Raw genomic sequence first — 72,089 nt, 5'->3', positions numbered from 1 at the left:
TCTGGGATTTCTTCACACTCCCCTTCAATCAGGCTGTCCTGGTCAAGTTCATGGCTTGCGTAGCCAGTTCTTCTGGGAATGCTGGACTGGCACAGGCTACTGTTTAGGTCAGGTTCATACCCCGTTCTTTGGGGAATGTCGGGCTGGCTGTAGTTGCGAGGTCTCGTTTGGCTGTTTAAAGAGGCTGGGGCTGGACGTTCTCTTGATTCGTTTTCTTCCCTCCTTTCTTGCTCCATCATCGTTGCCTGTGTTTTGATGATCCTTTCTCCCAGTATTGATGCCATTTCTGTCAGTTCTTCCACTGTAAGATCATCTGGGATGTCCGTGCGTCTCCCGTTGACTTCTAATTCAAGTTTTCCCGACTTGACCTCGAACACTGGGGCTTGGGTAAATGGATTGTTGGATGAATAAGGTGGGGGAGCTGTAGGGGCTTTTGGGGTCTCCTTGGCGTCTGGAGCTGTTGGAGTTATTGCCTCTGTGATGTCTGGGTACAATCTTTTTTCACTTATTTTTGGCGGCAGGTGGGTTGTTATTGGTTGATTTTCTGGGATGGTCAACATCATTATTAATTCTGTTGCCCTTGCATGTTTCAGCTTAGCTTGTTCATAGGCTCGCTTGCTTCCTCCTATCTTGTGGCTGCCTGCCTTTTCCCATTCATTTTTCTTGGAGATCATCTCTTGTCTCTCAAATTCGGTTATTTTCTTCCTGTCATCCAATGTTACTTCCATTACATTTCCCAGAATCAGTCCCCTCCTTCCCCAATCCAGGTATAGATGCTCAAATGTCTTGCGTTTCTCCTCTATCTCTTTCTTGGAATTGGTGGCTTCCAGCCTTCTCCACATCACATCCTTTACTGCCTTCAAGGTGGTTGGTCTGGACGCCATCCTTCTCTTCTCCTGGTGTTTCTAAGTCTGGTGTCAGTCAGATCAGGCTTGTGTCAGGGTAAATTCTGGATACAGTCAAGTCAGTGATGTTGCTGGATAGTCGAGTCGGTCTAGTTGGATACAGTCAAGTCAATTATGTCCTCTGGTTCAATGATGAACTCAGCTCTGACCCAATTGATTGTCTTCCTGTTGCCTTCAATTGGCCTCAGCCTCTCCAGCAATGCTGTCTGATCGTCAGTCCGCCTCCCTGGTAGTTCCTCCCAAGCTTCCTTTATCTCCTCGTGCTTTGCACGTTTCCGTGGACGTGACTTGTCTTCAGGTGATTCTTTTCTGCCTGGCCAGTGCTTCATATGCCAGACGGCCTTGTATGTCACACAGATTCTGGTTATCCACTTATCCGGGCGAGCCTCGACTTCACTCGTTGTTGTCCCTCGCAGATATTCTTCCAACGTTGGTGGTTCAAAGAAGGCGTCAAAAGTTTTCGAGTGTGCGCTCTTGTGGAGCTTCTCCACGATTGGCTGCAAGTGTGAAGGTTTGACTATAATTTGTGATGCCAGCTTCTCGAAATATTCTGCTTGTGTTGGATACTGTTCTTTTATTTCCTCCTTGTTTATGCACTGCAGCGATCCTGCAAACACAAGTTTGTATTCTTCCTCAGTTAATGCCACTCTTCTGTTGGTTGTGGGGTCTTTTTTACCGCTGCCTTCTTTAAACCCAGTATCTGGGTTGACCGTGTATTTGGTCTGCCACCAGTCTAATATTTTATAACCTGGCCTTAATTCAACGTGCGATGGACGCCACTTCATTTGTCCTCTCCTTAAAGACACATAAACATAACTTTTTCTTGTTTGAAACAGACATAAAACAAACATGACAGATACATATAGGCAACATAAGGCAAACATAACAGACACACACAGATAGCAAGGTCACGTCTGACCATAAATACTTGTTGTTCCACCACTGGTTGGAATCAAACAATAACAGCTGTAGTAATGCCATGTACCACTAGTCGGAGCCAGACAAAATAGAACTGCAATAATATAATCCACCACCAGTCGGAGCCACAGACAAAACACAACTGCAATAATATAATCCACCACCAGTCGGAGCTCACCAACCACCCAACTGCCACCAGCCGGATCCAGGCTAGTAACAGCTGCAACCCACTGTCACCAGTCAATGCCAACCACCAAAATAATTGTAATAGCGCTTACCTGTTGCTGGTCGTAGCTGTGGGTAGAGTCTCAAAGATCCACACATACACATCAGTATTAGAGAGAGAGAGAGAGAGAGAGAGAGAGAGAGAGAGAGAGAGAGAGAGAGAGAGAGAGAGAGAGAGAGAGAGAGAGAGAGAGAGAGAGAGAGAGAGAGAGAGAGACAAGGAGTTTAGTTGGCACCGGTAGGTCTCAGCTCCTTGACCCGAGAGAGGTAAAGAGAGAGAGAGACATAGAGAGAGAGAGAGAGAGAGTGTGTGTAGTGCAAGAGAGGGGAGGGGAGGAGAGGGGTGGGGAGGTGTGTGAAGGGAGAGAGTGTGTGAGAGGGGGGTGTGTGAGAGGGGAGGGGTTGGAGGGGAGGGGTTGGGAGTTGAGGGGAGGTGTGTGAAGGGAGAGAGAGTGTGTGAGGGGGGGAGGGGAGGGGAGAGAGGAGAGGAGGGGATAGGAGAAGAGAGGGGAGGTGGGGAGTGGGGAGGAGAGGAGAGGAGAGGGGAAGGGAAGGGAGGGGAGGTGTGTGAAGGGAGAGTGTGTGAGAGGGGAGGGGTGAGAGGAGAGGAGAGGGGAGGGGAAAGGTGCGAGGGGAGAGATACACATTATTAACCCAACAATGCTAAGAGATAGCGAGAGAGAGAGAGAGAGAGAGCGAGAGAAAGGGAGAGAGAGAGAGCTTGTCTAAAATGCGCCATGCTCGAACCTCGGCATGGCCCCATCCCGACAATGCAATAGAGAGAAAGGGAGAGAGAGCAAGAAAGGGAGAGATACACATTATTAACCCAACAATGCTAAGAGATAGCGAGAGAGAGAGAGAGAGAGAGAGAGAGCGAGAGAAAGGGAGAGAGAGAGAGCTTGTCTAAAATGCGCCATGCTCGAACCTCGGCATGGCCCCATCCCGACAATGCAATAGAGAAAGGGAGAGAGAGCAAGAAAGAGAGAGAGTCTGCTTGTGAAATGTGCCCTGCTCGAACCTCGGCATAGCCCATTCCAGCAATGCAGTAGATAGGGAGAAAGAGAGAGAAAGCAAGAAAAAGAGGTTTGCTACTCCTTAAATCTCCACAAACATATTATTTACGTCTATCTCAAACAGCCAGGTGCTCCCGTCACAGTGCCGCATTCTGCCGGACCCCACCTCGTTTTCCAATAGACACACTTAGAAACAGCCAGGTGTTCCCGTCACAGTGTGACCACTGCCAGGCAACGCCCCGTACCACGTAGAAACTGCCGAGCGCTCCTGTCACAGTGCCACATCTGCCAGACCCCACCTCGTTTCACAATAGACACAATCAGAAACAGCCAGGTGCTCCCGTCACAGTGTGACCACTGCCAGGCAACGCCCCGTACCACGTAGAAACTGCCGAGCGCTCCTGTCACAGTGCCACATCTGCCAGACCCCACCTCGTTTCACAATAGACACAATCAGAAACAGCCAGGTGCTCCCGTCACAGTGTGACCACTGCCAGGCAACGCCCCGTACCACGTAGAAACTGCCGAGCGCTCCTGTCACAGTGCCACATCTGCCAGACCCCACCTCGTTTCACAATAGACACAATCAGAAACAGCCAGGTGCTCCCGTCACAGTGTGACCACTGCCAGGCAACGCCCCGTACCACGTAGAAACTGCCGAGCGCTCCTGTCACAGTGCCACATCTGCCAGACCCCACCTCGTTTCACAATTACAAATGTATCATTGAGTTTGCATCAACGTTAATCTCTCTATGGACAATTTGATTCAAAGTGTGCAGCCCAGAGTCACAGTACAGTGCAGTTTAAAGACACTCACTCCTAAAAGCTAAAGTCCTAAGCTATGCAGATTTCGTTTAAACAGGCTCTGCTTACCCTATTTTTGTGGATATCCAAGTGAGTGTCAGTGAACCACAGCTGTCCCGCTCCTGCCGGCTGGGGTCCCCTTCTCAGGGACCTCTCGTCCAGATCTCTCACCCAGGCACGTCGGAAGGTCACCAATTGTTAAGGATAGTGTAAACTGGGTGTTGAGAGGAAGAATGATACATGGTTAAGCATCGGACCAAGTTATTTGTAGTTTAATTAGTAATGATGCAATCACAAGATACACAATGAAAACAATACACCAAGATGTCCGTAGTCTAGTACAATGAATCAGTCGATGATGCAACAGCAGTCATCCCACCAAAACAGAGTATAAGATTAGAACGAACGAAGGCCTTCGTTGAGAAAGTGGTCGTGACAGAATATCAGAGAAAGTTCTGCCCCTCCCAAGTTCTGTCTCCCCGCCCTTGGGTGACAGATCTTGTACTCCCCAAAGAGGGAGGTCTGGTGAGTGGCCATTGGTCAGGAGACCTTGGGGTGGCTATTGTTAACCAATTAAATGTCCAGGGCGTTCATGCTGGCGCAAGGTGGGCAGTCCACGGACCTGGTGATGTTAGGAGAGGGAGGGGGCAGAGAAGACCCACAGGTCTGGTGTTGTTCAGGGAGGGGGGTGGACGAGACCCACAGGTCTGATGCAATCCAAGGGGGGGGGGGGGGGTTTGAGTTCTCCAGAGTTGAGAGCAGGTCATCTCGAGGTCCTGATGATATACGGGGTGGGGTCTTCAAGGGGAAGGGGAGAGGGTAAGACCACTCCTAGGTCAGATGATGTAAAGGGGCAGATGGGCTCCAAGGAGAAGGGGGCATCCAGTGAGAAGGGGGGGGGGGGGCAGAGTCTCCAGGGGAAGGGGGCATCCAGTGAGAAGGGGGGGGGGGGGGGCAGGGTCTCCAGGGGAAGGGGGCATATTATCCATAGTAAGAACTGTCCGGTCTGACTCGTCCTGAAGCAGAGAAGAGTTATGTTCCCAGCATCACCTTATCTCCCAAGTTGACACTTTTACTCCCATGAGCTGACTAGCTCATTGTGCTCACACCAGTCCCTGAGCGTCACAAACTCGCCTCCCAAGTCAGTTTGCCTGACATCTGCATTCTTGTCCACACACCAAAGTTACATTTCAATGTTTCTTATCTGTTACTTTATTAAATCAATTGATCACATTCAATATTTGTATCTTAGTTATTAGCATTACAAAACATGTGTGTTTACATATTCATATTAGATATTGATTGGTATAGCAGCATTGATCAGCAGTATAATGCTATCATTTCCTCACAATTGTTACTCATTTAAGCAAGCGATAAACTCGGTTACCTCAGCCCTCTGAAATACGGTATTTTAAAATACTAAAAAAGTGTTTAACTATGGTGAACAACTATATAACGTTTTTCAAAATGCTGCTTTTGTTGCTAAATAATTTGTTCAATAAGTGATTAGGACAAATTCGACCAACAGTCTTGAAGAAAAATTGCGCCTTAAAAATTGGATTGCACGCGCAGGGATAACTACTAGTAGCCAAGCTAGCTAGTTAAGCCAACTCCCCGCCCATTAAGTTTTAGCTATTTTACTGGAACCTATGAACGTTACGAAGAATACGACACTTATCACCCCCACATTATATTAAAGAAAACTAACATTAACGCTACCTCTTGTTGCCATTGACACGTCTGACATTAGCTAGCTTTGTTACTACAGTAGTTCAGTACAATAGAACGTAGAGCTAGCTAGCTAGCTATCTCTAGCTATGTTGCTCGCACATTTTGAGCTAGCCATCCACTCGGCTAACTGAGTCTAACTCTAAGCCTTTGAAATACGGTATTTTAAGATAAAGAAACAGCTGGAGTGTATGGTGAACAGCAATGTAAAGTTATTCTAAAATGATGCCTCTGTCGAAATGCCAAATAATTGGTTGAATTGTGAAAAACTTACCTCAGTCACTCGCAGTCACTCGATGAACGTTAGAATGATGGCCCCGTGGAAATGTTGATCCGTTGGAAGAAGGCGGCTGGGCGGGGCTTTCCAAAGTGCTTCTTACTCCACTAGTTTAACTATGAACATTTTCACCAACACTTGGGGACATATTACTCAAGCTGTAGTTGAAATAACCCTGAAAGAGTACATGTAGCCTACTTTGACTCTGCATATTTTACACTGAGGAATTTAATGTGTGGCTATTATTTAAAGGCAACGACAGTTCGAGCGTTCCGATTGGCTGATGCGCAGTCATGCAAAACGTGTGGTGACCTACTCACAGATCAATACAGATCCGTAATGCCCTCTGACGAAAATTTCCAAATGAGCGAAAGCGATCAGTCTGTCTATCAGTCTATCCATATCTAACTTCGGTTTCGGCGTATTAACCTCGTTAAAGCTCGGTCGATACTTTAAAGCCTCAGTTTGATATTTCCCGGCATGACCTCACTCTCAGTTAGTAAGTATCACTAGTCATCCTAGATCAAGAATGCTACGCCACCAGCGTAATTTTATAACAATAATTTTACAGCACAAGACATAAAACTTGAACAACCGATCAAATTGGTTACCTGCAGAATGGGTCATCAAATATATAATTAATTAGCATCGGCATGAATGTGGTCCGCTTAGACAAAATAGACTTCACTCCACATCGAAAATTCCATCACAACAACGCAAATGTGCTTCAAGGTCAAACGAAAATAGCAAATAAAATAAAAGTTGAACTACAATTCTAAATATAACAAGAATGTGATTTTTATGATGGCTTATATACAATACAACAACCGGAAAATAAAAAGTATACGGTATAGCCAAATCTCTCCCGGTAGACACATTTCTACCGTTGCACGGTATATACCGTCATACTGCCCAGCCCTACTCGCGACCCCTGCATCCATGAAGGTGGTTTACGTTTACGTGGGAGTAAAAATAGTGGGAAGTGAAAGACGCCATGAAGTAACGGCAATGTCACCAAATCACATTTTCCGACGTTGCTTTTTTTTTTTTTTTTTTTTTTTTTTTTTTTATTTATTTATCTATTTATTTATTTTTATTATGCAAGAAAAAATACAACAAATAATTAGCCACTTACATAACAAAGAAGATACAAAAATAAAAATAAAAATAAATGCCAGATAATGCATAATTAAGTCAAAGTAAGTTATATTTCTTCAGGATAGCACATGTTTTCCCTGCCTTTGTATTTAAAATGTTGCATAAAGACATAGTGTACATGTTAAAGTCATTAATAAAGTGTGTGAAATTTGGCTTTGACAATGACCACTTACATTTATGAATATGAAATTTACCCATCAAAATCAGTAGTTGGATAAAATAAATACAATCCGAATCAACATCTGGATTCATAAAATAAAAAATAATATCAAAGCTATTAATTGTTATACATGACCTGTTATGTTATGAATATGACGAACCAAAGCAGACCAAAAGGATGTAGTATACATACAATTGCAAAACAAATGAATGATAGTTTCATCCTCAGTAGCACAAAAAACACATTTAGGATCAATATTCAGTTCAAATCTCTTATTCAAAAGGTGTGTCACTGGATATATCTTGTGTACAATTTTAAAGGACACTTCTTTAACTTTGTTGGTAATGCAAAATTTGTTAGAAATCTTCCAAACTTTCGACCAGTCTACATCTTCAAAAACAGAAGCCCAATAAAATCTTGAATTCGAAAGGGATGATGCACACACTAAATTCCAAATATATTTATTACAACACCTTTCTTTCATAATATTAAACTTACCTAAAAATATGTCAGATGTGGCATACGTGGAGTATTGTGTAGGTGAAACATTTCTGAGAAGCGCTAAAACACCAAGTGGTATCGCATCAAACACAATAGCATATTCTTTAGGAGTTACAGGTAATTTGAATTTGTCCAGAAAATCTTTTTAAGAAAGTAATATGTTATTGGCATCTAACAGTTGAAAAACATAAATGATATTGTTATCAAACCAGTTGGGTAAAAATTATGATTATTTTTGTATTTAATATCCTTATTATTCCAAATCATATATTTGTGTGGTGAGAAGTTATGTTTGTAGGCCAGAGACCAAGCCAACAGTGCTTGTTTATGAAAGTTGGATAGTTTAATGGGGATTTTAGTAGTATCAAAGTTACATTTCAAAAGGAATTTCAGACCACCAATTGTTTTAAATATAAATTTTGGGAAGATGTGCCATATGCTGTTTTGATTCTTAAGATATCTAATGATCCAATTTATTTCAAAAGTATTATTTAGCGTATTCATATCTAAGACAGCTAAGCCACCTTGTTCAATAGTGTTTCTTATAACTGCTTTACTGAGGTAATGTGTTTTATTTCTCCATACAAAGTTATACAGTAACTTGTCAATTTCCTTAATGATTGTTTGAGGCATATCTAGAGAAAGTGAAACGTAGACAGATCTTGAGATACCTTCAGCTTTTGACAATAACACTCTACCATACAATGACAAGTCTCTTAACAACCATAGATTAAATCTTTTCTTAATTTTTTCTATCTTACAATCAAAATTTAAATGGCATCTTTGTTTCTCATCCTTACATATGTTAACCCCCAAATATGTGACCTCTGTTTTGACAGGAATGTTTGCTATCTGTAAATGATTGCATTCTTTAATTGGGAATAGTGCCGATTTATTAACATTCATAACCAGACCAGATGCAGCAGAGAATTCCTCAACACATTCAATAGCCTTAGTAATCTCTTCCTCACAACTAATGAATAACGCAGTGTAATCTGCCAATTGACACAGTTTCAGTTCCTTATCGCTAAATTTTATACCGACAAAGTTGGAGTTCTTAACGTGAAGAGCCATAATCTGCATCGCCAGCAAAAACAAACATGGAGAGATTGGACAACCTTGTCTAATGCCACGATTTATAGAAAACCTAATAATAAATTGGTGTTCTATCATGTCAAAAGCTTTAAAAAAATCAATAAAAAAGATAAAGCTATCATCCGGTATTAGATCACTATAATCTATAATATAAAATATTCTTAATTGTAGTACCCGAATTATCCACTCTTGGGGGCCATCTATCAGTTTGACCATCCAAAACCGTGTTAAAGTCTCCACCCCAAATCGTTTTTGTATTTGGAAATTTTGATGTCATAATATTAATTTGGTATTCTATGTCTGAGAACAAAATGTTATTATTTATGCTATTATTACTAGCATATACATTAACCAAAATAAAATTAGATTGGTCAACAGTTACCACTAATATAATCCACCTTCCAGCATTATCCTTTGTGTGTGTCAATATTTTACCTCTGAAGCTACCCTTTAGAATTGCAACCCCTGCTGAACGAGTACTGCCATGTGAAAACCATACATCATTCCCCCATTGATTTCTCCAAAAATCCTTATCATCAGTGCAACTATGAGTTTCTTGAATAAAAAAAAAATCTGTGTGCTTACCTTTACAATATAAAAAAAAGATTTCCTTTTCAGCATATTTTTTAAACCTCTGGCATTAACAGAAAATAGAGAAATAGACATAAATAAAACTTTACAGAAACAACAACAAAAAGTAGTGACTATTTAGAACTTGCTTACCTTTTAAGTAAGAGGAAAGCGGATGTAACGTAGTACACAAAACCTTAACTTAATGCATATTTTAAGTTAGCATGTGAAAGTCATCGCATAGAAGTTATACATCCCATCATAACCATCTGATACATTGGTATTGAAGAGTATATGTAAATGACCATAGGTCTATATAGAACTCTTAAACTTATCAACGTGTGCAACCGTATAGAAAAAAAGAACCTGAGAACCCAACTCGCAAAGACCTCCTATCATACTGATTATTTAAGGCGTATTTCCTTTCTACCTTCTTTCCCATCTATGAAGGCCTTGGTGCCTACGAAGTACGCTTTGAGACCCTGTTCGCGTGCCGCCTTGACTGCTGGCCATAGCTGATTCCTTGATTCTTTGTCGGAGGACGTGAGATCCTCCTTGAATTGCAGACCATTCTTCAGGAGGTAGTTATTTTTCTTAGAACCTTTCCATATTGAATCCCTTGCCGTTCTGGAGGTGAAACGTATGATGACAGGACGTGGTAGTTGTCTGCGATTGCCATCTTCGAGCTTTCTGCCTATACGATGGACAACATCAATGTCCCTCACAATGGTATCATCTTCCGGCAGTACCTTTGAAATGAAATTAGTAATCAATCATCCTATTTGCATTTTAATTTTCTTCCTTAAGACTGCTCATTCTTTCACTTAATTAAAATGAAAACGAAAAAGACATTTGAAATTTAATTTTCAAAATATGCCCCAGCAAATAGATACCAAAATTCAATTTGAAATGTAAAATTTGAAAATGAAAATGCATTTCCAGGAATGCATTTTCATTTTAAGAACGTGGCTGCAAAATCGTGACCACAATTCAAATTCAAATGCATTACCAGAAATGCATTTTCATTTTCAGAACGTGGCTGCAAAATCGTGACCACAATTCAAATTCAAATGCATTTCCAGAAATGCATTTTCATTTTAAGAATGTGGCTGCATTATTTGACTCATAAATAAAATTAGTAATCAATCATCCTATTTGCATTTGCATTTTCTTCCTCAAGACTGCACATGTTATGCCATAATCCAAAAAAAAAACAGCGGACATTGCATTTTCATTTTCATGTTCTGCCCGCAAAGAACTGCCCATAATTCGAAAACGAAAATGCATTCTGAGCGGCGCAGTAGAGTGACGTCAGTAGCCGCTCTTCTTCAGCTCCCTGCTGACCGAGCTACACATCTTGTTCGGTAGGGGGCGGTGTGCACATACGCATTGCATTACATGGCAAATGTGCCGGGAAATTGATTGAATTGCCGGGTCTTTAGAGGACGCATCACAGATCATGGCGCTCCCTCAAATTGTGCAGACACTGATAGAATTAGCTGAGCTGGTAGAAACTAATAATATATCTGAGTCTGATGCCCGTGACCGAGTAGAACAAGTCACAGAGAGCTTGGCTGCATACTCTGCCGTCACAGACGTACACATTAATGAGGTTGCCATAGTAAACCTCTCTTCAGTCCTGGAACGGCTGGATGCTGTGGAGCCTCAAATGGGACGGGGACGACCAACCATCCACATCCCGTTCGAGTCCATCGAAAACTATTTATTAAATAGTCTACTTTTTCCTGTGGAAGCAAGCTGTTTCACCTTTGGCCTAGTTCAGACAAAATCTGAATTTCCGCAATCTGAATTTCTGCAATCTGAATTTCAAGAATCTGAATTCCCGCAATCTGAATTTCAACAATCTGAACTCCTGCAATCTGAATTTTAGAATGTTTTATTAAATTTGGCATACAAATAATTCAGATATTATATATTCAACAGCAATATATTTCAGTTTTATGAAATTCGACACACAAATATTTCAGATCTTTCATATTCAAATTCAGGTACTTTTGTCAGCTTTCTAGCTCCATAAATCCGTTGCTTTGCATCCTCCGACGGATGTCTGGTGGCCGACAACAGCTACGCTATGTCCTTTATTTTTAAACCATTTAATAAATAGTTTTCGATGGACTCGAACGTGATGTGGATGGTTGGTCGTCCCCGTCCCATTTGAGGCTCCACAGCATCCAGCCGTTCCAGGACTGAAGAGAGGTTTACTATGGCAACCTCATTAATGTGTACGTCTGTGACGGCAGAGAGCAGGGAGCTGAAGAAGAGCGGCTACTGACGTCACTCTACTGCGCCGCTCAGATTGCATTTTCGTTTTCGAATTATGGGCAGTTCAAATAGGATGATTGATTACTAATTTTATTTATGAGTCAAATAATGCAGCCACATTCTTAAAATGAAAATGCATTTCTGGAAATGCATTTGAATTTGAATTGTGGTCACGATTTTGCAGCCACGTTCTGAAAATGAAAATGCATTTCTGGTAATGCATTTGAATTTGAATTGTGGTCACGATTTTGCAGCCACGTTCTTAAAATGAAAATGCATTCCTGGAAATGCATTTTCATTTTCAAATTTTACATTTCAAATTGAATTTTGGTATCTATTTGCTGGGGCATATTTTGAAAATTAAATTTCAAATGTCTTTTTCGTTTTCATTTTAATTAAGTGAAAGAATGAGCAGTCTTAAGGAAGAAAATTAAAATGCAAATAGGATGATTGATTACTAATTTCATTTATGAGTAAACAAATGCAGCCACATTCTTAAAATGAAAATGCATTTCTGGAAATGCATTTTCATTTGAATTTTGGTCACGATTTGCTTCCATACCTTTCTGCAGATCTCTTTCGTTTTTTCTTTAACATTCTCTTCTGACCCTTCTAGTGATGGGAAGTTCGGTTCTTTTTACTGATTCGGTTCTTTGAATCTCGTTCAGTAAAATGAACGAATCTTTTTTTGAGTCATTTGTTCATTTCAGGGGGGGGGGGGGCTAGGGGGCTATACGTCCACTGCAAAGGACGTATAGCCCCTATACGTCCACTGTAGGTTAGTGCATGACATGTGCACCAGCAAATACTATTTCAAAATAAATTCCTGCATTAAAATAATGTATCATGAGTTTGTATGATTTGGTCATGTATTATCACACTAGCATTTAATTATCACGTCAAACAATTACACTGCACTAAACTGTAAGTGTAAATGTAAAGTGAAAATAACAAAACCAGTCAGTATGATGACTTGAGCGAATATCATTCATTCACGTCTTACTAAAACAGCGGCCACGCAAAAGGGAATAAGGAAACTGTTTCCTCTACTAAAAAATACAATGCGGGTCACGTGAAAAAAGGATCCAAAGACTCGTAGAAAGACCGAGTCGGGGAAGGAACTAATCATTCGTTTCCTCTAGCTACAGAGCCTATGCAGGTCACGTGAAAAATGATCCAAAGACTCGTAGAAAGACCGAGTCGGGAAAGGAACGAATCGTTCGTTTCCTCTTGCTACAGCCTATACAGGTCACGTGAAAAATGATCCAAAGACTCGTAGAAAGACCGAGTCGGGAAAGGAACGAATCGTTCGTTTCCTCTAGCTACAGAGCCTATGCAGGTCACGTGAAAAATGATCCAAAGACTCGTAGAAAGACCGAGTCGGGAAATGAACGAATCACTCGTTGAGAGGACTCGTTACTCCCGAGTCCTTATAAGGATTCGTTCAAAATGAACGAATCGTTCACGAACGACACATCACTAGACCCTTCGACCATACCGATAAGTCTGAGGCACCATCTACGGCTATAGCGTTCAGCCTCATTAGCCTTATTTACTAAATCGGCGATTGTCTTTTCGTGCTGTTCTACCTTCTCTTGTAGATGGCTGTGCTCTTCTTTAAGAGTCTTAACTTCTTCTATCGCGAAGTCAATGGTTTTTTGAAGATTGACGATGCTAACTGCGTTTCTTTTCACCATGTCTTCAATGTGGTCAGCTCTTTCGTTGATTTTGGCCGTGAGGATGCTGATAATGTTATCCTGTACATCACTCAAAGAAGGTTCACTTCTCTTCTTCTTTGGAGCATTCTGTTTGATTGGAGTGACTGGGGAAGAGTCACAAACGCCACCATCTTCAGCACTACAAGCATAAGAGTGGATCTCCTTGACCTTTCTTTTTTCTAAAGCGATAGCGGTCTCCATATCTTCAATCCCGTCGGGGCGTTCCATTACAGAGATTTGGATTAGCCAAATATGCTAGCAACACATACGTTGATATCAAAAGCTATGTTAAAGATGTATAGGTTATTTTAATGTATCAAAGTGGCCATTTATGACCTACAGATTAGATTTTTATGCAAACATCAATTTTCAAAAAATTACTACGGTCAGGGCCGTACGCAGGCCCCAAAAAATACTGAGGTCATGAGTCAGAACTTCTAGGCGGGTTCGGGGGCATGCTCCCCCGGATTTTTTTTAAATTACATTATTTAAATATGGCCATTTTCTCTTATTGAGTATTAAGGAGCAAAAACATCATCATTATGACATTTGAATATGGGGCGGTGTGGAGCTTTTGAAAGTTTGAGGTAAACATGGGGCATTCTGAGGCTTTTTGAAGGACCTTTATGGGACTCATGAAGTAAGGGCAAGTTACCACAATTTTTTTTAAATTATTATTATATGGCAACGACGGTACGAGCGTTTTGATTGGATAACGGGTAGTCACCCCAGCGTGTTGCCCTCCTCGCCGGTCAATACGGATCCGTATTGCCCTCTGACGTCAGCTTCAAAATGAGCGATATCGACGAGTCAGCTGCTGAGTTTTACTATCCAGATGATGCTGAAAAGCTTTGTCATCGAAAGTGAGGATGAAGACCAGACTCTTTGAATCACTTGTGTCGTTATTTTGTGATGAAATTAAAGCCATTTTAGCAGAACCATGTTGTCCGCTTTCTATCAAAAGTAATGAGTTGCTTGGCAACACATGAAACACACCGTGAGAAGACTTAAGAGCTAGCTACAATTAGCCTAAAGGTACCATTTATTTTCGTTTACAAAATGAAAAGAATCTAAAATTGCCATATAATAAACTACTTACTAACCTCGACCGTTCGGTCATGCCGGGAAATATCAAACTGAGGCTGGAACGTATCGACCGAGCGATAGCGAGTCAGTTTGATATTTCCCAATTGCCACTGAATTTCATTTTCAATCAATCACATCAATGACATATCATATCAATCGCAAAATGAATGTTGATTCAACCGGTGGAAATTGATTGACAACCGGTACAGTACAGTACTGACGGAGTTAACCAAACTTTGATTTGATGTTTCCTTATCTGAGTAGTACGCTGCTGCAATACAATATTTCCACATGAAAATGAATCTTTCTTCTCACAGTCATCTGCCACTTAAACTTCTCTTAACCTACATGTTTAGTTTGCTGCGCTCCTCTTCCAGTGACTGTAACTAACATAGGCTATTCACTAACAGTAGCGGTATGTCTATGGCGGAAACATCAGCGTCCGACTTGTGTTTGGTGGTTACCATAACGACAGTACGTTTTGTTGATGACGCGCAGCACATATGTCCAAACTCTTGAGCTACTCGGCTCTTCAAGTATAAAATCACGTTACGGTTTGTGGGAGACCAAGATCATCGTCCTGCAGTCAGTTTCACGTGTACTTTATTTTGAGTTTATATACCACGATTTAAGCAAAAAAAAAAAACAGAAATACGAAAAAAAATACCGAGGACACGACCTCGGTGTCCTCAATGGTAGTTACGGCCCTGACTACGGTTACATCCAAGGAAAAACGTTTAAGCTCGACATAACACAGCTTCTCATACCGACGCCATCTTGGCCCCCATTTTCCGACGTTGCTAGTCCGTAACCGCGACCTCCTAGCACGACGTTGCCAGTCTGTAACCGCGACCTCCTAGCAACGTTGTTTTGTGACGTTGCCAGTTCGTAACCGCGACCTCCTAGCAACGTAATTTTGTATTAAGTAACCTTTTAAATTAAGTAACCTATATTTCTCAATTCTACTGCTTATATCGGGGCGGGTTATATGCAGACCTCATTTGCCCAAAATGCTACTTGTTCTTGTATAATAGGCTACATGGTAGCCAACTGTAGGAGGACTATGTTTGTGTGATGTGTTAACTCAAGCATAAATACGGCAGCATTTCCATGTAACATTCAGTCATTTTATTTCAAACAAAGTGCCAAACAGTTAATAAAAATCTTCTGCCAGTCTCCGCTACAGGTCCTGTATGTTGGCCCTGACAATTCAGCACAAAATAAGTTAGTGTTCTATTAACATAATTGCACGTGTGAAAAGGGGCTATACAAGTCATAAAAAAAATCACATCTAAAATGATATGCATCATCAAAAAAATATTATGTGATTCTACATTTTTGTCATAGCCATGTGAAAGATTGGATATGGAAGCTGCAATCATGATTCATTCACCTGGCTTGTTTTGAATGGGCTGCCGGGGCATGTTTGAGTGTCTGCGCTATGAGGAGCTCCACAGCTTTCTCTCCCGGTCTTGTCTTCCACTTCATCACAGCGTCTGGAATTAGAAGTCTCTTTCGTAACTCCAGCACCTTAAGGCGCTCCTCAAAGTCTTGGAGTTCAGCCTGTGTTTGGGCCACCTGTAGGTCCATCACTGGCACCTCTTCAGTGTGTCTGCCCTGTGGTCGCCTGAATAGGAGAACCTCTCGCTGGTTCTCCTCCAATGTCTCCATCTTCCGGAGCATAACCTGTAATGAGTCTGTAATTAAGGACAAGTAAAAACAAGTTTACAAGAGTTTGCGTGATTGGCATACACTGCAGTGTTTCCCACAGATTAGAAAGCTATTTGTGGAGGGGGGGGGGTTAACATAATTCCTTCGTTAATAATTCGTTACACAGAACTTATTTTGTTTTTATTAAATATGTATGTATTATGTTGGATGCTGTCCTCTCCTACTATTTCTTCAATGCCTGACGAATTTCTTTCTATCCCTGACCCCGTCTTTCTGCTTGAGCAGCACTGGTTGAAGCCTGAAAATATTGTAAACAATTTCTGCATATATGCATGTAGCAACGCTAGTGCTAAATAACTATTTAGCTGGTCGGCTCCATGACTCCGGGTAAGTAGGGCTCGTGAGACAGCTCACCAAAAGAACGATGGGGAACCCACTTGTCTAGCAGATTAAGACATTTTCGTAGGTACCTAGCGAAAAATAACCTACGATGGGGAACCCACTTGTCTAGCAGATTAAGACATGTTCGTAGGTACTTAGCGAAAAATAACCTAAACTTTCCTAGACTTTTAGCTACGGCACTAATGCTGAAGGCTCGCTGATATCGCATAGCGTCGTTGCTAACTTGTGGTGACTAGTGATGGGAAGTTCGGTTCTTTTTACTGATTCGGTTCTTTGAATCTCGTTCAGTAAAATGAACGAATCTTTTTTCGAGTCATTTGTTCATTTCAGGGGGGGGGGGGGGGGGGGGGGGGGGGGGGGGTTGGGGGCTATACATCCACTGCAAAGGACGTATAGCCCCTATACGTCCACTGTAGGTTAGTGCATGACATGTGCACCAGCAAATACTATTTCAAAATGAATTCCTGCATTAAAATAATGTATCATGAGTTTGTATGATTTGGTCATGTATTATCACACTAGCATTTAATTATCACGTCAAACAATTACACTGCACTAAACTGTAAGTGTAAATGTAAAGTGAAAATAACAAAACCAGTCAGTATGATGACTTGAGCGAATATCATTCATTCACGTCTTACTAAAACAGCGGCCACGCGAAAGGGAATAAGGAAACTGTTTCCTCTACTAAAAAATACAATGCGGGTCACGTGAAAAAAGGATCCAAAGACTCGTAGAAAGACCGAGTCGGGGAAGGAACTAATCATTCGTTTCCTCTAGCTACAGAGCCTATGCAGGTCACGTGAAAAATGATCCAAAGACTCGTAGAAAGACCGAGTCGGGAAAGGAACGAATCGTTCGTTTCCTCTTGCTACAGCCTATACAGGTCACGTGAAAAATGATCCAAAGACTCGTAGAAAGACCGAGTCGGGAAAGGAACGAATCGTTTGTTGAGAGGACTCGTTACTCCCGAGTCCTTATAAGGATTCGTTCAAAATGAACGAATCGTTCACGAACGACACATCACTAGTGGTGACGTTGTGATAGTGACTCTGTGTGTGTGTGTGTGTGTGTGTGTATGTGAGAGACGCGTGAGTGACAGAGAGGAGGAGGGAGAGCAGGGAAAGGAAATGCAGCTGAACTAAACTAACTTAATACGCTGCATGTTTTAAATTGATTCTGTGGCGCACCGCCACAAATTAGTCTATGTGTGGGAAACACTGCACTGTGGTTCTTTTAGAATAGCTGTAACATTGATGTACATAACAAATGTTACCTTGAATGGTCTTTGCCCAAGATGTTACAGCTGAATGGGGTATACAAAGCATTATTATGACAACATTTGTTGTTTTGACAAATATGTTTCCCCCCACGATCAGAACAAATTAAGTATGCCTTACAATTAGGTATGCCTTACAACAGAGGTCGCCAACCTGTCGATCGCGATCGACGTGTCGATCTCGGAGACTTTCCCTGTCGATCTCCAAAATAATTTCAGAAATACTGATCTCCGACTAATTCATGAACGCGGAGGATTCTTAAACTGAACGCGCGTTCTCTTCAGGGCCGTAACTACCATTGAGGACACCGAGGTCGTGTCCTCGGTATTTTTTTTCGTATTTCTGTTTTTTTTTTTTGCTTAAATCGTGGTATATAAACTCAAAATAAAGTACACGTGAAACTGACTGCAGGACGATGATCTTGGTCTCCCACAAACCGTAACGTGATTTTATACTTGAAGAGCCGAGTAGCTCAAGAGTTTGGACATATGTGCTGCGCGTCATCAACAAAACGTACTGTCGTTATGGTAACCACCAAACACAAGTCGGACGCTGATGTTTCCGCCATAGACATACCGCTACTGTTAGTGAATAGCCTATGTTAGTTACAGTCACTGGAAGAGGAGCGCAGCAAACTAAACATGTAGGTTAAGAGAAGTTTAAGTGGCAGATGACTGTGAGAAGAAAGATTCATTTTCATGTGGAAATATTGTATTGCAGCAGCGTACTACTCAGATAAGGAAACATCAAATCAAAGTTTGGTTAACTCCGTCAGTACTGTACTGTACCGGTTGTCAATCAATTTCCACCGGTTGAATCAACATTCATTTTGCGATTGATATGATATGTCATTGATGTGATTGATTGAAAATGAAATTCAGTGGCAATTGGGAAATATCAAACTGACTCGCTATCGCTCGGTCGATACATTCCAGCCTCAGTTTGATATTTCCCGGCATGACCGAACGGTCGAGGTTAGTAAGTAGTTTATTATATGGCAATTTTAGATTCTTTTCATTTTGTAAACGAAAATAAATGGTACCTTTAGGCTAATTGTAGCTAGCTCTTAAGTCTTCTCACGGTGTGTTTCATGTGTTGCCAAGCAACTCATTACTTTTGATAGAAAGCGGACAACATGGTTCTGCTAAAATGGCTTTAATTTCATCACAAAATAACGACACAAGTGATTCAAAGAGTCTGGTCTTCATCCTCACTTTCGATGACAAAGCTTTTCAGCATCATCTGGATAGTAAAACTCAGCAGCTGACTCGTCGATATCGCTCATTTTGAAGCTGACGTCAGAGGGCAATACGGATCCGTATTGACCGGCGAGGAGGGCAACACGCTGGGGTGACTACCCGTTATCCAATCAAAACGCTCGTACCGTCGTTGCCATATAATAATAATTTAAAAAAAATTGTGGTAACTTGCCCTTACTTCATGAGTCCCATAAAGGTCCTTCAAAAAGCCTCAGAATGCCCCATGTTTACCTCAAACTTTCAAAAGCTCCACACCGCCCCATATTCAAATGTCATAATGATGATGTTTTTGCTCCTTAATACTCAATAAGAGAAAATGGCCATATTTAAATAATGTAATTTAAAAAAAATCCGGGGGAGCATGCCCCCGAACCCGCCTAGAAGTTCTGACTCATGACCTCAGTATTTTTTGGGGCCTGCGTACGGCCCTGGTTCTCTTGTACCTGGATTTGCATATTGGCCTGTGCGTGTTGCAAAGCAATTCACCGACAGAATAAATGGGCGTTTTTTCCCGAAGACGACCTTTGAGAGACCTGCTATCCCAGGATACCTGTGGGCGTGGTTGCCGTTGGTTTGTTTATTTACCCGGCCGTGTTGTCCACATAGTGTTAGCAAGCATGGCAGAGGCACCACGAAAGAGGGCGAAAAACTACAGTTTCCATCATGAATGGGAGGAGGAATTCATCTTTACAAAGAGCGCAATCCGCGCCAAAAAAGTTCAGGAGCTGAAAGTGGAATTGAAGGCTCAACAGTCGCTTTTCTCACAACCTACGTCTCAAAGTAAGGCTGCAACTGAGGCGTCATTTCGTATTAGCCACATTTTGGCTAAACACAAGAGACCTTTTACAGATGGGGATTTGTTTAAGGAACTATTGACCGTCACCGCAGAGACTGTTTGCAGCACCTTCAAAAACAAAGAGGACATAAAAGCTGCATTCCGTGCTGTGCCTCTTGGTCCTACAACAGTGACACGAAGGATCGAGTTACTGTCGGATAACGTTGGTCAACAGGTGTTGGAGGACTTGTCACTCTGTGAATATTTTTCACTGCAGTTTGATGAATCGCTGGATGTAATGGACACGGCTCAGCTTGTTGTATTTGTCAGAATGGCTTTCCAGGACTTTACAACAAAGGAGGACTTCCTCACTCTTCTCCAATTAAAAGAGAGAACGAGAGGTGAGGATATTTACAACGTTTTTAAAAGATATGTCCGTGAAAAGAACATCCCCATTCAGAAACTGGTGGCAATCACTACCGATGGGGCACCGGCAATGTGCGGTGTGCACGCTGGTTTTATAGCACTGTGCCGTAATGATCCGGATTTCCCCGACTTCATGAAGTATCACTGTGTGATTCATCAGCAAGCCTTGGCTGGGAAAGTTGTGGACTTTTCTCATGTCATGTCACTGGTGGTCAAAGTGGTAAACTCGATTCGAGCAAAAGCGCTTCAGCATCGCTTATTCAAGGCGTTATTGGATGAGCTCGATTCGGCGTATGGAGACCTGCTTCTGCATGCTGATGTCAGGTGGTTGAGTCGCGGAACAGTGCTGCAGCGATTTGTTGACTTGCTGCCTGAGATTAAGACGTTTCTGTCGAAAAGGAACGAGGAGCACGAGGAACTTTCAACGGATGCGTGGCTACTGGACCTGGGGTTTCTGACGGACCTAACCGGAAAACTGAACTCGCTCAACCACGAACTCCAGGGAAAAGACCGGCACCTCCTCCACATGATCAGCTCAGTGAATGCGTTCAAGGCCAAACTCTGTGTCTGGACCACGAATCTGAGGAAAGGGACGCTGACACACTTTACAAACCTGGAAAAAATGTCACAGTCCATCAAAGACTCTTCTGACTTTCACCCTGAGCAGTACTGTGTGCACCTGGACAAACTGGCAGCGGAGTTCAGTCGACGTTTTGGTGAGTTAGAAATCATGAAGGATATTGCTGCATTTCTTTCAAACCCATTCCTGCCTATTAATACAGAGGAGGTTGCAGACCAATTCGAGAAAGCATTTGCTTTGCCAAGTGGAGTGGACATGGAGATGCTTCATTTGCAAAATGACATTGAGCTGAAAGCCAGGTCAAGGGACAGTGACTTTTGGGGACTTGTCATCCGAGAGAAGTTTCCTCTCCTCTGTGCATGTGCACTAAAAGTGAGTGCCTACTTTGGATCGACCTACCTCTGTGAAATGGCATTTTCACAGATGAAAATCACCAAATCCAAGTACAGGAGCCGGCTTACTGACAGACACCTCACAGACTGCCTCAGACTGGCTGTCTCTGCTTATGAGCCAAACTACAAGGCACTCACAGACAGTGTTCAGTCACAGCCATCACACTGACTTGTCACATGAGAAATTTGTCAGTGTTGTGTTGTAACTTCAGTTTATAAATAAAACCGTTCATATCCAGCCTGCTCATTGCAAAAGTGTTTTTTCTTGTTCATATTGTTCACAAAGTGTTTGATTTCATTCAATTACAATAAGGCCAAATATAAAGTTAAGTTGTAAGTTCAGTCTGGAGTCTGTTCTGTCTCTCAACGCCTCAATAGGTAGATCTTCGGGTCACCAAGGCAAAGGTCGGTGATCTTTGGCCTAAAAAGGTTGGTGACCACTGCCTTACAATGAGTTGGCAATGGTTTGAGTATTTTTTTGAGTGTCTTATATTTGCACTTGCCTGGCTGCCAGCTGTTTTCCTGGGCCCCCTATAGGTTCTCCTCCACCAGACCAGAGTTGACACCTAGGGGTATGGCATCTGGTGATACAAACGTTTTAAGTCATGCTTTTGCTTCAAAACATAGCCTTTAGGTTTGCCATGGCTTATACAATTATTGTCACTGTTATAAACGGTCATTCATTACTTTAACACAATTTCCAAGGGACACAGTGCTTTTGATGATGGTCGGATCATCTGAAATGAAAATGGAATGTAGTTTACGTACATAGTATTAGTATATTGATATTAAAGGGGCGATTGATTGCAAAACCGATTTTACTTTGTCATAGTTGAATAACGACAGTTCGGTAAAATGAACATGCAGTGAATATCAATGTCCATTGACACCTCTTTCCTATGTAAATCTCAAAAAGAAAAACTTTGCCTGTAAAACGCTAGCTTTTCAACAAAGCCACACGTGTGACGTAGGATGGGGAACCGCCCTTTTTGGCTCTGGTCTGTATCTTTGTCACGCCCCAAAATTTACATCCAGACCAGCCCGAGGTAGCATCTATCTCCGATACTATTTTAGCTGCGCGCTGCTCTGTGTAGGCTACTTATAAGGAATTAAAAAGAAGAACGTTTTGAATTTTAACAAGGATATTGACAATGGACCACGGTCGTAAATGCTGTGTTCCAGGCTGTACAGGGAAGGCTAACACTCACAGTCTTCCCAAGGAGCCAAACATTCAACAGGCATGGCTGCTGTTGTCTATGAGAAGATCCCGGCGAAGTTCGACACTCAATCATTCATTTGCTCTGAACATTTCACCCAAGACAGTTTTGACAACCTTGGACAATTTCAAGCAGGATTTGCCAGGAAGCTGAACCTGGATAGAGGTGCTGTTCCGACCGTATGCTCATTGCAACCGCAAGCTATAAGGACAGTATAATGTTGTGCTAACAGTTATTAGCAATGCTAACGTTTCCTGTATATAGCATACCAGGTAGAATGCTAAATACGTTTCTACACACATCAAATGACTCTAGCTAGACTAGCTGTAGTCGGCATTAGAAGAGAAGCTTCCGAAAAAATAGCCAGAAAACAAACAACAGTTTGGCTTATTGCTAACGCCTGTCTAGATAATCTATTTGAAAGAACTGGAGAAAGGCAGGTGCTAAATACAGGATACGTTAGCATTGCTAGTAACTGTTATTAGTAACACTTAGACTGTAGGCATGTAAACAAGTTTAGCTTGCTAACGCAAGATCATAGGTAGAATGTGTGATAATTTAGCCTAGTTTATTGGCAATGGGGCTAACGTTGATTCATGTTCCTGACTGTGTTTCAATCAAATAAATAACCTGTGTAATGTACATCTACAATTCACGATGCATGTTTGTCCAGATCTTTGTCATGTTATTTTTCAGCAAGATATCTAGAGCTAGCTAGCTAACTGAAGCCGAGTAGAATCACGATATGGTTTGGTTTCTAAACTGTAGCCTAACGTTCTACCCACCTAAGTCAATCCAGTTTGCTTCAACAACAGAAGTGGAAACAAGTAATGTTATCATTTCAAATGATATGTAGTCAATCTGTCGAAAACAGTGTTGTGTAGACACAATAGATTTATTTGCGCATTTTTATTTCAAGTCTCCAACTTCGGTGTTTCAGCGAGTGCTGCTGTTGGCCGTGTTGCGTTTTTGCTCCTCAGCTTCACTCGTTGAAAACCAACCAATCAGCGCGCAGCTTATCTAAATATTAATGAGCATACCATAAAAGGAGAAAAGCTAGTGTTTTTTCCCGGGAACATTTCAGAGGATCTATCAGGGGGCACAGAACAGCACCCGGGCCATTTTCAACCCAACCAATGTTACATACCCTATTCGGAGACCTTAAAGAACAGTGTGAAATACCCCCAAAAAACAGCCAATTGCCCCTTTAAAGGAGTGGCATCGCACATATGTGATCGTTCGAAAGCAGGGCTCCACAGCGTAGCGTCGCACGTGTGATTCTGAACATTCCAACCGACTATTTTCCGATGGGCAAAAACTATATGATAAACACTATAGTATGGCTTCAAAATGTACAATTAGTAGGCTAACAAGTAACACTAGCAAGTAGTAGCATTGGTACGAGTATTATGTTAGGTTGCTGGGTAACGGATGCTAATTAAAGCTACATAGCTTCCGTTTTGGAAAAATAACTTACTCTGGTGAAAGCGTCAGAAATATTTAGAACTCACGCGTCTAAAGGTTAAAACGAATAAACTTATCCAAAAACAGATGTCATGTACAAATTGGAAGAATTAGTGACATGATACTTTTACAGACGCCATTGCTGTGCATGCCATGACCGTTTGAAAATTCAGGGCTAAATAATCTATTTTGGGACAAGGTTTTCTAACAGTTCTGAACGTTTGTTTTCACTGATTCTTTTGAGGGTGATATGTGAGACGCTAAACTTTGATAACATGTATGCATTTTCAGTTATTTCAACATGACTTTCTGGAGAGTTTAACCTAGCTAGCGAAATCCTAACGTAAACAATGTGAATCTGATATAGCACATAAACAGGCTAAATGGCCTCAATTGCAAACCTATATGCCCCATCCAATTTCTGAAAATATGTTTATATCATTAAAACTATTTCTGTAAAGAAACTCACCTTTGAAGTTACTTATTTCCAGGTAAAATCCATTGGGTGAAAGACGGTGGGACCCCTGCAAAATCTGTTTATAAACCCCAGTTTCAGGTATGCGTTAAAATGGGCATGCGCAAAGTTGTTGCTCAGGGGCAGACTGAGGGGCAGGTTTGCTAAGGAAGTATTGTAATATTCTGTGGTGACTTGTCTTTGGAAATTAAACTCTTAACAGTTGCTTACCTTTTGGTCACATTCAACAATTTTGTTTTACAAAATTATTGGAGCACAAATTTGCATACAGCTTTGGTGTGCTATACAAATAATGTTTGCGTAATCATGTTACACATCACACATTGATTGCTTTTGTACATGTTTATAGTAAAGAATGAAAGACTAAATTATATAAAAAATTCTGTCTTTTTTTAATTAAAGCTATGTTTCTGCATATGAGAAAACTGATGACCAATGACATGCTGGGGCTGAGCAGCACATGAATTACATGCATTGTCTACATTTATACCTGCTGGGTGCAACATTTTATATTGTGTGTGATTGGAATTCATGTAGACTGTGGCTACATTACAAAAGGGTCAGAACTGAGATAAACCATCTCTGGATAAACCACTATATTGCACTCGAGATCCGTTGTCCTGCGACCAAAGAGCGACTTAATGGCAACTTAATGGTACAAAAAATTTACATCCAGCCGATCAAGGTACAATGTCACGGCAACGTTGTCCACGGGACCAAAATAACGTATCCAACCGACCAAGGTACGACGTCGCGGTAACGTTAGGGTGACCAAATTTGAGTTTGTGAAAAAGAGGACACTTCATCACAGGGGGGGGGGGGGGTAGGTTAATGTGTCTTGTCCTTATAAATAAATATAAATAAATGTAGCGTATTATTGGCAACATTTTAAAATTTGAAAATCAAGACACATTTATGTTTTGGCATGGCTGCAGATGTCATGTGCTGTTGTAAATAATGCAACTGGAGGCGCAAGGTGCTCAGTGTTGCCAGATTGGAAATGGCTAAGTATCGTACCAAAGGCTCAAAATGATCGTATTTGGAGGATAATTATTGTGCATCAGGCAACACTGAGAAGGCGGTCGACCAATGACAGTTTTCTCTACAGTCAGATCTCACTCAAGAAGGTGGAACGTAAGAGAGATACACTTTCCAAGACTTGTAGGGCGTAATAAAAGTTTGTGAAAGACCCAGAGAAACACAAATATCCGACGAGACAAAATCCCGGACGTTTTTGGAATCCCTGCCGGACGCATTTTTTAGGTCTCGAAAAGAGGACATGTCCGGTTAAAAGAGGACGTCTGGTGGCCCTAGGTAACAATGTCCACGGGTCTAAAAATAACTTAACCAGCCGACCAAGGTAACGTCGTGGCAACGTTGCTCACAGGTGTAAAAATAACGTAACCAGCCGAACCAAGGTACGACATTGTAGCAACGTTGTCCATGGGACCAACTGGCAACATTCCCTTTATAACGTTGCTACGACGTTGCCATGACATTGCCAGAAGGTAACGTTGCGCACGGTAACGTTACCGCAACGTCATGTGTTACCTGGGTTAACCTGCTAATGCAGCACATTCTGAGTTTGATGTGATGCTAGTTCGGGAGTTCAATAATTAATGCGAGCGCGCGTACATTTTTTGGCCTTTATTTGAGCGCAAAATATGTTTTGAGCTTTGTGTAAAACATAGCAGTTTTTCAATTGGTAAAACCTTGTCTAGTGAAGGTGATGAATTTGTCTCTTAATTTTTCAGCCACACCCTTACGTTTCTTAAACCTGGTTTTCCATCGTAATTCTTCTCCTGGTGCTCCCGGTGGCCAGTCCGCTACTGCAGGGCTGTGCCGCAGTGGTGGATATTCAAGTCATATTATTTTAAATTCTCGTGCTGTCAGGGTGTGCTAATTCCCGCGGCCATGGGTATTCCCTCTCCACTGAAATCGAAAACTTGGCTGAGAACGCTGCCTTTTGTTCGGTCGCTTGACCGTTCAACTATGCGTCCGGATGTCAGATGGTTGCCGTACAGTGAATGGAAAATTAAAAGGCTGATGGCTTTTTTATTTGCATGCATTAATTTAACTATTTTTAACTTGTTAAAATGTTGGCTAAAATATTCCAATTGTAATCGTTTTAAAATGTTCTTTGATTTCCGGAAATCATCTTGCGACTCCCCCTAGCTGTCTTGCGACTAGTGATGTATCGTTCGTGAACGATTCGTTCATTTTGAACGAATCCTGATAAGGACTCGGGAGTAACGAGTCCTCTCAACGAGTGATTCGTTAATTTCCCGACTCGGTCTTTCTACGAGTCTTTGGATAATTTTTCACGTGACCTGCATAGGCTCTGTAGCTAGAGGAAACGAACGATTCGTTCATTTCCCGACTCTGTCTTTCTACGAGTCTTTGGATCATTTTTCACGTGACCTGCATAGGCTCTGTAGCTAGAGGAAACGAACGATTCGTTAATTTCCCGACTCAGTCTTTCTACGAGTCTTTGGATCCTTTTTCACGTGACCCGCATTGTATTAGAAGTAGTAGAGGAAACAGTTTCCTTATTCCCTTTCGCGTGGCCGCTGTTTTAGTAAGACGTGAATGAATGATATTTGCTCAAGTTATCATACTGACTGGTTTTGTTATTTTCACTTTACATTTACACTTACAGTTTAGTGCAGTGTAATTGTTTGACGTGATAATTAAATGCTAGTGTGATAATACATGACCAAATCATACAAACTCATGATACATTATTTTAATGCAGGAATTTCTTTTGAAATAGTATCTGCTGGTGCACATGTCATGCACTATAACCTACATGAGAATATCATACGTGTTTGCAGTGGACGTATAGCCCCCCCCCCCCCCCCCCCCCCCCCCCCTGAACCGAATCAGTAAAATGAACCAAACTTCCCATCACTACTTGCGACCCACTTTGAGAACCACTCATAGAGTTAATATAACTAGAGTAAGCTACTTTTGTCTTCCAAGATGGCGTCCCCATTCATTTCTATGAAAAGTGCTCAGTGGCGCAGTGAGGCAAGCGAGAGCGCGAGACTGGACGCGGCCATCTTTCCACTTCCGTGTCTTCCCGTCTAGCTTTAAACAGTGGCTCTTTTTTTCCTTAGCTCCGAGAGCTCATGTAAATCGGCTATTGGCCAATGTGAACTTTTGTGCTCGTGCCCTGTTAGTATCCGCGAGCACATTTGCAGGCAACTTTCATTGACTAAGCAAATAAATGGGTTGCTAGTTTACCCATTTCGGATTGGTTTCAAACTTAGCAAAAATCTGGAAAAATTATTCTATGAAAAAACTAGTAGTATGAGCCAGGTTCGAGAATCAAACAATTTTTTGGGGGGGAGATAGTTTTGTAAATGTTGAATGGAGTTAATAGAATAAAAACGACCGGAAGAGTCGGAAACCTAACCGTACATGCAATACCACCTACATCCACCGGGGCCGTTGCTTCAGGCCGAGGGGCGAGGGGTGGGGGCTTGGAACCACTGCACTAGTAGGTACATTTAAATCACGGTTGTAATACAAAAACGTCTATTTGCCTCTCTTGAACAACATTATCCCTAATGCACTCCTGCAAGATATCTTGCAAATCGTCTCAAAATAACGTAATGAAAACACAACTCATGAATACGCCACACATAAACCAGTTAGGTAGTTAGAAATTTAACCTGGAAGTACTTCTTGAAACGAAAGATCTCTTAGCAACGGCGCAAGGACGCCAATCAAAACACAGGCAAGTTGGGCAGGATGGAGGTTTTGTTTGGTGTTTTACTGATGCATAGTATGCATGGATTTTATTTCTTAGAGCTGAATACTACAGGCAAAATGGACAGTGTGAACCATTCTCTGGATCGTACCAACAATTCAATTTTTGATTTATTTGGTTATCAGAATTTTACAGCGAATGAGAATACTAGTGGATCGGCGATTATGGATTACACAGTAATGCTAGCACCTGTAGCATATAGGAATGCTACCCAAACGCGGGTGACCGGAGCGTCTGCCTCGACCTCACTGTCCACTGCAGAGCATATACTGGTACCGCTGTTATCACAACCTCTGTCGTCAATGGGTTCCTTATCTCTCCCTGTCAAAGACGGTAAGAATTGTGATCCTTGCGACTACAGTACTAGGCTAGTTAGCACTGCTATTAGTCCTACTAGCTAGCTACATAGCAGGGGAGGTAGCTGAGTTTTACAATGTCTGCGGTCTGTGAAGATAGAACTTTATTACTAAGTTTACCAAGAGGAAATGCACTTTATTGTAGTGATGGTCCGCTCGGTACTACCAGAGAATGTCTAATATACGGAGAACTCCCACTCTCGGCAAACAGGGCTCCAGACTAACTTTTTCCCTTGGTAGCACTGGTGCGCCTTACTTTTTTATTTAGGTGCACCCAAATTCTTCCTTGTGCCGCCACAATTTCGAGGTCACCTTTTTATCACGCTATACATTCATATATATTATGTAAATTATCTTAAACAAGAATAAGGTGTAGGTAAATATTGGTTCTATTTGAAGCACAATTAAACTGTATATAAAAATTAAAACTTGTGATCAGTGCTTCACTGAGCTGCCAAACTAAAACATTGCAAGCAAAATAAAACATTTCAAAATATAAAGTGCTACTGACCTAACATTTCATGGCTCAAAGTCTTATAGCAGGTCCCCCCTTGCTGTCGCATGCTCTTCAGATGGCCAACACCTGTAATTTGGCTTTCTTGCCCTTTGGTCTTGGCTAAAGCCACACTCTCCCTAGCATCAAAACCAAGCTCCATGGGTTAGCTCCATGGCCCAGCTCCTTAACTCAGGGGTAGACAATTAATTTTGACAAGGTGCCACATGAGAAACTTGAAATGTGTTGGAGGGTTATCAACAATAACTTGAACTTAATTCTGCTCACCATTCATTTCCCCCCATTGTAAAAAGCAGTTAAGTATATATTTTGATTAGCTGCTACTGGTTATCAGAAGAATAAGGATATTCTGTACATTTTTATATAAATATTTTACATGTTGGTCAACTAGGAAAAGACTATCGAAGTAACAGTAAAAACTAAAATATTCATGACATCAGTGTTTCATTTGATTTGTAACTAGTTAATCTTCACAAACCCTGAAAAGTTGTATTGCAGTATGTTAAAGATATGCAATTGATCAACTTTATACAAAAACCAATACTTTTTTTCCAGTTAATTTTGTCCTGTGAGAAGAATCCAGTGGGCTTGAACAAGTGCATCAAAATCTGGCTGAATGTCTGACGTGGATATGCGAAGGACAGCTGATAGGTGATGGATGATCAGGGACTTACAGTTTACCTAGCAAACCATTAACCACCATCAGCCCGCGCCCACTGAATCAGTCAAGTTCTTATTATGTCCGCATTAGTTTTTTTCTTTAGTCGCTTAGTGCCGATTCAAATTATAATCTTTCAACACAGTGACCTGTTCTCCAAAACTAAGAACACAGTTTTGACCTCAGTAAACAGATACTTAGAAGTCCATGTCTGTTAAAAACTCGACATTCTGTATCAAATTTTCGTTTTTCATTTTCGAGGGCTAACTCTCCTGTCGGTGAGGTTGCGCAAGCGCACATTTGTAAATCGCCTGATCACTAGTCTTTCAGGACTACATATTTACTACAGCTCAACACATTTATTTATTTACATTTTTGATTTACCTCACGTGGGCCGGATTGGGACAGCCTGTGGGCCGGCTGTGGCCCCAATGCCCAGGTCTGCCATAACTGATTCTCTGGTGCTCAGGTTGTAATTTCAATCACGCAGCACGGAGCAGTGTAGGCCTACAGGAATATTTGGATCACAGCCAAAAAGAGGCAGAGACCCGACCCATCTCTGTCTCTGATTAGTTTAGACCACAATATGATCCAACCATGAGTGTGAGTTTGTCAAAAAAGAAACAAACGCTTCGTTCCTGGAGAGGCAGCGGAGGTTAGGTGCACCGGTGCGACCTTGAAATATTTTTAGTCGCATCCGTACAAATTTTGGTCGCATATGCGACCAAATTGGTAGCCCTGTGTATATGTCTTACTTTGCACATCTGGTCGCGAGCATGTGAGCTGCTAAGGCATTGCAGTAGTCAGAAAACTTGTAGAATGGGACCAAAGTCTGATTTAAGAAACATGAAGCGAACTCAATCAAAATCAATGCCATCATTGTATACTATACCAGTGTTTCCCACACATATGGAATAATTTGTGGCGGTGCGCCACAGAATCAACAACGGCCTTTTTACAAGGTGTAAAATCACTTAAATCTTTGAAAATAACTTAATCCACGCAAATCTTAACCTTTTTCAAATTGGTGTAAAAAAATCTTTAATATACTTCCACAGCTTTTACTTTTTCAATAAAGTTTCAAATAAAAGGATATAAAATCACTAATCTTTGAAAATAGCTTAATCCTAGCAAATCTTAACCTTTTTCAAATTGGTTGAAAAAAATCTTAAATATACACCAGATTATTCTAATAAAGTCTGGCCTACTTCCACAACCTTTCAATTTTCAATTAAGTTTCAAATACAACTCAAAGAAATTGCTAATCTTTGAAAATAACATTAAATCCACACAAAAATGAATTACTTTTTCAAAATTGTGTGCCTGTTTGTGCACATTCTGAGGATTGCATTTGAATTTGCAGTGTCAGTTATGTTTTTGAATAAAGGGTTGGAAATGCATGCTTTTTTAAAAAGCTAACCAACAAGAGCAACAGTCTAAGCAAGAGTCATTGTGATCCTTGAGGAAACTAGCGTTGGGTTCAGCAAACCATTCCTAAGTACCACTGTACTCCCGGAACAAGTGTGTCTTGAGCCTTCTCTTGAAGGTGGAGAGACAGTCCGTGTCTCTGATGGAGGTGGGGAATGGATTCCACCACTGGGGTGCCAGGCAGGAGAAGAGCTTGTGCTGGGACCGGGCGGTCTTGAGAGGTGGGACCACCAGGCGGTTGTCTGAAGAAGACCGTAGGTGGCGGGTGGGGGTGTAAGGCTGCAGGAGAGACTTGATGTAGTCGGGCGCAGTCCCGTTCACTGCTCGGAAGGTCAGTACCAGGGTCTTGAATCTGATGCGGGCCGTTATGGGTAGCCAGTGGAGGGAGATGAGGAGCGGGGTAACGTGGGAGCGTCTGGGTAGATTGTAGACCAGGCGGGCCGCTGCGTTCTGAATCCTCTGAAGAGGGCGGGTTGCGCATGATGGGAGACCGGCGAGCAGCGAGTTGCAGTAGTCCAACTTGGAGTGGACAAGTGCTTGGACAAGCAGCTGGGTGGAGTGCTCAGACAGGTATCTCCTGATCTTCCGGATGTTGTAGAGGGTGAATCTACATGACCGGGAGACCGCAGCAATGTGGGCTGTGAGGGAGAGCTCGTCATCCATGGTAACCCCAAGGTTCCTGGCAGAGGATGAGGGGGTCACCGTCGCAGATCCCAGGGTGATTGAGAGGTCATGGGAGATGGAGGGTTTGGCCGGGATGATGAGAAGTTCCGTTTTGGCAAGGTTCAGCTGGAGGTGGTGCTCAGTCATCCAGACGGAGATGTCTGCGAGGCAGGCCTCAATCCTAGCTGAGATCCCCGGATAGGTCGGAGGGAACGACAGGTACAGCTGCGTGTCGTCAGCGTAGCAGTGGTAGGAGAAGCCATGGGAGGTGATGATTGGTCCAAGTGAGGTGGTGTACAGAGAGAAGAGGAGGGGACCAAGGACGAAGCCCTGTGGGACACCAGTGGAGAGCTGGCGAGGGCCTGACAGTTTGCCTCCCCAGGAGACCTGGTAGGATCTTCCCGACAGGTAGGATGAGATCCACTGGAGTGCAGTGCCAGTGATGCCCATCTCAGAAAGTCTGGAGAGCAGGATCTGGTGGTTAACCGTATCAAACGCCGCAGAAAGGTCCAGCAGAATGATGACAGATGACCTGGAAGCCGCTCTGGCAGACTGGAGGGCAGTGGTGACTGAAAGGAGGGCAGTGTCTGTGGAGTGGCCGGTCTTGAAGCCCAATTGGTTGGGGTCGAGCAGGTTGTTCTGAGAAAGGAAGTTAGACAGTTGGTTAGATACAGCACGTTCAATTGTTTTAGAGAAGGGTAACAATGATACCGGTCTGTAGTTCTGGAGGACGGCAGGGTTAAGGGAGGGTTTTTTGAGTAAAGGGGTAACTCTGGCCTGTTTGAAGGCAGAGGGGAAGGTGCCAGTGGTAAGAGAGGAGTTTAGAACATGGAGCAGAAAAGTTATGATAGAGGGGGAGATGGTTTGAAAGAGAGGGGAGGGGACAGGATCAAGGGGACAGGAGGTGGGGCGATGAGAGAGAATGAGGTCAGAGAGCTCTGCCTCGGACAGGGGAGAGAAGGAGTTTAGACATTTAGTTGGGTCAGTAATGGAGGGTGAGGGGGTAGGAAAGGTGTGTTTAGGGAACCGACTGCTAATGTCGGCGACTTTTTTCTCAAAGAAGGAGGAGAAGTCGTCTGCTGTCAGGGTGGAGGGAGGGGGTGGGGGAGGTGGGTTAAGAAGGGTGGAGAAGGTAGAGAAAAGTTTGTGGGGGTTTGAAGCGGAGTTAATTTTGTTAAGAAAGTAGAGGGTTTTGGCACCAGTTATGTGAGAAGAGAAGGATTTAAGGAGGGAGTGATACTTATCAAGGTCAAGACCGTCTTTGGACTTGCACCATCTCCTCTCAGCTACTCGAAGGGTGGACCGTTCTTCACGAATAACATCCGTAGCCACGGGCAGGGGGGAGAAGATCGTGCAGGCCTGGTAGACAGGGGACAGAGAGAGTCAAGTGATGCAGTTAAAGTGGTTAGCAAGGTGTCGGTGGCAGTGTTAGTGGGGTGGGACGAGAACTCGTCAATGGGAGGGAGGGAGGATGTTACAATAGAGGAGAAATGGGAGGGGGATAGGGAGCGGAGGTTGCGCCGGAAAGTTACGAGGGGAGGGGAGGTAGGAGGGGTTGGAGGGAGAGAGACAGAGAATTGGATAAATTAGTGATCAGAGATGTGCAGTGGGGTTACAGAGGTTAAGTCAGTGATACAGTTACGTGTCAGGACGAGGTCTAGATGTTTGCCTGCCTTGTGGGTCACCGGTGTGCTCAGCAGCGTCAGGTCGAAGGAGGTCAGGAGAGACAAGAAGTCGACAGCCTGCATTCCTTGGAGGTGGATGTTGAAGTCCCCAAGGACTATCAGGGGGGTTCCATCATCCGGGAGGACGCTGAGGAGCATGTCCAGCTCCTCCACAAAGTCGGCTAGCGGTCCTGGTGGGCGATAAAGAACAATTAAGCATGCTTTGATAGGATTAGTTAGCATCACATAATGGTGTTCAAATGATTTGGCAGTAACAGAGAGTGGTGTGGATGTGTATTTAATATGTGGGGAAAGAAGCAAACCTGTCCCACCATCCCGCCCGGTTGAGCGGGGTGGTGAGTGAAGGAGTGGTTGACAGAGAGAGCAGCTGGAGTTGCAGTGTTCTCTGGGCGCATCCATGTCTCAGTCAGCGCAAGGGCATGAAGAGAAGCATGGGATGCAAACGCCGGGATGAAGTCTGCCTTGTTCACAGCAGACTGGCAGTTCCAGAGCCCTAAGGAAAGAGAGAGGGCAGGTGGAGAAGAACTGGATAGGTAGTGAAGGTTAGAAGTTGACCGAATATACTTTGTGACATATCTACGTCTACGGGTAGTGTAATGAACAGGAATGCTAAGGAAACACATGCTAGCTATGAATAAATTCTAGGTAGAATATAATCTAAATATGAATATAAATAGGTTGATACTTATCAGAAGAGGTGATCCGCCTCGTCGGCCTTCCTCGGTGGACTCCGCAGGTAGACTCCTTTGTCTTTGATCGACTGAGTCTTCGTGCGACGAGGCTGGCAGACGAGGCTGCCTCTGTAATGCTAACCGCCTTAAATATGCTAATGCGCAGATACAACGCCCCCAATTACTGCCAAACAAAAGAATACCCTGAGTAACCTGAAACCGAAAATGGCTCACTGGCTAGCTACTCCTTGACCAGTTTCAACTGGTTATCTAACTGCTGACCCTTCTGCTCTGCCCAAGAGACTAACTTTTAGCTAAACTCAATAATATACTAGTCTTGATCACTCGCAGTCAATGCAGCGCTCTCGAAGTTCTCTTCAGTATGACGCTATACGCTCAAGCGATTTAAACAGAACCGCTCTTGACTGTTGTTGGCTAATACAAAGGCATGCAAATGTCCCATGGCTCTTCTTTCTAGAGATGCTCCAAACAGGTTTTTTGGTGCCGATCACCGATATCAGTATCTGCCGATCCGATAATACCGATCACGGTGTCGATTGAAGCATTCTATTTATTGTGTAGCATTATTTATGAAATAAATTATTCTTAACAACATTGGTATTGTATTTTAATTTAAATTACGAGACAACAGAGTATCATGAATTGACAACCATCCGTTTTATTGCAGGGAACGTGCAACATTCCAGTGTAGAAGCTCTCTCGCTTACTATAAAATGTGTAAATAATAATAAATATTAAAATAATTAAAATATAAATATTTTAATAAATATCACAGCAGGATCACATGTGCAAAATTCCACTCTCTCGAGGCTCTCAAGAGAACTTTGAGCTTATACAGTAGGTTTCCTGTGGAAAAATAATACAAACTTAAATGCAACATAAACAGGCTATAGCCAAATATCTAATGTTTCAAGTCAGTCAGTTTCAAGTCGATCTGTCTGCATTAGGAGGAGATAACAGACAGAATGAAGATTAAAGGTACACAGGAAGTCAGCAATTAAACAAAAAACAAAACATGTATAGTGTCTCTCTCACTCATGCTCACATACTTCACTCACTCTCTCACTTCACGCACGGATTCACACACTCACTCGGAGAGGGGGCATACTAGAGAAGGGTTTTTCCTACATAGAGAACATTTTGGCCCGCGCCAAAGCCGTTTTCCCAAGCGCCAATGACAAATCCCCAGCGCCAAAGGCAAAAAAACCTGTGTTCATTACGCGTGCAATGCATGTCAGCGAATATGTTCTCAATAGTATGTTTCAAGTAGGCTACAGCCGAACCCTTGTTCTGTTTTGATCAATAATAATCAAGTTGATAAGCGTGTGTTCTTGTCTGATCAATACGCAACTGTGAGGTGCGCGAGGGGACAGAGCGGCCACTAAACTGTCGTTCCGCTGCGAGGGCCAGCCCGACGTGCACGAATAGTAGGCTACACCTGTAGCCTACAAATGTTTATTACATTTCCACTCAAAATGCTGACAAAAGTTTGATTTACGATTTCAAACTCAGCCTCCATTGGTATTCTTAGCCTGGAATGATAACATATAGTGCAGTGTTTCCTCTATGGCTACATTTCTGCCGTCACATTATTAGAAATCAGGCTGTACAAAAGTTTAGTCCGTATATCAGCAGTGAGTGCATGTCGGAGAATAGCACGGACACGCGCTTCACACCGCAGTTGAGATTGCGCGTGTGCGTCCTTGAGAACGTATAACTTATGTTGTCAGTTCTTAAGATTGTTATTGTATAAGTCTATAGTTCTTGCAAATTTAAATCAAGTTAACTGGTGATTTTCGTTGTTTGTATTCTTCCCCTGCTAGCTAAATTGCACATGTCTGTTGGTTAGATAGCGATTGCTGCCCTTTCTCAGGTTTGTATTTTAGGTGCATTATTATCCTGAAGTAGTTTTAATTAATAAAAAGTGGGTATATAGTTAATATTTGCTACAGAATGCGTCGCCTATGAAGATCAAATGAAGCAGGCAGTGTACATGCTTCAGAGTAGCCTACCTTAATCGATAGGCTAGGCTACTGACCATTTACAATAAGTTGTTACGTCAATTATTAATTGGCAGCATTTATGCCATTTAAAACATACTTTCTAACTTTATTGCTTTAGGGGAAATAGGACGAAAATATGTGTGTGTGTGTGTGTGTGTGTGTGTGGGGGGGGGGGGGGGGGTGCAAAACACTTGGGAATAAATACATAGATATATATATTTTTTTTTTTTTTTGCAACGAAGACCCATTTTGACCCAGGAAAAACCCTGTAGTGTATTAAAACTTTTCTTCTGATCAAGCAGCATCACTGGCAGATTTGCCTTAATAAATATAAGCATCTCAGCCTTTTTAGGAGTCAACCTGTTCCTCTTCTCATCTAAAATATGTCCTGCTGTGCAGAAAAGTCGCTCGCTATCTACACTTGTACAAGGTGCAGAGAGGAAGACTCGTGCTGTTTGGGCGAGAGCAGGAAAGTGGTCTTTATTGGCCTTCCAAAAAGCAGTGGCTGTCAGTGACTGTTTTCGTTCGAATGCGGGCCTCACAGGGTAATGTCGCACATGTGCGATTCTGAAAATTCCAACCGACTATTTTACGATAGACAAAAACTATATGACAAATGCTGAGGAGGAGGCTAACAAGTAACACTAGCAGGTAGTAGCATTACTATGCGTATTATGTTAGGTCATGGGCGTCGCCGCAATGTAACTTGGGGGGGTCTCGCCCCCCCCCACGTAAAAAAAAAAAAGGCGATTGGACCCCCCCACTTTTGCGATAAAAAAAATTGTGCATGACTGGTCTACTAGTCCAGCAATCTTTCCATTGCTTCACAATCAAATCCGTTCCAATTTATCAGTAGGGAGAATACCCATAGCAATAGAATTCCACTCCACGTTTTCTAGACAAACGGCATCACGTGCGCAGATTCAACTCCCATACTCTTTGATCGACGCATCGCGCTTGCAGCTAGCACTTCTGACATGACTGTTCCACAGACAAGATGGACATTAGGAGGGTTTTTTCGAGGAAGAGGAAAGTAAGTCAGAGTTGCCCAAGTTTTCCCTTCAGTGGCCAAAGCACCCTTATGAGACATTCTCTGACTATAATAGCATTAGTTAGCGTTAAGTCACAAAGATCCTTCTGCAAACATTCGGATTATAGCTAGCTAGATCAGCGGGCTTATTACCTACATCTAGCACTAGGCAATAGCATACTTTATTTACCCATATAAGTGGAAAAGCATTTGTTGATTTCTTAATATGGGTTTGAAATATGTTGTGCTTTTGGCTGTGTTCAGACCTAGGCGTCTGTTTCAGGCAGAAAGAGATGACAAGGATGTTTTTTCCAAGTAGCTACAAAAGAAATTGCAGGTGTTTTTTTTAATTGCCAAAACAATCGTGAGCTAATCTGGAGTTAACCTTACCTAACATGCTAGTTTTTCTAACGACTGGAAAAAAAAGAAGAAAAAGAAAAACCCTTTATTTCAGAATTGTCTTCCAAATTTAACAAGGTTGCTCAACTTGTAATTTTGGCAATCCGTAGCATTTCATTACTACATGTTAGTCTGTCACATGAAGGCAAAACTGATTCAACCATTAAAACCATATATCAGGGTTCGTACGGTCATGGAAAACCTGGAAAAGTCAAGGAATTTTAAGATGGTTATTTCCAAGCCTGGAAAAGTGCTTGAAAAAAATTAAATCCCAAAAGTTTTGGAAAAGTCATGGAAAGTTGTTATAATCATATTTTCATGTTGTTTATTTACGCTGAGTTTTAAATAATTCACATGCGTTTAAAAGAAATACGTTCAAAATATAAGCAGGCATACGCTTTCACACTAACTGAAAAGTTAGATGGCCATAGCAACAGTAACTCAGAGAAGCGCAATGGATAATTCAAAGTGCCAGGAAAGTGTAGCTTTAACGATGATTGGCTACAAATGGAAAGATACATTAAACAGACAAAGACCCGGGACGAGCAAAATGTTGGTTGTGTGGTGGAAAATCATTCGACATTTCAAACATGGGAGAGGCGGCATTAACTAGCCATTCCAAAGGTAGCAAACATCAGAGCGCTGCTGCTAGCAAAGCTACAGCAGCCCGGTGATGGGTGCTGCTAGCAAAGCTACAGCAGCTCCCATCACCGGCTTTCTCACCACAGCGAGGTCCAGTGCTACGCCTAGCAGCAGGGGTCGATAACCGATGCTGTGACAAAAAATGAAGTCCTAACTGCGGAGGTAATGTGGGCTGAAGGGGCTTATTTTCCCGACTATGACCGGCGTTCTATACATTATGCCGCACACGGCTACTTGCCAAAAAAATAACTTAACACAGTGTGTCTTTTTACAATTTATTTGTTACCGTTCGTAGTGTTGATCATCAGAAAAATAGTTTGACGTTGAACTTCATAGATGTTGAACATTCTTTAGGCTTCAAATCAGCTGACGTCGCTAAGCAATGGAGTACGCTGGGGTTGAAAAGTTACCGGACTGCTTGCGGAGAAAGATGTGAATCCGAGGCAAAAAGGCCACTTCCCTTGACAGCGGTCAAATAAGCATAGCAAAGTTCAAATGTAAAAAAATTGTTCACCACAGAACGTTGGGAAGCCCCATTTAAGTGAATGGAGCATTCTACAGTATTACGAACAGCCGTGTAATACAACTTTTTAACGTATACACCAAGATTTCACAAAAAGTTTGGTCATGGAAATTTGGTTTAAAGTCATTGAAAAGGCATGGAAAAGTCATGGAAATCCGTTGGTCAAAATGTGTATGAACCCTGATATATCCTCTTAAAGCTTATACCCTCAGGATGTTATCTAATGAGACAAGAGACACGTCCTTCTCTCCATATTAGTATGCTGCCCATGCATAATAAATTCGGCATTGGTAAATGGAGTATATGGCTGATACTTTTTTGGGCTGTGCCATTTAGGGAAACGGATTCAACGACCTAACCTGTATTTTCTGAAAGCTTACATCCTAAGGATGTGATCTGTGGAAAAGACTACAGGTTTGAACACACATTTGACCATTTCTGAACTGTCCAGTCATGCTTTAGGGAGATGCACATTTCTTATGTAGCCTACATAATTATTAGGCTTCTAAACCTATACCAATTGTGAATTTGATACGCTGATAACATGATTTACATCTCAGAATCTTCATATGAACAATCTACATTAAGCTTATGTCAATTATCAATATGAAAGAATGCTCAATGCATCTCCATGTCTCCTGATATAGTCTAGGTGGTTGAGATTGAGAGTGAGTCAGAGGCAGGGGCAGCATGCAGGGGCAGTGGAGACAGCTCTGTTGCTGAGGTGAGTGCTGAAAGGTGACAAGTAGTTGAAGATGTCAGATGTCAAGATGCCCATTGCTTATTGGGAAGTTTAGTTTTCAAAATATTTAAATGTCCAGCACCTGAGTATATGTATAACAACTATGGTAGTAATAGTTGTGGGAAATGCATTAGAATGCAAGAAATTGCATCTACACCTTCGAAAAAATTATGGGGGACAAACCCCCAGACCCCCCGAGAAAATGTCCCCCCCCCACTTTCAAAATGCTGCTGACGCCTATGTGCTAGGTTGCTAGGTAACGGAAGCTAACTAAAGCTAGCTAGCTTCCGTTTTGGAAAAATAACTCTGCTGGAAGCCTTGGAAATATTTAGAACTCACACATCTAAAGGTTAAAGAATAATTTCTTACCATTGGCGGCCTGAAATGCCTATCTCTAACGTTTTAGAGATAGGAATCTCTGATAGTATCTGATAGATTTTATGTCATCTGATCGGCCATGTTTGATCGGCCGTTTTGAGAAGGCCAATCAAAACTGATAAAGGGAATATCGGCCGATATGGATCGGAGCCGATCAGATCGGAGCATCCCTACTTCTTTCATTGTCTCCGTTGCATAGACCTGGCACGCGTGCATACATGTTAACGTGTGTATATAAAACTGAACACAGAATCATTCTTATACTGGATAAAAGTTACATCTTTAACTTTTCTAACATCTCCCTCCTGTTTATCCTGAATGAAATGTGTTATTCCAAAACCACACCTACACACATCAAAAATACATAAAATCGAAATAATTAATAAAAAATTAAATAATAATCAATAAGTATATACAGCATTATAGTCTAGTAGTGTGAATGCTTGGACATAATGGGGAAACCCATGGTATTGGGATAAAAACCCATCATCGCTCAGTAGAGTGGTCATTTGATGTCTGATGCATTCACCGGCAGACCTTCATCTCAGATCTCCTTAACCACACAAAATCTAATAGAAACAAAGATTGCAACAAAGAACTCAATACAGAAATGATCAGTTTAGTCATGTTTAGTCGGATCGGGTGTTTTGCTGAATGTCTGACCAATGTAGAGGGATTTCCAACGAACTCCAACATTCTGACAGCTCGTTACCTTGACAACTAGGCTCAACAATGGATGGTTTCTGGACCCAAGAACGCGAGGATGTACTCCTGGGCTGTGTTCGAAATGTCTTAAAATGCGTCCTTCCTTCCTTTTAAGACAGCGAGGTCTGTTCGAAATGTCTTAAATCTTCTCTTCCTGTCTAATAAGATACCTTGAAATACGTCACATAACGGTAATTTTTTAAGAGAGCATCTGAGCTGCCTTGCTGTCTTAATGGCAGCACGTATTACCCATAACTCTGTGCGCGGGGTTACCGTGAGCAACAAATTAAACAGAATCCTTTGACCGCCATTGCTCTAAGTTTTTACAATTCATATTTCAGCTAAACGGTACTTGTAAATCAGCATCTGAATAGAAATGTATCGAGAAATGGGCAGTGTAGTTGCTGAAAATGTACTTATTTTATTGATAACACTCCTAATTTGTAAATTTGCTCCGACTTTTCGATAACGTACAGTACCTAGCATCGCAGTGCAGAGCAGACACTAGCTAGTTGCTGCGTTTTATCATAATCCTATCAAATGAGTGAAATACAAACACAAATGTTATAAGCTATTGAGCCTATATCTAACACAAGTTTAAATACAGCTTAACTTGACTTAGTGTGACAATAAACTCAATGCAATTGACTGCCGTCTGACAAAGTGCGCTAGTGCGAGCACACAAGTACACGCAGCGCGATGACGTGCATCCTGTCTTAATAGGCTGTTCGAAAACAACAGTTTTTAAGATACCTTACCCCGAAGAGAGCTGTCTCGTTAGACACCTGTCTAGTAAGACATTAAGGATTAAGACGGCTGTTTTCGAACACAGCCTTGGAGTGATGGGAATAGAGAACCCATCTGTACGACGTTAATAGTCAGGCATAGGCTACTCCAACCGAGACAGCAGAAGTGCCGCAATGAGAAACATAGCGACTAGTTAACTAACTAGTTCTACTATGTGAATCTGTTAACAAGATAACCTATTTACATTTAGTCATTTAGCAGACGCTATTATCCAAAGCAACGTACAAGGGAGAGATATAACCTATCTAACTAGTTGCTAACACGGTAGAGTAGACTATGGTCACTGCTCCCTGATCTAGTAGGCAACAAGTATCAGTGTATTGCTGTGGCAGCATGAGACATCTTTTTCTGGGGAGCTCAGCTTTGAGCAAGGGTGCTATGAAATGATCGAAGGTGGTAGCCTGTCACATGGTTCTCTACTACAACACCTCCTCACCATATGCATCATCTGTTTTCATTTTTGCTCTCTGAAGCGTCTTTGGGGTCCATGAAAAGCGCTAAACAAACCGATACAAACCTGTATTATTATTGTCATTATCTGGGCTATTTCCGACGGACGCGCACGGTCTGCCACGGTCACTGACAAAATGCATACAGCATGTTACGAGTCCGCAGGTGACCACTAGCCTACCATGTCAGACAGAGTGAAATGAATCTTGGAAAAGCAGATAAAATTAACTAAAACAGTCATAGTCAGAAATGTGTTAAAAAGGTATATTATTCCAATTCACAATCATCAATAATCACATTGAACCTTATGTAGGCCTATACCTAGCACACAGACAGACTGCTTGTCCTAGACCTAGGCTAAAGAGTCTCAGATCCTTTTAGAGGCGGTTCCAAAAAAATCCCCCAAAAAGGCAAAATGTTGAAATCTTAGGCAAAAAAGGGCCTTTTCGTTGCTTAGCAACAGACACGAGTATTCAGCGACACTGCAATCAATGCACGCATCAAATCAGACAGCATTCGAATGATCATTAATGACACAACTAACTGTTACAATGCAAACTGTTCCAACTAGCTTTTAAAAAAACTCCTTTGTTGGACTCCAAACATGCGAGGTGGATATTTCTGGAGTTTTGGTCTTCTCGGACCATCCTGAGCGTCCATGCTAATGTCACTGATGCTGCTATAGCACCATGTTTGCACCCTCGAAGTGGTGGAGTGTGGTCCTTGACCACAACGATCCTCTCCTTAAAAATCCACACCAGATTACCCCTGCCATTCCTTCTTCTTCTACGTCAGTCTCGTTTCTTAATTGTTCTTCCAAACGTGGACATTTAGGTAGCAAAAACCGATGCATTGTTGATGTTAACTTTAAACTAGAAACTACCATGCACTAGCTCGCTTTCTCCTTCAACCGTCCGGTAATGTCAACGTTTCGTGCAACGTGAAAATTGCGTCATACGGTATGACAGAATGATTGCTCTGTGTCTAAAACAATCTATTAATTTCAATAAATTATAATTTCAATAGTTATTATTTTATTTTGAGTTAAATATTATTATCACACAATAAATAACGCAGAATGACGTTGATCTTAATATGATACTACAACACACAGAAAAAGTAATTAGCTAGCTGAAAAAAGTATTTCTGTCTGAGCAGTGTGGAGCTGGCATTGGTTTTTGGACATTCTAAAGAAAATCACCAACAACTGCCAACTTTAGAATGTTGGGATTTGTTGGAGTTTGTTGGGGCAGTGTGCAAGCTGCTTCAGAACTGAAAAAACTAGACTACTGAGGTCATCATCGAGATTTATGGCAATGAGTCACCCAAGTTTTGGGGGATTTCTGGAGCCCAAGAGATCGGAGTTGAGTGCGTACTGTACGAGGACTACTCGGAGGAGCTCTCCCCAAAGATCGCCACCTTAACGCCTGATACAAAGCCTGATACATCTCTACTGTCAGACAGTAGCACCACAGGTACAGTAACATTACCTCATTGTATTGTAAAATAACAGTTGTGCTATTCTTTGTAACGTAACCTAATGAATGTCAGTGTTATGTTATCCTCAGTTAATTTGCGCAACGATTTGGAGTGAGTTTGTGTTGTGTATTGCTCGATAGTAGTAGCTACTTTAGTTTAGTTAATTGATTTACTGTATAGGTTAGCTATACATAGCTAGCTCTACAGTATTTCACAATATTCTTGTTGTTAATGTTTGTTAAGAGGGCAACTTAAGTTATGATGTCGGGAACCGTGAGGCCGCGACACTTGCGGGGGTGTAGACGTGCTAGCTAGCTGGAAAGGAGAGCTTACACATCAACACAACTGTTATATAGCGAGGTAGCTAAATGTAGCGAGGTAAATGTTAAATACTGACAAACTTCTTTTTATATGTGTTTACTCATGCGTTTTATTTATGTTTAGCTCCAGACAACGACATTGCCACTGGCCTCATCAAAGCCACCACCACCAATGCCCTGATGGCCAAGGATGCAACAGCTGTCCCAAAAGTGACCTTGTCCATGGTCCTGGAGCAGCAGTACAGGAATCTTGAAGTGGAGCATATCAAATATACTGTAACACTGAATGGAAAAAGTTTAGCCTTTTAACATTCGAATTCAACATTATAGTTTTGTAAAAATAAAAAATAAACTTTGTGAGATTTTTGTTAAAACAGTATTAATTTATTAATACAAAATCTACTACACAAATCAAATATTGACACACTTTCTCAAAGTAAAATAAATAAGTAATTGAAATAGCTGGCTTGTGCTTTGTGTGTGTATAGGGATAAGAAATATAAACGTGGAGGTAGTTGTGAACAGGGTCACTAGACAGCACTGATAGCAATTCTTCAATAATGATACAGCTACCAAACACATTATGGTTCTGACTACTTGTCTAGTACCTTGCCATATTATGGAGCAATTATGCCATATTATGGAACTCCCGATTAGTTCAGGATCAGAGTATATCTCTAATGGGTTTCTTCTATCCCTGAAGACTCTTCTTAGGGTTCTTTCCAAAAACCATATATTTGCCATCTTCTAGTACTAAGAAAGCTAGCTACACTATTACCAAAGTGAAAGTTGCTACTTTCTTGTCCTTTTCAGCTGAAACAATGATGCCTTTCAACATTCGAACAGATCGTTGCCATAGCAACTCAGCCCTTACTGCAAGGTTTAGCCAAGGGGTAAGGTGGCTAATTTTTCTACCTCAAATTATGTCAGTCTTACAATTTATGTAACAGACAGGCTTAATTAGACTAGTCTTGCCTGACAATTTAAGACAGTCTAAGGCTAAGACTAGTCTTAAACATTCAAACTTTTGCCCTGGAACATAAGAAATCAACTGGAACATCTTTACGTAACTGGTAGACTGTATACATGATAGGAGTGTTTGTACCAAAATGTTATTCCACATAAAACATTGCTAACTTATACCAAGATTAAAACGTCACTTCGGAATATATTTAACATTTGCATTGTTACCAATGAAACAGTTAAATCAGTACATCCGTAGTCATAGCACCATTTAGTACATATGTTTTTCAACATACAAAACGGAACGTCATTCCCAAGACAATTCCCATTGTTTCTCTATCACAACGTCTAAAACGGATGCCATGATTGTGTGTGCATAGTGATTGTGTAATCTTCTCATAGAAAATGTAGTCTAGTTGATTAAAACAGCAACCTCAACGCACTGCACTATAGGCACTGCGCAGAGTTTTCCTTAAAGGGGTGATTGACTGGGTTTTTGGGGTATTTCACACTGTTCCTTAAGGTCTCCGAATAGGGTATGTAACATTGATTGGGCTAAAAATGGCCCGGGTGCTGTTCTATTCCCCCTTATACATCCAGTGAAATTTTCCTGGGAAAAAACGCTAGGTTTTCTCCTTTTTATGGTGTGCTCATGAATATATAGATGAGCTGCGCGCTGATTGGTTGGTTTACAACGAGTGAAGCTGCGGAGCAAGGACGCAACACGGACATCAGCACTCACTGAAACAACGAATGTGGAGACTTAAAATAAAACCTTACAAATAAATCAATTGTTTCTACAGATTGACTAGATATCATTTGAAATTATTAGGTTAGTTGTTTCCACTTCTGTTGTCAAAGCAAACAGGATCGCCTTAGGTGGGTAAACGTTAGCACTACAGCTTAGCAAACAAACTTTTGTGATTCAACTCTGCTTCAGTTAGCCAGTTAGCTATAGCTATCTTGCTAAAAAATAGATTTGGACAAACATGCATCTTGAATTGTAGATTTACACGACAACACGGGTTATTTATTTGAATGAAACACAGTCAAGAACATGAAATAACGTTAACCCTATTGCCAATAAACTAGGCTAAATCATCACACATTCTACGTACGTTAGCAAGCTAAACTAGTTTACATACCTACAGTCTAGGTGTTTTCGCTATCTAGCTGTTCTTGCAAATCGTTAATAAAAAGCATATGAGCTAGAGTCTAGCTAACATTGACTACACGGGCATGGCTGATGTTTATCTATTGACCTTATTCCGGAAGTCACGATGGGCGCTGTCATTCGCGTATTCTCATTTCCGATTTAGATACTTTCCGCTTTATAACGGTTCTAAAAGAGAAGGTCTTAAACTGGCTCTGGTACTAATTTAAGGCTAATAGAGATGCCCAGCGTGAACTGTGCAGTTCGTGGCTGCCATAACAGCTGGAGAAAACGGAATCAGACCCTGTATTATCATTGTTTTGACCATGGAAAGAAGAGAGTGTTGTGCGCCGACATTTACTTTGCACCGACCTCCAACCAAAGTTGAGGATCTGCGTCCCTGGCTGAAGGCGCTGAATTAAAAAACCCCAACGAAGTTTCCTTTTGTCTGCTCGTATCATTAAAGTGTGTAATAAGAGACAAACTAGCTATATTTTAGTATGTTTTACATGTTAATTCAAGGTGTGTCCACTAACTAGCATCACAAGTGTTTACAATCTTGTAATCAGTCAGTGGGCCTATATATAGGGCTCCAGGTAATCACTGTGTTGTCTGGTGACATGGTGTGTACCACACTCGACATGGACCAGAGGAAGCAAAGGAAAGAGTTGTCCCAGGAGATTAGAAAGAAAATTATAGACAAGCATGATAAAGGTTAAGGCTATAAGACCATCTCCAAGCAGCTAGATGTTCCTGTGTATACAGTTGCACATATTATCCAGAAATGTAAGATCCATGGGACTGTAGCCAACCTCCCTGGACGTGGCCGCAGTAGGAAAATTGATGACAAATCAAAGAGACGGATAATCCGAATGGTAACAAAAGAGCCCAGAAAGACTTCTAAAGAGATCCAAGGTGAACTTCATGCTCAAGGAACATCAGTGTCAGATCGCACCATCCGTCGTTGTTTGAGCCAAAGTGGACTACATGGGAGACGACCAAGGAGGACACCATTGTTGAAAACAAATCATAAAAAAGCTAGACTGGAATATGCCAAACTACATGTTGACAAGCCACAAAGCTTCTGGGAGAATGTCCTATGGACAGATGAGACAAAAATTGAAGTCAAGTCTTTTTGTCAAGGCACATCAGCTCTATGTTCACAGACGGAAAAATGAAGCATATCAAGAAAAGAACACTGTTCCTACTGTGAGGCTCTATTATGTTCAGGGCTGCTTTGCTGCATCTGGCACAGGGTGTCTTGAATCTGTGCAGGGTACAATGAAATCTAAAGACTATCAAGGGATTCTAGAGAGAAATGTGCTGGCCACTGTCAGAAAGCTTGGTCTCAGTCGCAGGTCATGGGTCTTGCAGTAGGACAATGACCCAAAACACACAGCTAAAAACACCCAAGAATGGCTAAGAGGAAAACATTGGACTATTCTAAAGTGGCCTTCTATGAGCCCTGACCTCAATCCTATTGAACATATTTGGAAGGAGCCTAAACATGCCATCTGGAAATGACACCCTTCAAACCGGAAACAACTAGAGCAGTTTGATCATGAGGAGCGGGCAAAAATACCTGCTGAGAGGTGCAGAAGTCTCATTGACAGTTACAGGAATCGTCAGATTGCAGTGATTGCTTCAAAAGGTTGTGCAACAAAATATTAAGTTAGGGGTACCATAATTTTTGTCTAGGCCTGTTCCATGAGTTTATTTTTTTAAATAATTCTGTTGAAGCATGGTTGAAAAGCAATGTCTGACTTTCATTGGTTAACATTCATAGAATTTGTATTTATTATTACTTTTGTCAGATTAAAGTTTTTCAGTCATAATGCATGCTTCATTTGTCTTCATGATTCCTTGTTAATACATGATTCTATCATAATTGTGCTCTTAGGGGTGAGAGAGTGAGAGCTTTCTATGTGGAACTCATTGGGAAGATGCTGAAGGTCTTTCCCTTAGACTCACAGCTGCTCTGAGACCTCAAGGTGTTGGACCCAGACTCTCGCCTGGACATCTCCTGACTCACTTTGACCTTGTGATTTTGTGATTTACCTACCCCCTCAATTTATCTTATTGTTGAAAGAATCCCGGGTATGTACATTGAAGTATAGTAACCTGAGTACATTTACATTTATGCATTTAGCAGATGCTTTTATCCAAAGCGACTTTCAAGAGAGAGCTTTACAAAGAGCATAGGTCACTGATCATAACAACGAGGTAGTCCCAAACATTGCAAGCAACCAAAACATGAAGCATACATTGTGAAAAACTAAACAAGTGCCAAAATTGAAGACCCATAAGAGCATGCGTTATACAAGTTACAAATTAAAACAACATGAACCACAAAAAGGAACCTAACTGTGTTGGAAATCTGTTCACACCACATAGTGACAAGGCTAGGTTGCATGTTTCCACAACTGAGGCTTTATCCTGATATACTGCGAGAGGAGTATACAGACTACTAGGTCACAGACAGCAAGGACTTAACCCAGGAGGAGAGAGTGGACAGATTCTGGGGCCTTGTAGGGAAAAGTGAGACTTGAGATCAGGTTTAGTCAGCCGACTAGTCTTATGAAGGCACTACTTTGCATTTCTAATAGCAATGCCTCCTCAGAGAAAACCTTCAGAATGGTTGGAAAGATTGTAACCGAAAATCGAATGAGCATGAAAAATAGCACACTTTGTGCTTTCTTGTGCTGCAAAATAAACTATACAAACCCTGCACACAAGTACACTCCCTCCAGGGTGTTACTTAGAGCAGCAAAGTCTGCTACATACGGGCTCCTACAGTCTGCTACATACGGGCTGCTACATGGGGAGTCAGATGGCTGAGCGGTGAGGGAGTCGGGCTAGTGATCTGAAGGTTGCCAGATCGATTCCCCGCCGTGCCAAATTACGTTGTGTCCTTGGCAAGGCACTTCACCCTACTTGCCTCAGGGGGAATGTCCCTGTACTTACTGTAAGTCGCTCTGGATAAGAGCGTCTGCTAAATGACTAAATGTAAATGTACATACAACTACAATTCCAGATGTAAGAAACACTAAGCCATATACGTTAATGTAATGTATGGACAGAAAGATTGTAACAGAAAACATGAATAATAGCACAATTTGTGCTGTCTTGTGCTGCCAAATCTGCTAAACTAATGTTTGCTCAGAAAGATTGTAAAATGTAAAAATAAATAAAAATGTATGTAAAATAACATGGCACATGTTACAATAAAAAGAAATAAAAAGAAAACATGAATAAGTCCCATTATTAATACCATATAATCATTTTTATTACTAATTATGTATTTATTTGTGTATTTTGTGAATTTAGCCATCCTCGGTCTCTGACCCCACCCTCACTGCCCCACATTGAATTGCCATTTGACAAAGTGCATTTCCATTTGAATAAAGAGTCGAAAAAACCTTTTATGAAATATGATATGCAATGTGATAAGTGTTCATTCAAAATGTTATTCAAAATAATAGTCACTGAATTGCGGATTGCATTGTTATTTGCACATTGAATTGCCATTTGACAACTGCTTTCCCATTTGGATTGCATTGCCACTTTGCACATTGAATTTCCAATTGAAAAATGCATTTCCATTTGAATAAAGACTCTAATAAACTTCCATACACCAGTGCTCACTATTGTATCGGTAGTATTTGCCAAAACATAAATGTGTAAGCCTATTTAAATTGGCAACCATGGTACACTAGCCTAGATTTATATACATAACAAAAATGCACTGATAAATGAGGCTCATTCATGGTATGTTAATTTGTTTTCCCCCCAGTTACAAGACTGTGTCACTGCAATCAACTGAAGAACAGATGTGATGTAAACTGCTGCTGCGACCCTGACTGTACTAAAGAACTGTCTCTCTTTAACAGCTGTTCTGTAAAGAAAGTCAGGCAAGTACTTGTGAGCGTACATTTTGCATGGTTGGTGATGGAATTTACCATATCAAGTTCCCTCCTTTACCACAAGTATATTGTAATAGCTGTCAGTGTTTCCCATACATTGATTTATTTGTGGCGGCCCACCACAAAGATGTTTTGATCACCCTTCTTGCCCCGCTCGCGTTCTCTTTCGCTCACTTCAACGCACTCGTTTGTGAAAAGCCCCCTTTCTCCGTGCACGCTCTGAATCAATGCGCGGGATGAACGGTTAGTATTATAATTCTCTGCACAAATGTGTCAAAAACGGATACAATTATAATACGGTTAGTATTATAATTCTCTGCACAAATGTGTCAAAAAAACGGATACAAACGGATACAGTAATATTCTTGGTTAAATACATTCGGCTAATATAACATTGAGTGTAATGTAAAGTTTATATTATGTAAAGTCCCCAAACGATTTTGAACTCACATTAATGAAAATTATTCTCGCGCGCAGAGCACGCTCACATTGCTTGTTGAAGTTCCTATCTCACATCTAACCGATACTAGGACTTTTGGGCTGAGGCCCACATTTTTACATTGTGTGGCTCCACCCCTGTCAACCACCACAAATATAATCACATTCTGTGGGAAACACTGAAGCTTGATGTCATGAAGGTAGTTAGGCTACTAAAATATTTGAGGTAGTGAAACCTTGATTCCTTGTTAAAAGGAGTCACACGCTACAGTGTGGCTATATTGTGACTAATTACATTCGCAACCATTTTTATGTATTTTGCAACTGAAATCCTGGAAGCACCCGTGTTGGTCACATTCATGTTTTTCCCCCTCCAAATAAGGACTTGGTCTATCTGTCTAATAATGGCAGGAATCTCTGTGTGTGTGTGTACAAATTAGAATGGGTTTAGTTTCCCACAATCATCTCAAGATCCAGGCACTCTGAAAATCAATATTCATATTTTGCAGGTGTCCTTGCACAAATAAATCAATGTATGGGAAACACTGGATAGCAACATGTTAAAAAGTGAAGCGCTGTGAATACTTTCCAGATGCACTGTATATACACGTGATATGAGAAGAGTGTGGCTTGGTGAGAGCAAGCACACATAATAATTTAATGGATATCTGTGTAGGCCTGAAGTTTTGCAGTATCCAAATTGACCTGTACTTCAAACTTTAAAATTAGTGCATTCTAGTTTAGCCAAACACAATACTTGTCTAGACTCCAGACATTTTTGTATACCAACAATGGAACATGGGCTTTCCCATGACACTGAATAGTTAGTGTTGCCTCTGTAGCCTGTGCTTGACTATATGACAGTGTCCTTCACCAGGGAGGCGCTTGGGGGACCCTCAAGTTACAGTACCTATTTCTGCAATTGCTCTTGGAGGTAGCATACTTGGATAGGAAAGGACAAAATTGCTCATTACACATCTTTAATTTGACCTTTGATTTATGTCTTTTTAACAGTGGTAATACAAACCTTTGCAATCAGGATGCTGCCTATTATGTGCTTGGGGAGACTGCAGAAGGCTTTGCTGAAATACAGACATTTATCCAGAGAGATGTCTACCATAACATCTTGTGCATTCAATTCTCAACCTGTAAGTACATCAAATTAAGGTTATGTTAGTAACGCCTGAATGGGTGAGCGGAAATGCCATGGATGCAGCCGTGTATGCTAAGAAATGAACCTTACATATACTTTCACACTGAAAAAAAGGCACAATAGGAATAACTACCTAAATACATTCCAGTTGTTTTAGGAATATAATCTAGGCTATATATTTTTTATAATTCCCAAATATAATTAAGTGTTTCAATGATGTGTATATCGGCCCTGAAGACGAGTTAGGACTCAACCACGCCATTGAAGTGGTGCCAAGTTTGGGGAACTTTGATGGCCTCTTCAGACGTTTTGCTGAGTTTAGCTTTAGTTCTGATTGGGGCCATGGCACATTGTCCAAAATGGATCAAGTAACCTCGTCTGAGTACCTGGTGAGTCTTTCACTAAGTATTTCCAAGAGACTAAAATCATTAAGATTGAGAATAATAAATATCCAAAAATATATAAACTTTGTACTAATTGAACTCTTAAGTGGTATACTTTACCGTGCTGTTCATACATACATTTTTGGAAAGTGGCACATTTTCTGCAACATAGTCTGTCCTAAATCACGTTTAAAGGTCCCATGACATGAAATGTTCACTTTAGGAGGTTAATAAACATTAATATGAGTTCCCCTAGCCTGCCTCTGGTCCCCCAGTGGCTAGAAATATTGATAGGTGTAAACCAAGCCGTGGGTATTCTTCTCCGCCTTAGAGAAAATGAAAGCTGAAACGCTCGGTTTTGAAAATGCTGGTTTTATGACGTTTTATGACGTCATAAAACCGAAGGTTACTTCTCCCTTCTCTGCTTTGCCCGCACTGAGAATTTGGCCCACCAATGAGAAAATGACTTGCAAACAACCAAAGGATGGCAGTTAGCCCCGCCTCTTTCTTCCTCATAGCATTTAAAGCTACAGACACAGAAACAGCACGTCCTGAGGAAAGCTCTTTGTGGGACTGCTCGTAGTAATTCACTAAGGCTGAATTTCGGGAAATACATTTAAGATACAGTATAAGGGGACCACTAAGGCCTATATAAAAGCATCCAAAAACAGCATGCCATGGGATCTTTAAATGCAGACATCAGATTTAATTCAGATATTATTTGGACAAATTAACAAATTGAATTAAGTTGTCAAATTTCAAATGTGGTTGCGTATCTGTTACATGTAGAATGCCTAAGGTTTGTGACAGCTAATTGCTGGTATCTGGTTTCTTATTGCTCTGTCAAGATAACAAAAGATAACACAAACACTTTGCCTAATTAGTTGACCAATGACCAAATCATAAGGGTATAGAAAACCAACAGTAAAAAACTATTACTTTTACAGAGGAACATGTTATAGATATCTACAGTTCTTGTTTGTTATTTTTTTTTGTGACAGCACTAAATATTCAGATTAACATATGAAATTCTTAAAAAATAAGGAGAGCTTTACTCTTTCACAACTGTTTCCTCAGTATGGGGATGTGATGGTAACAGAGGAAGAAAATGGTAACAAAGGATTCTTACGATTGCCTGCCCCCTCCGTCACAACTGACTGCCTTGACATGAACCCTGCAGGTATAGAGACATACACACTTTTTTCCCAAAAAGTCTACAAACTCTCCCCTAATTTGCATATTCTCCGAGATTTTCAGAGTGATTATTCTCAGATCCTCCTCATTATCTATCAATACTTTTTGTATGCGAGTGCAGCTTCTCTTAGACACTGATCATTTATCATATACTGGCTGCAGATGAAAGGGAAAATTATGACTTACTTATACATTTTTCAGAATCAGTTGCAAAGCCCTTTAGCACAGCAACTGACGTTGTACATAACAGACAACAGACCATATTATAGAATTGAGCAGTTAAGCTACATACCTATTTCACTTTTAGCGTTTGGATTAGTATTAAGTACTGTGGTCACAGCTCACTCACAATTCATTTAGTTGTAAACATTTTCTTCAGCATTCTTAAGGGACCAAACGACAAAATGCTCACGGAGCCTTTTCATAGACAACGACTGTACCTCCCTGCCGGCCCTGAACATGCAGAGCTACACTGGCATTCACCTTTATTCCGTAAGTAAAGCTTCCCACGAAATAACTGATGTAATCAGTTGGCAAATACCTATCCCTGTCTTTTGATTCATTCCCTTATCGCTAGCAGCTTGGTGGAAAAGAATAAACTTCACAATTTGTATAATATTAACTGCAAATACATCCCAATGTAACATAAACCTTTCTGGTTAAGAAAGCACCAATCTATAGGTACAAACATTTTCATCAATTTCTTCAGCAAAAGTGTATTCTTTAAAGATATATTTCAAGGGAATTTCTGCCTTTTATTAATTTTTTGAAAGGGATAGTGTTTCAACAAGAGACGTTGAAATTGGCTAGCTAACACACAGCAAGACAATATAAAGTGGACACTTTATTTTCTGTATTGATCCGTGAATTTTGTTATGTTACTGAATTAAAGTGCCTACTGATAGTCAATGTGGATGGACAGTAATATCTGTAAATTAATTATGAAACTGTTTTACCTGTGTACACAAACCCCAATTAAGTTAACGCCCAATCAACTCCAGTAACTGACATCTTAGTCACGCGCACTGACACTGCACTTCCATCTATAATTCCAGGAATATCTGTGTGTGTGTTTTTAAGTCAACCACCGACATCTTAATCATTGGCTGCATTACTATGGAACCAAGGTCAGCTGCAAGGGAAAAAGGAATGCTGTGGCCCCTCAAAATATATTTTGTTAAGTATAATTAATAAATACTGGTATTGGCTATAAATTAAATATCAAGATGGCTACACTTTCCTGCAGAATATGCAGGTCTGCTCTTATTTTGACTCTCTTACATGCTTTGTAACTGTGTGCCCCCCTTGTGAAAAAAAAATCCCCCCTCCATTTAATTAGTTCTGGAGCCGAGTCTGTATGGAACGCCGTGTTAGTCCAAATTAAATAGATAAATAGATAGGTAAATAAATACATTTACCATTTACCTACGTCAATAAAAACCAAGTGATTTTAAAATAACGTTTTTGTAAAGACGACATTTGTTTATTTCATGGAACTTTTATCTCCTAATGTCACATTTATTTATTACAAAAACTTCATTTTGAAATAAGTAAATGTATTTATTTATTGATGCAGATAAATGGATTCAGCAATTATATAAATATATATTTAAATATTTATTGCCATCTTTTTTTAATTTCCGGGTTTATTTCATAGCCATATTTATTTATGTATTTATTTACCTATTTATTTAATTTGGACTAACACAGCGTTACATACATTGGGGGCATTGCACTAGTACTTTTTAAATCTTGGAACTCAACATTCAGCAACATTTTGAGGTGTCTGCACTTGCCTGCCTTAGCCAGTAGATGGCGCCATACATGCTGGAAGTTTCCACACTAATTTGTTGGGACCGATTGTCAGTATCTTCCATCTGTTGTCAATTTGTTTAAAACATGCCTTTTCCTGTGTTCTGTGCTCAGTCTGGAAGCCTTTCCAAGCCAGCGTTACAAAATTGCTGCAAAGTGGAGCACATATCAGCTGGCACAGAATGTGTGCATAGAAAGATTAAACGCTCTCATTATACCTCTAAAACTGCACTCATTCTAATTGCACAGCTGATTTCCACATCTATTCAGTACAGCCACCAGCTGGACCTACTTGATTAAAGTAGGGTATACGCTTTCTAGATACAGATTTGCAGTGTGGTGCATTCATAAATGTCTTTCTAAAGCATAGTCACACTGATAGTTTGTCATCCTAAAACAGTTGCCCTTATAGTTTTAGCCATTTTATAATGTACTGTTTCTGAATATAAATCCTTACCATACTAATTATGTCAAAACTCAACTTGGAACTGTGAAAGTTTTCATTTGTAGCAGCATTGTACTGTGCAATGTGTTTAAACATAATTTTCTGTATTTCACAGGGGAAGAATGAAGGCGCTACAGTAAGTAACATTTTGGTAACAATATTTTGATGTGGTGGGGGGTTGCCGAGTGAAATGGAGATTTGAGGACATGTAGTGAGATAAGGGACTTGCTTCCGGTGCGCCTAAGAGATGGCCGCGTCGACAAGGGCTCCGCAAAAACCCAGCTTTTTGTTTGTCATTTTAGTGTTCGTTACTTGTTTTGTCAATGTTATATTGTCTTTTATTCAGTACGACCGGCAGACACTTCTGGACATTAAGTTGTCACTTGGCAAGGATCATTTTACGAACTTCAATTCCACTTTTTGGAGTGCGTGCTCCGACTGCAGCTGGCCCTTTGTTGTTTCGCCGCTCTGTTTACCCGCGAGACGGAGAAAGAAGAAACGTGGCCGGCGTGCTGGAGTCCTTGTTCGAACTCGGAAACGGTGCTTCAAACCTGCTCTTCCAACCATCTTACTAGCTAACGTTCAGTCCATCGACAACAAAATGGATGAACTTAACGCTCGTGTCAAATTCCAACGAGACATCAGGAACTGCTGTGTACTGGCGTTCGTCGAGACCTGGCTGTCTCCGGAGATCTCCGACGCAGCGGTTACCCCGTTGGGATTCACCATATACCGCCAGGACAGAACAGCTGATTCAGGGAAGTGCAGGGGTGGAGGGGTCTGTGTTATGGTTAACTCTCTCTGGGCTACGGATGCAGCGGTATTAGCTTCTCACTGCTCTCCGGTCCTTGAGCTGCTAACTGTAAAAATCAGACCCTTCTATCTACCTCGGGAATTCACTGCGGTCGTCATGAGTGCAGTCTACATCCCCCCCCAGGTGGACAAGGCCGCTGCTTTGGATGAATTGTATGGGATTATCAATCGGCTGGAAAATGTGCACCCAGAGGCAGCCTTCATTGTTGTTGGTGATTTCAACAGAGCTAACATGAAGAAAGTCCTGCCCAAGTACTATCAGAACACTGACTTCTTCACACGTGGAGACCAGATCCTTGACCATTGTTATACAACATTCAAGGGAAGTTACAAACCCCTCCCCCGCCCTGCTTTTGGGAAGGCTGATCACACCTCCATTCTTCTCCTCCCCGCATATGAACAAAAGCTCAAACAGGTCAGACCGGTTGAGAGGTCAGTTCACCTATGGAGTGACGAGTGTGTGGCGACCCTCCAGGACTGCTTTGACACCACTGACTGGCTGATGTTCAAGGAGGCAGCAAATGGGGACATTAATGAATACTCAGACACTGTTTCCAGCTACATCCAGCACTGCATTGACGATGTTGTCCCCAAGAAGGTTGTCCGGTCTTTCCCAAATCAGAAGCCCTGGGTTGATGCCGCGGTCCGGGCCAAGCTGAGCCCGTACTGTCGCCTTTAATTCTGGGGACCCTGATGAGTACAGGAAGGCCAGATACGACCTTCTGAAGGCCATCAAAGCAGCGAAAAGGGCTTACAGGACCAAGGTGGAGTCCAGCTACCATGGCTCTGACCCCAGGCGCATGTGGAGTGGACTTAAAGCCATTACAGACTACAAAGGGAGAGGCTACAATGAGACCCAGTCCTCTGTCCTACTGCCAGACGAGCTGAACTCCTTCTATGCTCGCTTTGAGAGGGACAGTAACCCCCCTGCAGTGGAGCTACCTGAAGGCCAAGCCAGTGGTGTGCCTACACTAACTGTAGCCGAGGTGAGGCTATGCTTCAAGAAGATCAACCCTCGCAAGGCACCTGGCCCAGACGGTATATCAGGAAGGGCCCTTAAGGGCTGCGCTGACCAGCTGGCAGGGGTCTTCAGTGACATCTTCAACCTTTCCCTTAACCTGTCTGTACTCCCCACCTGCTTCAAGAGGACCACCATCATCCCTGTGCCCAAGAACACCAAGGTCACATGTCTGAACGACTATCACCCAATAGCACTGACCTCTGTCATCATGAAGTACTTCGAGCGGCTAGTCAAATCATTCATTTGCTCCTCGCTGCCCCCCACACTGGACCCTATGCAGTTTGCATACTGGTCCAACAGGTTTACAGACAATGCCATCGCTCTGACTATGCACACCGCTCTCTTCCACCTGGACAAGGGGAATACATATGTGAGGATGCTGTCCATTGACTACAGCTCTGCATTCAACACCATCATCCCCTCCAGAATGGTCTCCAAGCTTGTGGACCTGGAACTAAGCACCTCCCTCTGCAAGTGGATCTTCCACTTCCTGACGGGGAGGCCACAGGTGGTGAGAATCGGTGACCGCACCTCATCTGTACTGATCACCAACACAGGCACCCCCCAGGGCTGTGTGCTCAGCCCTCTCCTGTTCTCCTTGTTCACCCACGATTGTGCGGCAACGCACAGCTCCAACCTCCTTGTTAAGTTTGCTAACAACACAACCATCGTGGGCCTCATCTCTGACAGTGACGAGTCAGCCTACAGAGAGGAGGTTGACACCCTGACATCATGGTGTCAGGACAACAACCTCTCTCTTAACATCAGCAAGACCAAGGAGATGATTGTGGACTATAGGAGGCGGCGGGAGGAGGAGCATGCACCCCTATTCATCAATGGATCGTAAGTGGAGAAGGTCAGCTGCTTCAAGTTCCTCGGGGTGAACATCAGCAATGACCTCACCTGGTCTGTTCACACGGACAAGGTGGTCAAAGCGGCCCGTAAGCGCATCTTCTTCCTGAGGAGACTGAAGAAGTTTGGTATGGACTCAGTCATCCTCACTAACTTTTACAGATGCACTATAGAGAGCATTCTGACTGGTTGTATCACAGTGTGGTATGGGAGCTGCACAGACCGGGATCGCAAGGCCCTACGAAGTGTGGTCCGTTCTGCTGAGTTCATCATCGGCAGGAAGCTCCCAGCCCTACAGGACACCTACCACACACATTGCCAAAGGAAAGCCAGCAGGATTCTAAGAGACTGTTCCCACCCATCCTTCAGTCTCTTTACCCCGTTGCCTTCTGGCAGGCGTTACCGCAGCATCCGGTCGCGCACACGCAGACTGGACAACAGTTTCTACCCAAGGGTCATCAGGCTTCTCAATGGACACTGATATGGACATTTTACTGCATACTAGTCACTTATACACTGTCACTTTCAGCTACTGGTTGCTCTTTCAGTAACATTGCACTACTGTACCTCACTGTACCTCGCCACTAGGCTCCTGTTTGGTCATTGACATAGTCACTGATCTGCAAATTTGCACTATTGCACTGTACTCCACTTAGGTTAGAATAGGTTATAGGGTTGAAACAGGTTTTTTGTGCATTAGGGTTAGTATAGCGTACTATTTATTGTTATCTGTAATTTAGGAAGTTTTAATGTTAGGGTTAGTATAGTCGTTTATTTATTGCTATCTGTATATTTAGGAAGTTCACTTATCTAAGCTTAGCATAGATGTAAATTTGTTCCGTGTACTTATATGTTATGTTATGCCAGGTGCTTGCGTTGTCTTGTCTTAAGAATTTCAGTGCCCAGTCTAACCTTGTGTTGTTCTGTGCATCTGACAAATAAAAGACTTGAACTTGGACTTAATGGGGTCATTTACTGATTTTATTGTGTACTTCACACTGTTCCTTAAGCCCAATTTATACTTAGGTCGCAGACACTTTTGAAAAGGTCGCCGACAGAAATGGCGTCACGGTCGACACTTTTAACCGTCGCTTGAAAGTGTCGCCTACCATGAGAAATTTCTACTGGCGCTGATGTCGTCACATTGTGTCGTGCAAGTTTGATTGGCTAGATAGACGGCACGCGTCGTTGACTGCTTTGTTTTAAATTTTCAGTGAACGCTCAACAGCTGTTTAACATGGAAGGAATAAAGGAGAGATTGTGTTTTAACATTAACCAAATAATGCCAATACCAATGGCAATTAAAGTTATTTCACTCTATTGGTTAAATCAGAGCAAGAATGGTCAAAATAAGGATAAGCTTAAATGAAATATATATTTAATAATATTTCAAATGAATGAAATTAATAACAAGGCAAATATGTTACAAAATGAAAGTTTTAAATCTTACCTACTCTACCATAATTATTGTAAATCAGACAGAAGGCAAGAGGTGAGAAAGGAGAAGGAGTGTAGGACGGGAGGTGAAGAATCTATAAATCAATGCTTCACAATTCCCTTTATACCAAACAATTATCCATAGAACAACCAATCAGACCACATCTTGACCCTTACTTATCGACATGTGACAGTAAGTTACACAATGAGGCGTGAGGTCCATCACAGTTTTTCAGTTTTTCCAGCAGCACTTTTCAGTTGAGGCAGCCGCCTAAGCAACACACCGCCTGCCGCCTTAACTACATTGTACAAAAAAAATGTGTTTCATTTTTTATAGCAATATCAGCTGAGTACTTTTCAGAAGTCCAACATTTCAGTGTTGAAAATCCTTTTTTTTTAATTGGTCTTCAGTCAAGTTTTCTGAGATACTGAATTTTGGGTTTTCATTAGTTGTCAGTTATTATCATCAAAATTAAAAGAAATAAACACTTGAAATATTTCAGTCTGTGTGTAATGAATCTATATAATATAGGAGTTTCCCTTTTTGAATCGAATTACTGAAATAAATCAACTTTTTGATGATATTCTAATTTATTGAGATGCACCTGTATTGTAATTGTATTTTTTTTTAAATATATATATATATATATATATATATGACCAATTCTCATTTTTCATACCACTGTTTTTTCAGTGTTAATATTTTTCCCATTTTTTTTTTCCCCGAGTTTTGTCCCATTCTTTCTACCAGTGTTTGTGGCTACAATGGTGTAAATTAGTTTTTTTGTATATGATGCTGCACTCCAGGCGTCCAACACAGAACAAAGACCCTCTGTATTTCCTGATACGGATGTACTGCATGAATGTTTAAGTGTACAAATAAGGCTATATGTTGTGCTATGATCATCATTGTTTTCTGTACATGTGGAGGTTATTGAAAGTGAGGTTACAACAATGTACCTTCTAAGCATAGATTATGCTTTGTACTACCTAGTTTGTCGTTCTGTTTACTACCTAAAGTTACCCAGTAATATCTGCAATATAAGTGCCCTTCGAGTGACACTGAATCCACTCAACGGTGACCGCTATTTTATTTACGGTTACTCTTCAATATTAATAATACTTTATTTATATAGCACATTTCAGACAAGAATTGCAGCTCAAGGTGCTTTACATAAAATCAATAAAAACTATAATACAAGTGATAAAAGTAATAAAACCCTTCTGAACACAGTCTTTGCGGGAATCCAAAACACATAAGCCTTTGGCTATCTTGAGCCAGTTTTTGTGGTATCTCGAGCCACAGTCTTTGTGGTTTCCCAATATAAACAAGCCGCAGTCTGCGGTATCTCGAGCCACAGTCTTGGTGGTTTCCCAATAAAAATACAAATGTAATACAAGCCGCAGTCTGCTGGAATCCAAAACACACAAGCCGCAGTCTTTGCGGTATCTCGAGCCACATTCTTTGCGGTATCTGAAGTCACAGTCTTTGTGGTTTCCCCAATATAAATAAACAGACAACAGACAACCCTAAACAGTCATTTATTGTTGTGGAGGGAGTTAGCAAGATTAAGCTGATGCAAAAAGAATAAAAAGGATGGGAAAAAGATGCCAGGAGGAACTGAAAAGGCCTGGTAAAAAAAGAAAGATCTGTCACTTCATAAATCTAGGTTCCTGCAAGGGTGGGAAAAATATGTTTTCTCAAAAGCCCTGAATCTTTCAGAAAAAAATTTGGGTTGTAATTTCCGGAAAATATAGCTAACAATATGAGTCCAACTTAATGTTTATATTACATAAAGCCCAAAAAACTATTTTGCACTGAAATGAATGCCAAAAATCTCGCTTGCGTGCTATGCTCGCTCGCATTAATACGAAGTTCCGATTTCACCTCACATCGAAACCTTGACTAGGTTCGGGTTAAGCCCAGAATGTTCAACGTATGGCTTGGCCCCTGGTGGGGATGGGCTGGTTTTGGCCATTACACTCCCAGGCTGAAAATGGGTCCCACTCCGGCCCTGACTTGGCTTATTCCTGTTGTGAAACGCTTGTAGTGCGTAAGGGCATGATTAAACAATAACTACTGTAGTTTAAAAGTATTTTTGTGTTTGTTTTGTTAAAGCCATTCATATATAGGGATTCCCACATACTGTTTACCCATGCCACCCTGCCAAGACCTCTTGCCACCCCATGTCAAATGTTCTAGATCCGCCCCTGCCTCGCGGGAATCCAAAACACACAAGCCGCAGTCTTTGCGGTATCTTGAGCTGCAGTCTTTGCGGTGTCCCGAGCTACAGTCTTTTGTGGTTTCCCAATATAAATAAAGTTTTACTCAACAAAATAAATTAAATGTAACACAATTAATACAAGTAATAGTACAAGTCAAATATAATATTGTTAATTAATTCCTCTCTTGTGTCAGAGTTCATATTTGAAGCCATTTACAAATTGTAGCTCCGGCTCTCAGCAGATTCTATAAGATGTCCAATTGCAAACTTGGACCCTATGTAATGCAGTCGGCGTCTGGATTGGGAATTGGCAGGCAGAGATGAATGTTTTGTGGCTGTGACTTTTTTTCTGTGTCATCACCATTGTAATGTGTTTAACTACATGCTCTTATTGGAGTCAGATGGCTGAGCGGTGAGGGAGTCGGGCTAGTAATCTGAAGGTTGCCAGTTCGATTCCCAGCCGTGCCAAGCCGTGTTGTATCCTTGGGCAAGGCACTTCACCCTACTTGCTTCAGGGGGAATGTCCCTGTACTTACTGTAAGTCGCTCTGGATAAGAGTGTCTGCTAAATGACAATGTAAACGTTATGGTTCTACCCTTTGGCACTTATTTGGTTTTTCACAATGTATGCATTTACATTGTCATTTAACAGACACTCTTCTCCAGAGCGACTTACAGTAAGTACAGGAACACCCAAGGACACAACGTCATTTTGGCCCGTCCGGGAATCAAACCAGCAACCTTCTGATTAATAGCCCGATTCCTTAACCGCTCAGCCATTTGAGAGTCAGATGGGAACATCTATCATGTTTTGGCTACTCGCAATGTTTGGGGCTATGTCGTTGTTATGATCAGTGACCTACGCACTTTTGTAAAGCGCTCTTTTGGAAGTCGCTTTGGATAAAAGCGTCTGCCAAATTAATAAATGTAAATGTACCGATGTGTTTATGATTAAATTCTGTAGTGGAGCACAACATTGTTTTCAAAAGCACAAAATATTTCATAGATTTAGCCTCTTAATCTTGCTCCCAAAGTGCACCAAACTGACACATTTAATATTAAAATATACCAAAAAGTATTATGGGGAGCATGCCCCCTGACTAGATTTTCCAGGTTGTCACCTCAAATTTCCCCTTAAAGTAACATAAAAAAAAATTGTGGTTGTACTATTTTTTATTTTACTGTTAATGCAACATCTCATTTAAAATCTGAAATAAAATACAATTACATTGACAACTTTGGTAATAAGCAGAACAAGTTCAAAAATGGTAGGCTAGCTACAGTAATTGCTGTTGATAGTTTGTTACCTGAAAGCATACTCACTGTTGTAGATTGTTGAGTCTAGCTTTGAAAAGCTAAATGGTTAGTGTGTGTTTCAGCAAATAAACAATGGGGAAAAATATTTTTTGATGCTTTCTTTTTCCAAACTATACTTCTGTCTACTGCAGAGTGTTGCTGTTGAGATTGCATCCATCACCTACCAGTCCTTGGCAGGTACTCTATCTCCACTGCAGCTCACTAGTGACCAGAGCCTTGACCCAGTTCTGCTCATCCAAGGGGTAGAGCCAGCAGTGTGTATGAACGTGGTACTCCAGGTATAGCGCAAGTAAAACATATCTGTACAAGTTTGATTTACAAAGAAATATATGCTTAACCCTTGTGTTATCTTCGGGTCATTCTGACCCATCAGTCATTGTGACCCACCGTCGTACTGCGACAACTTTACCGCATACAAAAACAAAGTGAAGCATTTTCTTTTAATCGTCGGGTCCCCCACATCACGAAGGTTAAAAGAAAATGCTTTTTATTTTTGTATTGGTAAAGTTGTCTCAACACAACGATGGTTCGTTGTGAACCTTCGGGAAACCCTGAAACCAGGGTTTCCCTCAGCACTTTGCAGCATTTTCTGCGGGAAACCCAGGAAACATAGTATATGTTGTTCAGATGGTGAATTCAAAATTCTGGCATTCTAGCTCTATATTAACTTTTCTGTAGTGATGTAACCAATAGTATTGGCCAGTGTTTTTATGTTATTTTTATTTCTGCTTACAGGTTGACTATTTGGTCTTATACAATGAGGCTGGTGAAATTCTGAACTTGTCTGTGGCGTTGATTCTTGGAAACCTAAATGCAGAATTGATGCCAATGAACCAAGAGTTTCGGATTAAGTTTGTCCAGGTATTGCTTTATTGTGTAAAAACCACTGTCTGGCTCAGTTTTTTAAGATAAACTGTTAAGTGGCGATTTCATTGCCAGAAACAATTGCACTGAAGTGAGATGTGGGAGTGTGACGCATGAATGTATATCTGTAATTTCCCCTGACAGAAAAAAGCTGAGAAGGTGTCTGTCCAGTACAGTGGGAATCCAGGGTACGTGATGGGGCTTGCGTTAGTTTCGGGATCAAGAAGAGTGGAATATCCTTTTTCTATTTTCCAATCTCCTTAATTTCTGTATGTTACAGACTTTAGTAAATCATTGGTTGGAAAAGATCTGCAATCATTCGATCCTTGAAATCTTTTGCTCTTTTTTTATATATGTTTGCACACCATTTAAATTCAAGTTTAGAAAATGGCTGATGTTACCCTATGCCACTATAATTATTTTCTCCTGACACCACCATGAACTGCATCACCTACCTTGAAGCAAAGAGATTCATAGGCAAATCTTGCAGTATTCAAACCCATAAAAAAAATCCAAAACAGACCTTTGATGTCAACAGTAAGCAATGAATGATTAATTTAACGGGTAACTTGGTATGTGTTATTGCCTAGTAAAAGTGTATCTGTTCTGTTTATTGAAAAATATGTTCTTAACGGTTATGCCCACTGGAATAGTTCAGAGTTCAGATCCCAAGGGAAACATTACCCTTTTCAAAGGCACTGAATTGGAGGACTGTCTCAGAGGGCCACATCAACGCTCCCCTGTCTTATTTGGAGTTAATATGTTATCTGGCTGTACATTAAGGTACAAACAAGGAAATAAATGCAAATGCCGAATTTATGAAGCTTACAACACAGAAGCCTATTTGAAAGAACCTAGAAGAGCCCTGGAGTGCACAATTGACAGACCTCGGTCCATGTGCACAAAAGTCAGGAAAGTTGATTAAGATCTGACATGCCACACCTTGTATTTCTCATGCTGAGAAGTAAGGGACAACTTGTCCCACCATATAACATTTATGGACAAGGTGCAGGCATATGGAGGGAAGTTTTCTGGCGTGTTTATAGCTGTCGGGAGTTATACATAGTTAAATGCCACCTACCAGCCAATCAGAAACACCAACACCCACCCAAATGTTAGTCAGTGAACCTCTTTGAATTGTAATTGAGCACCCCTGACCTAGCCTATGCAAAATTGTGTGTCAGTGTAAAAGTCAACCTTGCCCTGATTAGACCCACTGGCAAATGATGAACAACCAAAAACAAAAAACACATTACACAGCAAGTACAATAATACTAACTAACCAACAAGAGTCTCTCAATAAAAGTCATTGTGATCCTGGAGGAAACATCAGGTCCAGACAAACATTCCTAAGTGCCATTGTACTCCCGGAACAAGTGCGTCTTGAGCCTTTTCTTGAAGGTGGGGAGACAGTCAGTGTCTCTGATGGAGGTGGGGAATTGATTCCACCATTGGGGGGCCAGAAAGGAGAAGAGGTTGTGTTGGGACCGGGCGCTCTTGAGCGGTGGGACCACCAGACGGTTGTCAGAAGAACACTGTTGGTGGCGGGTGGGGGTGTAAGGCTAAAGCATAGACCTGATTTACAAATATATTCAGTTTTTATTTTATTTCATTGTCAGAGCATTTTATTTATTGATATCTATCAGGATGTGAAGTTTATTTCAACATATATGACAAAGGGCCTCTCAAAAATATTACCTCTCCTTCCTTTAACAGCATCCATTATCCCGCAGACCGTATAATTGCACCTCGCAGTTAGCCAAATGCCATTGAAATACAATGGGCACAATTGTTTGCAAGCAGTTCTGGAGAATTCAGCTCCCTTGTTTACCCTTCAGCGTGCTTCTGCGAAATCATGATGTTTTCTCCTGTTGCTAGCTTGAGCTGATAGTACGTGATTTAGCATCAGCAAACAGTACATTTCTTCAGTTGTTTGTTAATTTCCAAATACAAGTTTTTAAGAATAGTATGTATTGTTTTTAGAGGTTTTATTGGTCAATCGTTAGTCAAATGTCATGCTATTACTAACTTTAGTCCTTGGTTAACAGGTAATGCTTCTAGTGTAGCCTAATTTACTAACGTGTTCCAATTATAACTGAAAATGTCTAGTTCTTAAGAGCAAGTCATTTACATGATAGTTTAGACAGTCAGAAGACAGACCCATCTTTTTGTGTATTTTTATTTTTAGGCTAGAGGAGACGGCAAACTGCTCTCAACTGTCAAATGGCATACTGGGTGTGCTAAGGGGACAAGACTTTCCTGAATATGTGGCCTCCTTTGGGAACTCCCAATCTCAAAATCCAATGGACTGGGTACCAATCGAGAACAGTAAAGCAATTATGGTGAGCAACCTTTTCATTGTTTTTGACACACTTAATTAGCTAACTAGTCTAGCTACATAAAAAAAAAATTTAATCAGTTTTCCAAATACACAAGTGTCAGTTAATGTATCTAACCAACAGAAACATTGGGCCTCATTCTCAAAATGTGTTCCTACGCAGCAGAAGTTTTCTGAGCTGTGCTCCCCCGGAAGAGTTTTCTTGAGTTGAAAGCGCGTCCTCGTGCTCCTGAATTTGCATACATACACGCCCCGACAGCTCCTTATAAGGGCACGCAACAGCAATGTGCAGTCAGAATGGACACAATTAGGATCACTCATCTCATCGCTCTCTGCGAAAAGGTCTAGATGGTCGTGGTACAGGCGCTCCCTCCTCAGCGCACAATCAGCAATTTGCTTGAGCAACAGTAATTGTGCCATATTGTATGCCTACGGTGCACACTTGTCCCTTTAGATAGGTCGAGTGATCAGTGATAATTAGATGGCCTGGTTGAATTTATATGATGTTCAAGTGCAAGTTAAAGGTTTTATTTGTCACATACAACATCATACCAGTAAGATGAGCAGTGGAATTGTTCTCCACTGGATCTAACAGTGTGCACACTAAGCAAGGTAAATTATTATAATTATTTTAATCTGAGGATGTCTGTAGAGTTGATGTGAACGCAATCACCAACGATGTCTCACAAATTAATTAACACTTCTAACACGGAGAGTTTTCTCAAATGCGAATCCCCTTGTGTTTTTTTAAGGAATCGCATTTGAGACAACTCTGGCCGATTTACGACTGCTATTTCGAGTTTGGAAAGTCTTTTGAAGTTCAGAACAAATCCCAGATGAGAAAACTTTCATGAATGCCAAATGTTTTCCTAAATCCAATTCAGAAGAAATTCCTTAATTATTATTATTCTTAACTGCGTTCGAGAATGAGGCCCATTGGTTGCTTCCCAGAGACATCTGGAGTTTGTAGGGAAGACCCAACAGAGTTCAGAATGGATGGGAAAAAGTTAATGTTTTGAGATTGACTGAGTTATATTATCCCAAAGACTTCATATACAATGACAAATAGCGAGGGGTTGGAGCACATGGGGTGCTTTCATTAATGTATTAATTCTGCCATACAAAGCAATATTGGTTACCAGCTGTGTGGGTTACTAAGCAATTGGCGTCGCAGAGCAACATTCCATTGCCCCCAGGCAACATCGCTCACCTGCCGTGTGTGGTGACTTTTACGTTCCTTATCACCCATAGTCAAAATGTATTTCTCAGGTGGCTGCTGATATAAATGGGCAAATAGGGCTCAGCCCTCCCTATCTTTTATAATAAAGTTGAGAATTTTTGTTAAAAGTTTGTGTAAAGTTTTGGTGGCACCTAGAGTACCAACACCAAATAGTCACATGAAAAACTAAAAAGGCTTGTTTTTTTCCTGCCCAAACGCATCAGCTACCATTCATCTTCAAAGTGTGTGTGACAGATGTGACCAATGACAATGGATGTATAGACAGTACAGTCAGGTGCTAGTGGTTAATGTGTATGATAGTATGGGGAACGTGATCATTGACATGGTTGGTATTGGCTACATTTTGAATGAGGTGGATTATTGACTTTTGCATCCATTTTTTTTTGGAAAAATTATTTGAAGTAAAGTGACTTGGTACACACCGTCCAAACGTTCAAATTACACAAAAGGACAAACAACAAAATTTTACGTTTTGTTTAAGTTGGTTTGAAAGAAGGACTGGCTAATAGGGCTGTCGACACTTGGTTGACTAGTCGATTTTCTGGTCGATATGCTCTTGATTGACTAAGATTTTTTTAGTCGAGCTGCCGTATGGCAGTGTGAGATCTGATTCCCGCTTGTGTCATCATTGCTGAATTAATGAAATGTTATAAAGAAATTGTAGCTTATATTATTTTTGACAAATAAAGCAACTTTAAAAATATATAATTTAAAAGAAAAGGTGTTACTGTTTTCCCTTTCGTTAATCTGCGCTTTGTTTTGGTTTGGTATTTTGCACACGGCACGAGCACAATTGGCTGCAGAACTACAAACTCTGCCATAGCCTACTTTGTCGGTGTTATTAGTCAAAATGGCAAAGACATCTGGGTATGGCGGCATTTCATTAAAGTACATTTACAAAGTACCGGGTGACTCGAAAAACGTTGAATGCAAACTCTGCCAACAACGGTTTATTTTTCATAGTTCGACGTCGAAAATTATGTAGCCTACCACCTGAAAAATGTAAGTTGGTCTAGCCCTACTTCACTCACGCTAACGCGCTGGGTTGAAAAAGGAATATGCCTATTATAAGAATCACATCCAAATCGAATGACATTATCTTCTCCGGCCAAGACAATCTTTCTCTGTTGCAACGTTGCCCACTCAGCTTCTACTTAAGTTCGCATGCTGCAAGTTTTCAGGCAGTGATAAGCGCGCTCTGATGATTTGCATGTTAAACAAACAATATTTTTTATTTGTAGTACATTGTAACAGATACTAAATACCATCGGCATTCGTTTACAACAGGACTGGTGATACGAGTATTATTATTAGTAGGCTATTAGCGGCTGAATCTGCAATGTCCAGCAGCCATTGAGTCAGATCGCAAAAATGATTTATTTTTTTTCGTTTCAAAGTTCGATTAGTCGATTTTCAGACGTTTTAGTCGAGTTTTGGTCGACCAAAGAAAATCTTAGTCGGGGACAGCCCTACTGGCTAACGTCAAGTGTAGCCAAGAATTCACGTCTGTTGAAACTTGGTATCTCGGATGTAATTCTGCATTTGCTGCAGCGGGAACTATTGATGAATATAGCCTATTGTAGCCTACACTTTTGTAGCCCACCCACCCAATATCACCACCAGCCGTCACTGATTATAACATCACTGTAAGTTAAAACATAAAATCTGATTTCTGTTTCAATCAACAATCATAATCAACCATAATAAATCACACTTAAAATACTAGTTCAGTCTTGTGGGTGGTTTGCCTTTTGTGTTTTTCCCTAACCCTAACCCTTTTGACATGGTAACGTGCTATGTGTAAAAAAATACAATTTTAACACTCACAATTATTTCTTTGGCTGTGTAGGAACCACATATTTGCAGTATCCCCCTATCCTTTGATTTGGAGGTGAAATGGACCAGCTATGGATCCTTGATGAACCCTCAGGCTCAGATCGTGAGCGTCAAAGAAGTGATTCCTACAAACACCAGCAACTTGGTAAATAAGTTTTAAATTTATCTGTGAAAGTTACAATATAACTTCCTAACTGAGCTACCTTACTGAAATCTAGGGCAGCCTAGGGTGTTATTTTTCAGTTATTTTGCTAAGTTATTGTTTCGTAAAGAAAGAGCTTTCCTAAGAGGGATCTTTCACTCCTGGCCAATCAGTTCCGTTTAACTTAAAGTAACCAAATGCAGCAACCAACATTATTAATGGTAGGAGTGTCCTATCAATAACATATATTTCACTGACTGAAGCTCAAACCACTCTCAAACTTTAAATTATCTAAAAAAGAAAAATGAGTCGCATTAACATGTTGGCTTTTGTTTGATTGTATTGCATGTGCAGTTTCCCCAAGATTTTGTGAGACTGTGGTGGGTGGACCTCCCATAAGACCCCAATAAGAAAATGTGTATATTTAGTGTTAAATCCAATTTGAGAGTAAGATTAGTGTCTAGATCTATGAAGAATTTAGAGGTCTTGCAAACAGTATTGTGCTTTTTGTAAACAATGTTGTATTCTAGCAAACAATATGTCATAAACACATTGGTTGTATTTATATGAAGGTGATAACAGTAAAAAAAAGTCACACCCTAAAAGCATGGTTAACCAGACAGAGTTTAGTGCAGTTCATGGACAAAATTGACCAGAGCATGCATTTGAGCCATCCAAAACATGAAGCAAGCGTGATTACTTCTGTTGAGCTAGTATATTTTTGGTTTATGTTTAGAAAAAAATGGCTTACAAACAGCCAACTTGCTTCTCAATTGCTGAAAATAGTGACGGATTCAGAGCAGCTGGTAATTACGTTAAATGTGTAGCTAATGTTAGCTAGCTGCTACAGTCTAGGAAATTTAAGGGAAACACTGATTTGATATCTTATCATTTGGCATTAGACTTTCATGGACAGAGGTTATTTACGTTAGTTGAACATTTACCACTTACCTTTTCGTCCACAGGCCTTACTCTCTGGAAGTAGCCGAGTCATTTACGTGACAAGTTCAGTGACCTTCATCCCTGTGCAAGCAGCCACACTGCCTGGTTATAAGGCCACTCCGACTTTTGACGCCAAGCTGCCGTATGACTTTTTCTATCCCTTTGTGTAAACATGTTCACCAAAATTAGATTTTTTCAGTCATCTGCTATGCAGATACAACATGAATAATACCCATTGACTGTTTTAATGGATAACATTATTATTTATTTGAATAAAGTAACATTGTTTTAATAATTTACAAGACAGAATTGTTTTATTTATTGGTATAAAACTGAGACATCTTTTTATATTTTTATTCAATGCTCCATGTACTTGATGTATTTCATGGCATTTCAGGTGCACAAAGCATATATTCTGTAAAGTCAGCCATAGACTAGGCGTTGCAGGCTATGGATGTGTCTTCATCAGCAATTTTTTACACAGCACATTTATTTCCAAACCCTTAATTCCAGTAAAGACTAACAATCAGTCAATCAAGCACATTTATGTATTGGGCACTATTACATATATGTAAATGACAAGGTTTTCCATTGCACAAATATTCAGGTTGTTTGTGATAGGAGAGGTTGTGTCCCTCGTTTCTACTGAAATTACCCTGGCTCCACAAACTATTATTTTGACTAAATTCGAAACTTCAAAACGTGGAACGCTAAGAGGTAAATTCAGATTTTCCATTTACCGTTGTCTTGGTCCTTATGCACAAACCTCAATAATACAACATTCTGTTCTGTATGGGAGATATCTGGAGTTATATCACATATTATACACACATAAGTAATAGATTGCTTTCTCCCTTTCAATTAGTATTTTTGTTTAAAACGTGATCGCCACATAGTTGTATGGCTTAATTTTTGATTTCAGGGCTCAGTTAATGAGTCAGTACTTTTTGTTTTTGACTATGTAAGTGCTCATGTAAAAGTGGTTCATAATGTAACTAACATTTCCATTATGCACATTACCAATATTCTCAGTTCTCTCCCAGATGGGCTAGTTTCTAGATGCTTGGTGCAATGTCACATCCGAAACCCTGTCCAATATTGTTTTTCAAAATTTCTGACTTGATTTGCCCCTGCAACTGACTGTTTATCATTTAAATTTTACATTTAGTCATTAAGCAGACGCTCTTATCCAGAGCGACTTACAGTAAATACAGGGAGATTCCCCCGAGGCAAGTAGGGTGAAGTGCTCTGCCCAAGGACACAACGTAATTTGGTGTGGCTGGGAATTGAACTGGCGACCTTCAGATTACTAGCCCGATTCCCTAACCGCTCAGCCACCTGACTCCCTCCATCACATATCCTTATCACTGTTGCTTTCATTAAGGAATGTTGCCGATTCCATTTCCAGCAACAAAACTTGTGTGGTTTATGTGCCTCATGTTCTGGTAGTTTTCTGGACATTCTGTGCCTTTGAGAATGATGACTCACAGAGGTATGTGGTAGGAAAGGATAGCAATATTCTCATTGCCTCAGCAGTGAGTTCAGGATACTCATGTGAGAGGTAGGGCCAAAAATCAGCAAAAGACACCTGCTGGAATCGGGCCTTCAATGTCCTATCAGAGGATAAGTCCAACAGCTCCTCTTCTGCCTCACCAGTAAGGCCACTTGTTGCACTTGGGGCAAAGGGATCCCGGACCCAGTCCCAGGCATCGGTGTTCACATCGGAGAAGTATGAGTTGAAGTGCTTGCTTAGTGCAGTGAGGTGAGAGGTAGCTACCTCGCTCACTATAGCCACAGACAAGCAAACATGTCTGTTACTCCGTCTTGTATCCTTTTTCTCCATAGCTCTGTTTTCTTCATGAAGGCGGTGATTTTGTCGCTGACTTCCAGGATAAATGCATGGCCTCCTTGGATTGAGAAGTCGAGGCTGTTGAGTAAGTTGAATATGTCGGCTACGTAGCTTGAACA

General features: G+C 41.2%; 1 protein-coding gene across 2 annotated transcripts; it reads left to right on the top strand.

Annotated features, from left to right (window-relative positions):
• The first annotated feature begins 28,105 nt into the window (after window positions 1-28,105).
• Window positions 28,106-70,418, top strand: tctn1 (tectonic family member 1). Of its 2 annotated transcripts, XM_047025696.1 has the most exons (14): window positions 28,106-28,490; window positions 49,541-49,658; window positions 51,123-51,256; window positions 51,499-51,650; window positions 52,722-52,824; window positions 53,218-53,330; window positions 55,211-55,231; window positions 62,891-63,037; window positions 63,495-63,620; window positions 63,768-63,856; window positions 64,269-64,406; window positions 65,812-65,965; window positions 69,051-69,182; window positions 70,145-70,418. In XM_047025696.1, exons 1-14 carry the CDS (start codon window positions 28,139-28,141, stop codon window positions 70,289-70,291), a joined length of 1,926 nt encoding a protein of 641 aa, XP_046881652.1. In that variant the 5' UTR covers window positions 28,106-28,138; the 3' UTR covers window positions 70,292-70,418. The 2 variants fall into 2 exon arrangements, with proteins under 2 accessions (XP_046881652.1, XP_046881653.1); XM_047025697.1 differs by lacking the exons at window positions 28,106-28,490; window positions 49,541-49,658; window positions 51,499-51,650.
• Window positions 70,419-72,089: the final 1,671 nt, after the last annotated feature.

This window comes from Hypomesus transpacificus, chromosome 9 (genome assembly GCF_021917145.1).
Source record: "Hypomesus transpacificus isolate Combined female chromosome 9, fHypTra1, whole genome shotgun sequence".
Lineage (NCBI taxonomy): Eukaryota > Metazoa > Chordata > Actinopteri > Osmeriformes > Osmeridae > Hypomesus > Hypomesus transpacificus.
The sequence above is the reverse complement of the archived record's forward strand: the minus strand, read 5'-3'. Positions and strand labels throughout refer to the sequence as shown.

Bases quoted from the DNA above. Each gene is read 5' to 3' on its own strand.
- tctn1 (XM_047025696.1), top strand. From the start codon at position 28,139: ATGGAGGTTTTGTTTGGTGTTTTACTGATGCATAGTATGCATGGATTT. The intron at 51,651-52,721 runs GTGAGTCTTTCA...CTGTTTCCTCAG, and splicing joins TAACCTCGTCTGAGTACCTG to TATGGGGATGTGATGGTAAC. The intron at 63,038-63,494 runs GTATAGCGCAAG...TTCTGCTTACAG, and splicing joins GTATGAACGTGGTACTCCAG to GTTGACTATTTGGTCTTATA.